Below are 66,555 nucleotides of genomic sequence, written 5' to 3'. Positions count from 1 at the left end.
TTACGCACCCAAGTTTGTTTGTTTCTCTGATGTCTCTGCAAATATTATGTATGTTTCTTTGTGTGTGTGTGTGTGTGTGTGTGTATTTAGGTGTGTGTGTGTGTGTGTGTGTATGTATTTGTGTAAGTGTGCACAGGCTCTCTTTCCTCTTTCCCGCTGCAGCCATTGTCACCAGATGTCAGTGCCTGGGAACAGAGGCGAACAATGGTCACCAAGAGCCAAAGGGCAAGTCGCCTCGGGAGGGGCAACACCAGTCTGCCGTCTGACGGGTTTATGTTTCACCCACCGTCGTTTCATCAGCATGTTCCTGAGTGACTTGGTGCTTTGGGTGTTTTGGGTGTCCACTCTCACCGTGGAACACTGAAGTGAAATTTTGTTTTAAATAGTGAAAATATGCTCCGGGGACAGGAAGTGAGAATTGAGATAGAGAGGTGCAGATGCAGTGGCATCAGCAGCGCTGATTTGAGGAACAGGGCGGGGTGCAGCTGTATAATGTGTTGTTTTGATACTGTATCACAAGGAAGGGCTGAGAATATCCTGGAATGGAGATAATACCCAGGAAGCCTTTCCCAAGCGGCCGCACGGTTCGAGCCAAACAAAAGAAGAGCCTGACTGCAATCTTGATGGAAGACAGATTAGTATCTTCGACAGAAAGCCCTGACAAAGCAGACGACCGCGCAGCTCGGGGCCCTTGGGAAAATAAGCGCACCGACGGTAGCGCAGCCCGCCGGTGTCAACATGAGGTCAGCTGAAGAGGCTCCCACGAAAAGAAAAAGAAAAAAAATGCTTTGTCACTCTCACCCGGTCATTTCTTTTATTTACCTTGAAAGACCGTTCCCTCTATCTGCCGGACGGTGTTTCAAACAAGCGGCAATTACGCTCAAGCACCTGTGCTAGCTTGCCGTCGGTTTGCACAGCGAGTTTTGTAAATAAGGTGCAACCGAAACACAGCGGCGGCTAATTGTTGTGTACCTTGGGACAATTCAATCTGGGATTTGCAGATGTGCGTTCGTTTGCGGTGTAAAGTGCCACAACGGTCGGTTCACATGTAAGCCAGCAATTACAGTAATTGATCTGTTGGGGGGGGGGGGGGAGACAGCAGGCAGGACACGTATTCAGTGTTTGTGTGTCAGGCTTGACCTCCCATGGAGAACAAATACTTATTGTGACTGATGAGGAGAGGACATAAAGGTTAAGGATGAGGGTCTCTTTCAGGGGCCTTGTTAACCACACCAGTGGACAGAGGCCAAAACAAAAGAGAGAGGCTGATTTAGGGCCCATGGTTCCACCCTGCAGCTGACACTCACATGCTCTATAGTCAATCTTTGGAAGTAACCGTTTATAATGTATTTTGATACGCATCTTTTAATTGGGCATGCTTACAGTGTTTTAGGCATGCTGCTGTGTTTAGTTTCATCCTTTAGTTTCAACGAAAGTTCATACTTTTACTCATACACCTTGTGGAAGCAGCACATATAGGCAGGGGTCAAAAGGCCGACTGGGTGAATGAGAAGCAGAAGAGTGCTTCTGGTGCTTTGGAAAGCTAAACAGACAGGGATACAAGGCTGTGAAAAGGTCAGCAGAATGAATGGCCACTCTTCAAATCTCTACTCCCTGCTGTCAGGACAAAGGTTTCACCCTGGAGTGCCGCGCATGTTTATCGTCAAGAGATTCGATGGTATTCTCTCAACTATCACTCAATTTCTTTAAAACATTTTGCCCCTCTTTCCTCCTAGAACTCAGTCGCCCTTTTTTTTCCCGTTTCCTCCCGCTCTACCTCCCGGGTTGCGCGTTGTAGACGTTACCTAATTACCCGTGAACGCCACCAGTTGAAGTGGTCCCCAGAGAATGACGTAGATCTGTGACATTACGAAAATGTCAGTGACTTTTCAGGGGAAGCAATGAGACCCATTATAGCCGAGCGTTTTTTATTGTTTCAATGTGTCTCCCAAACCCCCACGTTACAGCCTTCAGAAAGATTTGAGAGTTTAATTTTGCCGGTTTCTCTAATATGTCCTCAATCCACAGAGACCGAATAGATGATGTTGACTCAGGGATGATGCAAGATGGCTCCAACAATCCAAACTCTTCATTTCTCCCGGGCGAATTGTAATTAGATCAATGTTCACCGTGCCTCAAAATGCTTTCACATCCCCTGAAAACAAATGGTTGCTTATAATGAACTATGAGCTTGCATTGTCATCATCATCATCATCATCATCACATTATGATCTTCATCCTTGAGCTGCAACATCAGCTTTACCGTCCTCATATCACTAGTGCTCTCCATTTAAACACTCCAGATGTCACTCAGCAGAATAACTCTGCAGTGCTGAAATAAGAAATAAGTTGATAAACAAAAAAAAAATTATCTTTAGGTTTTTTAATAATAGTTAAATGTAAATAGTTCACTGATAAAAGCACTACTAACATGTCTGAGGATTATTGTTTTTAGATGCTTTAAAAACAGGAGGCCTTAAAAATAATCCTTGATATTATAACTTGACGTCTTTCTTGTGCAGGGCTTGTATAAAGGCAGTTACGTAGTCCATGGTTCGGATATGAGTCTACAGTTCCTTACAATTCCTCCTCAGCATTGTGAAGTTCAGTTAATGCCGTTTTGCCGGTTACACTCATTGACTTCTTGCTTCTTCACAGTACATTTTGTTTATATGCCCTCTGGCGTTTCAGGGAATGCAACGAACACCTTGACGCGCATTAACACCTTTCTTCTTGATCGTAGCTCCCACGGCATCTGTGGAGGAGACCGCCACAGTGCTACGCGAGAGTACAAACAAAGCTTAAGACTACAGACATGCTAGGAGCTCTGTGAGGCTGTGCTTAGGCACAGCGGAGCTTTGAGCTAAATGCTAATATCACTATGCTAACATGCTCACAATCACAATGCTAACTTGTTGATGTTTAGCAGGCTAACACTGTTACATTTGCTAATTAGCACTACGCCCAATGCTATACATTTTGCAAGAGTTGGTCATAAATGAGAGTTTTAGACAAATTAATATTTTTATCTGAAAATGGCACTAGATAAACAGTCTGGGGCTCACTAAAGTGTATGTACGTATGTGTATGTATCCTCCAGGAACCCTGAATATTTCAAGCTACTTTCATGGCAATCCATCAGACAGTTGACAAGATATTTTCCTCTGAGTCACAAATGTCACCCTTGTGGTGGCACTAGAGGAAAAGTGGGGGGATCGCCAAAGCCAGTAGGGTTCATCGTAGGGACCATGAACACAATTTCATGGAAACCCAATAGTTATAGATATTTCAGTCTTGACCTAAGTGTAGGAGGAACTGTCCAACATTGCCACCACTAGAGCGCCTTGCATGACTAAAAACGGACTCGCTACTTCTCTGTTTATATGATTTTGAATTGAATGCTTTTGGCTTTTAAACAGGTGGTTTGACACAGAAAGCTTTTGGTGACATCACATTTGGCTCGGTAAGTTTATGAAGATTTTAATTATACTAAACTACAATTAAAGTTATTGCAGTCCTCATTTTTTTCTGATGCTCTAAGGTAATTTCAGTTAGTGGGCCATCCTTGTTGTAGCACTTCATTTCATTTCCATTTAGGAGACATTTGTTTTGTCATTTGCTGCTTTCCCCTCTTTCACATACAGATGCACAGGAGCTTGTTGTGGTTTGCCCCTCAGGCTCAGAAAAGTGAACTTGTTGAAAACGTTTGACCTCGGCCCCTGTGTGTCCTGCGGCTGTAATCTAAGGTTGTTTTGACATGCGTGCTGCCTTTTCATTCCTTTAATTGGAAAGATAGTTGGAAGAGGAATGGTTTGACCTGGCTACAAACGAAGAGATTTACCTCGGAAGTCTTTACCTTCATACTGTGACCAGTGATGCCCATGGGGCTGCTTTTCAGCATTCCTCTATTCTCCGACCCCGCAGTACGTGAACTGACTGGTCCAACAGTGGCGTGTGTGGCCTGCCTTGTGTGATCCTTACCGAGAAGGAAATGTGGTCAAACCTTATCAACTTCTCATGTCTGTGAATTGATGGACAGTGGCCCCGAAGCTATATGCACAATAGGGGGCAAATGCAACCTAAAAAAAGCACAAGTCAACAAGGATGCACTCAGTAACCTGAAATGGGGAAGCTGGCCTAAAATCCCTAAGAGGGTGTGGCCGAGCGCTTTTCTCAATAACCTCTTGTCAATGTGCAGGCGGTGGCAGCCTCCAAACTCTACATGGCACTGCTCTGCATTGGGTTTCCTTCCTCTACAGCCACCCCTCACTGGGAGTGGAGAGGTGGGGCAGGGACCTTCAGAGATTCCCTTGTGCGTCCGACTTGAAAGTTTCCGTTTCTGTGAACTTTACATCAAACGCTCATGGGCTGCTGCTGGCTCTTTGAAGTGGCAGAAGGGGAGGGGGTATCTGAGCTGAGAACGGGCCTCTGCCTCGACATGTTCCGGTTCAAAACGAACTCTGCAGCAGTGTAGAAACAGCTCAGCTAAAGGTCTGGTGAGAATGGCACAGGATCAAGGCTAAGGACTTATCTCTCAGTTACCATTGCGTCTCATAATGAAACATCTACAGACTCACTAGTGTTATTTTATACACAGTTATGGAAGTTCCTCTTCAAGATCAGTGTTTCTACTGAAGGCCATCCTGGGTGTGATGTCTTTCAGGCGTAGAATATAAAGAAAGCAAACACTCAACTATCACAAAGTTACCACTGCTGCTACTTTATTGATTTTTTTACCAGCTACTCAACACACCTCATGAGCATTGAAAACAGGAAATCAGTGGAGCTATTTCCAGTAAATGGACAATCAGCTGTGACTTATGTCCAATCCTCCTCCAGATGTCATACAGGTCACGCCCTTTATTTTCAGTTTCATTTTCTATTACAGTGTTGCTAAATGCAGGATAACCCCTGCTCCACCTTTCTTGATCATAACTAACACACAAAGTTCAAACTGATTGAATAGATATCTGTGCATGGATATACAGTATACTATCTAAGTGTGCTGATATCTATTCTATCTAGTACTGTGTTACACCACTTTCTGAAGACATGTGGCTACGCCTTTAAACCATATACCTAATGTACCAAATTAATAGAACATTTCAACTCAATTACTTTTATTTTGTATAGCTCAAAATCACAAATTTGCCTCGGAGGGCTTTACAGTCTGGACACATGTGACATCCTCTGTCCCGGGACCCTCACATCGGCACAGGAAAAACTGCCCCCCAAAAAAATCTTTAACGGGGAGGAAAGAAAGGAAGAAACCATTACATTACAGTCATTTAGCAGACGCTTTCATCCAAAGCAACTTACAATTCAGTATCTATCTACACACCGTAGATGCAGCTACGGGAACAATTTTGGGGTTAAGTGTCTTGCTCAAGGACACATTGACATGAGACTAGCAGAGCAGGAGCCGGGAATTGAACCGTTGACCCCGTGATTGAAAAGCAGCCCTGCTCTCCACTTAGGCACGGTCACCCTCAGACCTTAGAGAGAGCGACAGAGGAGGGATCCTTCTGCCAGGATGGACAGAAGTGCAATAGATGTCATGTGTACAGAATGAACAACATGACAGAGTTACAACACATTCAATGAAACAGAAACGATTCATATAATGAGAGCAGCAGAAAAGCTGTAATGGTATCAGTAATAGTAATGTGACTAATAATAACAATGCGTCCAGCTAGATTTTTAACATCATTCATATTTTAATGCAACTTTTTTTTACATTTATAGCCAACTCTTGAACTCCAATGAGAATTACTCATGTATATTTCTTTATCAGTTGCTGACTTAGTAAAGTGGCATGCTGATATAAGTACAATATCAGTAGACTACAGTAAAAATATTAATATTACAAATACTTTTAGCGTTCCGTCTTCTCTTCTGATACTATGATTAGGCTACATTGTATTTACTAATAAAAAAATATATATCCTATTCAGATTGTGTATGAACTAGAATACTGAACTGTGTAATCGTAATGTCACATTGTCAACATGCCTGTTGACTTGTTTTGTTTTATTCCGTCGAGATAGAACAGAACGTGTTTTCATCCGACGGGCACAAGGACCAAGCGGACTCCTCAGACAGAGGGGGGCCGGGCTCTCGTTTTCCCATGCACCACCATCTACTGACATTGGCCACTGCTCCACATCGAACACCCCGCATTCAGAAAAAGAAAAGAGGAACCATCTGACAAGAGCAGCATCCACTGGTAGCTGCCTCACTGTCTATCGCTGCTCAGCACGCCGCCAGCTCCGAAGCCACACACATTAAAGACGGTGGGGGAAAAAAAAAAAATGGCCCAAAGCGAGATGCAAAGAGGAAGTTTGAAGAGTGAGGAGTTCTTTTTTGATTCCGAGGCGTCTCTCTTGGATCAGCAAGATTTCGACATGTCTAGTTGCCCTTTCAATGACGTCTTCAACTCCAAAGACTCCCACATGGAGCAGATCAACACTTTTCTGAAAAACGTACAAGTTTTGCTGGAAGCTGCTCGTTTTCTCGAGAGTGCCGAGAGGAAGGACGGAAGTGAGTTTTTAATGTGCTGCGTTTGATCCTTGTCGTTTGCCTCTGAATTTCAGGAAAACAAGACTTCATTGTCAATAGTCTCAGACAACAAAGGGCTGAGTTCATTCAACTAAGCACCACTGCCTGCTGTAAGCACAGCCTGCACCAGACTAATATGACTGATGTATCAATATGTCAATTGTAGAGTATAATAGGCTCTATGATTTCACTGCTATTCGGACTATTTGTGTCTGCACAAATAGAGTGCTGCACGATGAGTGCTGTGCATCGCTTTGCGCCTGCACAGCACTCATCCCAGGAATCTGTAATATTTTATAGATAAAAGTTACATGACATTACGATCGGGTGTGCGTGGGTGTGCATGTTGGCAACCACTCCGATGTGATAAATCTGACCACATTGCAGCGCCCTCCAACTCAGTTTAGGATGATGTCATTGTGCCCCCGCAGACTCGATCGAAAAAAAACATGTAACTTTATAGATAAAACGCAAATGAAACAACTGAATGGTGAATCGGATATATGTAAAACATGCAAACGTCTCGCCTTTTCTTTATTTTTTTATAACTTATAAACCCTTCATATAGGGTCAATTGCAAGTGGCAAATTGCAAATACATCATGCCCCGCGTGTCCTTTAATGGCAGCTCATTTGTAACAAATGCAATATTAAAAACGACTTTTTAAAAATGATTTATTAATGATGTCCTAGTTTCCTTTTAACAAGTCATGATTCAAAGACAGTGATAAATAAGCTGTTTTTCCATCGCTTTCCGTTCAGGGCTGCCGTGCAGAAGTGCTGCGCATATGGGCTCGCGTGCGCGTCGCAAAAGACCTTTGAGTAATATAACCTATTATAATGTAACGTGGCGATTTTTGCAGCAGCAGATCGCAGCAGCTCAGCTCTTCTCTCGATTGTTTGCTTCCTGCTATTTGTGGGCGTGTCAAACTGGTTTCCACATGGCGCAAAGCTCCTCTGCGGTTGGTCAGGTGCGAGCTCAACCCTCAACGTCTGTCAAAGCCATCCGCCAATCAGACGCCCGGTCGGTAGCGACGTCATGTGTTGCTGGGCCTGGCTTCAGCCGGCAAGTACACCCCTATGGTCGTGGTGGATCATGGGATTTGTAGGGCTTTTTTTCCCCTTTTTTTTGGCAGAGAGGGGAATGGAAAGAGTGAATGTAAGAGGAAAGAATGGAACACAATTTGTATATTTATTTAATCAGTAACACACTAAACAACCGCCTCAATCGATCCATTAATGACTGTTGGCCTAAATTAGTAAAATGACATTTTTTTTTTAATTTAGCAAATAAATGGCCTATGAAAAATTGTCATATCCTACCTATTTCAGGCCTGTGATTTTGAATAATGGTGCGCATTTGATCATAGTTGCATTATAATTTATTTCATCATTATTTTTCTTAATTGCCACAGCAGAAATAACCTCGAATAAACCTTGCAGGAATAATAATCACACTAACTTAATATATATATCTATATATATAGATATATATATATAGGTATATGTTGACCTGTGCACTGTGCCACAGATGTATTTAATCAATAAACTGACCTGCCATCCTTAAAGGTAAATCATTAAATAATTACGGACGGTGTCTTACTTGATAAATCGCAGTAACGGCGTGCTAAAAATGATGTATATTGGGCATGTTTTACAGTATTTTATAAAAACGCACCGAAAGACTCCGTTTCCCACAATGCACCGCGCAAGACCGGCCTCTCCTCCGCCAGGCCCCCGCCTCTCAGCTGTGCAGCTAGGTAAACAAACAGGAGAGGAGAGGAAACGGGCAGCAGCAGTCACTTTGCTGGCTCTGGGCTCCCTCGGGGGAATTTTATATTGTTTATATCCGTTTTTGTAAACATTTAATATCGTGTTTCCTCGAAACTTTTAATACTTTGATACACTGATTTTGACCTTTTCTTATAACGAAACCTGGCAAGGATTGGCTGTAGCTTGCCAGCTTGGAAACACTGGATTTTTTTTTTCCCCCTCTTCTTTCGACAAAAGGCTGCAGATGAGCCAGCGAAGACACTGACCAAAATAATAACACGACGTTTTTTAAGTAACACGCAGTGCAGTAATAACCGATGCACCCTCTTCCCTGTTATTAAAAAAAAAAACGACCTGTCGTTGCTGCTTTCTGCGAAGCTAACGTTAACCTGAAGAGAGCCTAGCTAACGTCAACGACAGACAGCCTCGGGAGAGAATGACGGCTGTTCAGCTCATAAATGTCCAACGGTTATTGGAAGCTGCGGAATATCTAGAAAGGAGAGATAGAGGTAATTATATATTACACCAAAAATAGGAAGTGTTGTCAGCTAATTTCCTCACAAACGCACTCAAGCTAGCTTAGTATGTTCACGTCGAAACTGAAGGATTGTTGGATATGGTCGAGAGATAAAAAAAAAAAAAGTGCCCAAACTAGCTTAACTGTTAACCACACATTTTCTTTCGACAGAGTGTGAACACGGATATGCTTCGACGTTTCCATCAAGTCCGAACACAAACTACCAGAGGCAAAGAAAATTCCGAAATAAGAAGTTTAGCAGTAACCACAATAGGTAAGAAACGTCTCTCTCTTTCATCCCTGCTAAATTGTGGGCACTGTTGACTCCGCATGTATTCGCTTTCGCTGATGCTAGGTGTTCGTAATTCAAACGTGTCTTTTGCGTGAGATGAAGTGGCGGAAGACAGCATGTGGTTTGGTAAAAGCAACGTTTTGGTAAACAAGCGAGCTGTCACCACAGGGGGGGGACGACAGTTGCTGGCAGCTTTTTCCACGGTCCAGAAAAAAAAAACACTCTTTAGTTGTTAAAAATAAAAATATATACATATATATATATATATATATATATAAAAAAAAAAGTTTGCATGGATGTTTGTCAAACTAGAGACGTGTTTACGGACATAGGTGCGCTGCACATACGGCCGTGCACACCGCTGTCTGCTGGCTTGGGGGAGGGGGTAGCACCGAGGGCTCTGCTAGCTTTTCATCAGCTGATTGTCAAACGGACTGCAGTGGCTGAGGTTAGGGACCGCGGTGAAAGTGACGGTTTTTAAAGCGAAGAAAAGTCATCTGTAACGCCGTGCGTTCCCCTCTCCCCCGGTCGAATTTAGCCCACAGGCTTTTGCTTCATTTTAAATTGAGTAATTATTTCAGTTTTCGGTGGAAGTCACGCTCATTTTCTCCCGTGTCAAATGTATTCTACACTGTGGGAGAGAGGGATGGCTTTGCCTTTTGCCCTAAAGGGGGAAAAACTGCTATTTATGGCCGGTGTTGTTTGCAGCTTTCCAATGGGGAATATGTGGAGTCTTTACCAGGATTAATGCTGTTCGAGGGTAATCAGTTATTTGTCGTTGCACTAGTTTTATATAATTTAAAAGAAACGCATGTTTGAGCCTCTTGTTGTATGCATCATCAAGCATGCACACACACATCAAGCTGTTGAGTGTGTGTGTGTGTGTGTGTGTGTGTGTGTGTGTGTGTGTGTGTGTGTGTGTGTGTGCGCTCTGGAGCTTATGGTTTATTCTTTTGTGCAGCTGGATGTAACACTGTCTGATAATCACATCATCAGCTGCTTGAGCCCTTGTCAAGCACAATGCTCTCACTGATGAAAGCAACTCGCCTTTAATAAGAATCTCCAAAGTTAAGACTCATTGGTATTGTGTTTTTTTTTTCTTTTTTTTTTCTTGGTGCTAGGCTGCTTACATTAATCTGTCCATTGACAGTCATGCATCAAACGCAGGCCCCTCTCTCTCTCTCTCTCTCTCTCTCTCTCTCTCTCTCTCTCTTTCTCTTTCTCTTTCTCTTTGAGCCTTTTAATATTAATGTAAGAGCGGGCCACAAACAGGAAGTGCGCATTACTCATAACGAGAGCGGAACGCTGCCTACTAGTTCTGCATGGCAACAGCCGTGATCACATATAGGTCTGAGGCTGTTGTCCTAAAGCCCCCAAACGAGTTTGCTCCTAATAGGGAAATTCTTCATGAGTACACAGAATTGATAGCGTTTCGAAACAATACCGTCGTCAATGTACAAGGAAAACCGCTGACAACTCAGCGCTTTTTTTTTTTGGCCTCTAAGGTGAACGACTCTTCAGGAGGACGGGCGCGCTCATAGAAAGAAGTTGGCACAGTTCTGCGTATGAGACCGTGCAGGAATGGTGTTTGATCTCGCTCTCCTCGGAGACGTGTTCACATCTCACTCGGTGAGATGACACCATTTAGCATTTCGCACCATTTCTCAGCCTGGTGTTGTGATGCCGCTTTATTTCGTTCCCTACTGGATTTGCACACCTCGCAAGCCAACAAATTGTTGGTATATTTGTACATCGCTGCTGCTGCGCGGGTCACCGATGGGTCACCTGTCTGCGTCTTTAGCGGCCTGCATTTACCCAACGCTCCTGTTCATGGCTTCCAGACGTAGAACGAGGAGAAACCGTGATAATAAGTTGACGTTGTGAACCATGTCAACCAATGTCATATTGCAATCTCCACAGAAGCCAGAGAGAAAACAACCAACAAGTGAAATCTACATCATCCAGTACAGTTCTGCTGGCCCGCTCCAGCTATGCAGCAGCTATACCTTCTCAGTAGCGTGTCGAGGCTTAAAGCGATGGGCTTATCTGACTCTGTCCTCGCTTGCCTACCGTTTATAGCAGGGTTGCTTTATCTCATTGACCCACTCTGTGTGTGCATATACATGCACATACACACACACACACACATGCGTGCATGGCTACAGAAGGGAGTATTCTGCAGTTGTGTTTGTGCGTGGCCTTGAGCCAGTTTATAATCTCTATCGCATTGTTGTGGAGCTCGAGACGCAGAGATATCTGATCCAGGCGACAGGGAAAGCGGTTTGTGATGATAAAAGCCAGTGGGAAAGCAAGCTGACTTAGACGGATCGCTCTGGATGAGAGGCCATACTAAGATGTAGTGTGTGTGTGTGTGTGTGTGTGTGTGTGTGTGTGTGTGTGTGTGTGTGTGTGTGTGTGTTGCTTGGACCAGGGCGGACCTAAGGCCTCTCCCATTTTCAGATTAACAGATGGTGTACGTGACATCAGCATTGTCCTAAAATAGACTTTCAGTTTCAAAGTTCTTTGGAAAAAAAAAGAAAAAGTGGGTTTACTGTCTGTATCAATGGCACCTTTCAAAACACGTTTGTAAGCCGCTTGTAACAGCCCCCCCCCCCCCCCCCCCCTAAAATATATCTTTTTAATCACTCCTAAACTGTGATAATCAGCCGGGGAAAAACAAAATGACATGATTACACGGGATCAGATATTGTGATGTAAATGCTTAAGAGTTCGGAAGAGATTACAAATCGTGATGAGGGTTTCCAAGCAACACGGAGCAAGTTATGCACTCCAAAGTATTCCTCTTACAGAAATTGGTGGACTCGCTGCCATTAGTAATCATAAAGTAATTCCATATTCACGTAAAGACCGTGACTATTCATTTACACACGACAAAGAAGTCATTTTGGAGTCAGATTTTCTTTTTTTTGCGGGTAGAAGTAGCCGGACCGAAGAGATCAAGCTGTTTTTTATTTTGATTCCTTGATGCGTGACAGGTCGTCTGATGCAGAACACGGTCATGTATGACCGCGACGGAGTTGTAGAATATGTGAGAAGAACACGCGTGTGAGCGCCCAGGCTCTCACAGGAAGTGGCCTTTCATGTGAGCCCTGTGTTCCTCACCTGGCCAACACACCTTTTCATGTTGAATCAAACACACACAGCTGACTGAACATCCAGTCTTGCGTAGCCAACGACAGGAAATGTAATTTATTCAAATGGAGACATATGGTGTTTTTATTGGTGTAAATAATTCAACTGGAAAAAAAATCCTTTCCTCTAAGGCATTTTTTTTTTCTTCTTTTTTTTACTGACTGAACCACAGCTTTGCACTGGTCCCTCTGTCTTACCCCCCCCCCCCCATATTTCCTGCTTTCGTGTTAAGAAGGCGGCAGTTTTTTTTGGCAGCCCAGTATTAAAAGAAAAAGTAGACGACAGAGGAAGGCGTATTGCAGTATTGATAACCCACAATACAGAGAGTGCTGTGTACATGACTCAGGAGAGGTTGAGTCCATCATCATCCCCCCCCCCGCCCCCCCCCCTGCCCCCCCGAGCTGTAGTGCAGTTTGTGTGGATGGGAGCTTGGCCATTTAGGCATCAGGAGGATGGCTCGTCTCCCTTCAGTATGTTGCCCCACAAAGAGACTCTTAGGAACCAGCTGATTCACTTTACATTATTAACAGGGCTCTGAACCCTGACTGCTGCTGTGCACGCTCACACTTGCCCGGCAGCACACACACGCACACACACACACACACACACACACACACACACACACACACACACACACACACACACACACACACACACACACACACACACACACACACACATACACACACACAGAGTTGTGCTGTGCATTATTGAGGAAGAGGCTGTATAGAGCCACAGTGAATGCCTGGCTGTCACATTGACGTTTCTTGCTGTACAGGCTCCAGTGCCCTGGGCCTCCAGTTTGGTCTCGTTTGGGATTAATTCATAAAATCCACAATTCAAATTGGACAAGGTGTCTATCTCGGGGGCCCCTTGCTTGTCTCGCTCATATAGTTATTATCTTCATGTTGTGACTTACTTCCCCAATCGGAGTGAGTGCATCGCTTGTTCGGGAGGAACAGATACTGTGGGACTCTACTCTGCTTGTCTAGCGTGCAAAACTATGCATGTGTTTAACGTCTGTTTTCCTGTCTTTGCAGGTCCACACACAATGAGCTGGAGAAGAATAGGTGAGTTGGCTTTACATCTTCGAAATCGTTGAACCTTTTTAAATCACGGCCCTGCCGGCACACGCACACCCTGCACTGACATGTAAACAAGCCCATCACGTCCTGCTTTCGTTTATCTTTGCTCTTTCTCTTCAACAGCTCCTCAGAGCTTAAAGTAAAGGGTCACCCAGTCGTGTTAAGTTAAAGACGTTCGTGCGCGCACACACACACACACACACACACACACACACACACACACACACACACACACACACACACACACACACCTTTTTATAGTTATGCAACAGTGCGGTTGCCGGGCTAAGGGCGTCGAGTTACAGTGGGCAGGCAAGGGTGCATGCAGGCGGAGCTTGAGCTGAAGTCAAAAGTTCAGTGCTTGTTTTGATGCAAAGATGTTTTTTTTTAATTTGTGTGTGGAGGTGGCAACAATGTCAGCCTTACGCCCGAACAAAATGTCCTTTTCAGCGGCTCTGCGTGATCATGACTTCATCCTGAGTCATATCTCTGCATCCGCGATAGTGATCTACAGCTGAAGAGATGCGGGGTGTTCGGGGAGACCACGCCATCTTCTGAGGGGCGCCGGCGCTGGTCTCTTCGAAGCCCTTATCAGATTGAGTTCACCACCCACACGAGGGGGGGGGGGGGGGTTCTGCTCGGTGACTTTGCAGGCTTCAAGAGTCGAGTCGTTGTGGGTTTTCTTTCGACACCACGAATAAGAGACGGCTGGACTTTGCTGGGAGTGATGGTAAATGGAGAAAAAGAGGCTTGCCTTTCTCCATTTCATTATCTGTGAGGGCGTGGGTACAATGAAAGGATGTGGGAGGCTGGATTCATTCAGCGTAATTACATATCACCTCGTCCATGTTTTTTCTCACCATTCTCCCCGGCAGCCTTTTTCTCTAAAAAGGATGGGAACATTGGAAAGAGAGGCGTCCAGCGAGTTAAATATAGACGAGAGTTGATGTGTCATCTCGGTGCTCGTACGCGATGCCACTCGAGGCCAGCCGGTCGGCCGACTGGCCTCGGCAGATTGCAGCACCCTTGCGGTTTTTTTTTTTGCATTTTCCTTGTATTCCAACCCACACAAAATCCATTTAAAAAAAAAAAAAAAAAAAAATGTTGCTTCCTGCAAACACAGTGTGAAGGCTGTTTTCGTCACTCCTTCCACATTCACGCGGCCAGGCGCTTTGTAGTACGGCCTGTTCCCATGGCCATTTATGGGCTTTAGTCATCTCTGCCAATCAGAGCACACTAAAGCCTGTAGACGGCAGGACAGAAGGGATCGCTGCTGGCTTGGTTCGCCACTGAATTACGGGTACTGCAGAGTTATGAACCATGGGATGGGTAATTTAATGAAACAAAAAATTAAACTGCTTGTAAAACGCAATGTAAAAAGAGGGTGATATAGCCACTCACTTATGCGTTTAACTGCGTACGTTTAGCATCAGTGTGTTTTTCGTTCCTGTCCAACATCCATTGAAACTTGCATCCTCTCCCTCCTCCTTGTCCTGGCTCCACCCTGCAGACTCTGAGAGAACAGAGTGGGCTGGGAACAGGCCGTCCTGTCAAATCCAAATCCAGACACTGGCACCCTGCTTTACCCCCCCCCCCCCCCCCTCTTGTCTCCGTCTTCAGTGTGGTGGTATTGCTTAATGGTTGAACGGTGCAAGATTAATTCAAATTTCCATTAGCAAAGAAAGAGGGTAAAAAAATTGAAATTGTAATCCATCTTTTTAGAAGCACACTTAAAGTCAGAATCGTTTATAATCCCCCCCCTTCCCTTTTTTTTTTTTTTGCCAGCAGTTAATCCAATTCCCTTTTTAAGCACATGCCTCAATGTAAGCTATATGTTTCAGGCATAGTTATTCACCCAAGTGTGTCAGGCTTATACCATGATTCTACAGCAGCAGCAGCAGCAGCTTTCGTTCCATCTCAGCAGACGTCCCAGTCCTGTAAATTGGAGGCAGCTCCTTTATGGTCCAGCCTGTCTGGGGCTCTTTTTTTTTTTTTTTTTCCAACACTTATCAACCTTGTATATCTGCCGCCAGCCAGACGATACGCCTTGCATGGCTACCACAGGGCCCCCGATAACCTCTGTGTGACGAGTGGAGTCGTCGGGACAGCGGAGACCAAAGGATGCAAATAAAAGGGACCGAAAGTATGTGTGGTGGTGGTGGTGGGGGGGGGGGGGGGGCAACCAACATTCCAGATGCTCACACTGTGCGGCGGGACCAGATAACACGGTGGCTCTGCGGCTTTGATCATGTACCTCACTAACAGCCCTATTTCACTTCCTTACGTCACGACCAAAATTACGCCGCATCAGCGGCAGTAAAAGGCTCATGTCTGCCCGTGCGTCGCTGTTCCACCGCTTTGATCTCACAGTCCTTTCCGCCTATTAGTCCTTTCTTCTTTTAAACATGTTGATAACAAATTCCCCAGCTCAGGTTAGTTGTTGGCTGATTTCTTTCAGAAGTGTTTTACAGTGAGATACTTTATTCCAGGGTTCCAAGGTTTTGGTCTATTATCATTCAACCAGTTGCTTTCTCTTCCCTTTTTTTTTTCGGAAGATGATGACCGGCTTTCACTTGCTGCAATAAATCCTGTCACTTATCATTTACCCTCCTCCTCCACAGCGACCTATTCCTTTTAATATTGTTTATCAAGGCCAGGCTTATAATAAACCCCTCAAATTATTTTTCCCCAGTGCTCAGGCAGTGGAAAGCAATATTAGCTTTTCCGCTGGATTTTTTTTTTATTTTATTTTTTTTACGAGGGGAGTTGGGCAAACAGTGTGGGTTAAACACTTATCAGTGTGTGCCTGTGGAATATTAAAAAGGCTCAGTACTGCCCATTAGAGCTGGGAGGCAGGCCGCTTGTCCTTGGGTGTCATGTAAGGAGCATCCATGAGGTCTTCTCTCTCGGGATTTGTTTTGGTTCAGTGGTATGTGAAATGGCAAATGAAGATAATTACGCCTCTTTTTTACGATGAAATTTGGATTGGTGCGGGTGACCTCGACTGTCAGTGTTGTTATTTTCCACGTGTGTGTGTGTGTGTGTGTGTGTGTGTGTGTGTGTGTGTGTGTGTGTGTGTGTGTGCGTGCGTGCGTGCGTGCGTGTGTGTGTGTGTGTGAGAGATAGGCTTCTTTCTTTGGCTGCAAAGCATACCAGATTGTCGGGATATACGGTCACATTTTAGAGCTTACTCCTCTTATTTAGCTTTAAAATATCCTTGAATGTTACTTTTACCACAGGCCTCTGTGAGTTTTACTAACATGTACTCCAGGCAGTAAAACTCACCACTGAATATCATCGAATAGGTGTCACATTTTCAAATGGTACAGAACTCTGTTGGGATTGAAGCACCTTCATGTATTTCCTTCTTCTTCTTCTTCTTCTTTTTTTTGAACCAGTGGGCTATGAACTCAGCGCAGTTTGTTCCAGCCTTGAGGTTGGATGAGCAGTCAAACATGAATAAGCCCGGGCTACATTTTCTCTGTCTGTGCTGATGCTCCATGAAGAAAGCCAAACTGCTTCAGCAGGCTTTCTGTTGTCCGCCCAGTGAGTGCATCCTATTCTCAGGCTCCGCCGCAGGGCCTGAAACTGGGACCATTTGTCCCGACCAACGTGACGACTTGTGAGCTTTTCTTGGCTCCGAAAAGCAGCTTAAGGGACTTGATCTTTGGTCTGGTGAGCCCAGCTAGAGCACGCACACGTGCAGGGGAACGCCCCCCCCCACCCCCACCCCCACCCCCACCCCCCTTCCTCCCGCAGGCCACCCGGTGCTAGTCCTTAAGAGCCTGGCTTTGCCTTAGCCTTAGCGAAACGACGGTGTCAGAGGACCAGGAAGTAATTGACAGGCTGATGGGATGAGCGGAAGGGATGGGTCAGACACACCTGACTAAGGGGAAGCCTCGAACGGCACGCAAGCCCGATCCACACCGCGTCAGTGTGAGCATTCCCCAACCGGTAATTAACACCGCGGTGACACATGAGCCGGTATCAGGGCGGGGACTAATCACCACATGCAGTCAGATGGCGACAGGTTGCGGCTGCAAGTCTGCCTCCTCTAAAACCGGTGTGGCAGGTGACCAGCTTTAACGATGAGATCATATATCGTGTTTTAAAACTTGAGATTAGGAGGGGGGGAAACTACCTCCTTCAAACTGTGTACTTTGCACACCAGTAAAAGCGCCTGTACTCCCTTTCGGCCCGAGACGAGATGCTTGCGGTTTCACTTGTGTGTGGGCGTGTGGCTCTGAGTTGAGGTTGAGGAGGAGTGCATTATGCTGCATTGATTCGCCTCTCTGTCGCACCCACATGCTTGGGGTTGCCAGGTTTCTGACAGTAGAGAGTTTTTTTTTTTTTTTTTTTACTGGATTAGCACCCTCAGTCACTTACCTTTTTTTTTTTTTCTTTTTTTTTTAGAGAGAGGAACTTGTCTTTTAAGATCAATAATCTGACCAGAGTGACTCGGAAGACGGTAGAAAGTAAGAATGAGCTGATTGTTAATATGAGCTCAACACATCCTGTAGCTGCTTCATAGTAAAGACAACACTATATATATATGATATGGCGTATTATGTATCTATCAAATGCCGTAATTTGAGGCGCTGCTTGAGAAGTGCCGAGTGAGAAGTTTGACGCAAAGGCCGCAGATCTCTACGCCGCTGCCGAACCTCGACATTCCCGGTGGCTTGCTGTCAGATGGCACCGGACAGCGCGAGGTTAGAGGTCGTCATTGTTCCGCCTCACATCCTCAGAAGCCGTCCCCCACACAGATGTTCTGTAAAACAGGTGTGAAGAAGCCCCCCCCCCCCTCCCCCTCCCCTCGCAAGGGGATTAGATGTCGCCACTCGAAGGCCGACCCTTTCATGTCATCTCGGGCGCCTTCTTGTTGTGCCCTCATCCTGGAAAAAAGTGCATCGTGGAAGGACGGTGTAACCGAACGGAACAAGGCCGGAAAGGGCACGCGGGCTTAGTCAGCAGGCTTAAAACCCGGGCTTGTTTTTACGTGTGAATGACTGAAGCGGGAACATTGTCGGTTGATTTGTTTAGTGGTCGTTGAAATGAATCAACCTTCAGAGCGGGGGCTGTTTCGTCCGGGGCTGTGCTGCAAAGTGTTCAGTTCGTCCCACACAGTGTGCCGCTCAACCTGCTCCATTATTGCGCAGGGCTCGTTGATAAGCCCACTTTGGGCCAAATGGATGAGTCTGTGGTCACATGCTGTTCCTGGAAAAAGAAAAAAAAAAAAAAAAAATGCCCCCCCCTTCCTCCGGAGGGACTTGTCACGTTAGCAGCCGAGCTAACTTAATCTGTACCTTGAGGAGAAAGAGGGAGAGGAAGAGAGACGTGGAGATAAAAAGGGGGGGGGGGGGCGGGGGGGGGGGTGTAGGATGCTCGATAAAGACACAAGACAGACTCAATCAGGCTAAATCTGACTATGGCTTCTATTTTTAGCCGTACAGCTGGGGAAAAGCGGGGGAACACCACTGCCTTCTGACCAATCACAGAGGTTGGCGTCTCACCAATGAGAGCTGTGAGATGAAGCAGCAGCAGCGAGACGAGTCTCCACCCCTCGCTGTCGTAGCAGCTACCTTGCATGCTCTCTGGACGCCGGTGCACTAAATGTCGTTATTTATCCGACCCCAGCGGAGCGCCCTCTGCTCCTGGGGTTAAGTGACTTAGCAAGATAAGTTAGTGAGTTTTACCGAAGTGAGTGTGTGCCACATGAATATATATGTTCTCCCTCTGCTGCAGGTATTAAAACACATCCACAGCTGTAAAGAGGATGTGGTCTGACAGGGCAACCCCCCCCCCCCCCCCCCCCCCCTTCCCACACACCACCCAGGCCCAAACATCTGGCTGGATCCCCGTGGCTTTACGCCAGGCCCGTTTTGGGAGCCAGGCCATATTGGATGTTTTAATCCAAAACCCTAACCCCTCAAGTCCCACAGGGCTAAAGGGCACAGCGAGGGGACGCGGGTGGGTCGGTGCCGCTGGCCGTCGTTGTGTCAGTGCGGGATTTAAGGAAGCAAGCGGCTAAGGGTCCAGTCACATGACCTGCAAGTGCGTGTGCTTTTAAAAGGATTTGGGGAATCCACCAAACACGCGTGTGTATTGATTAAATTGATCGTTTGTTTGTACAGTGCACCTAAAGACACGCCCCCCCCCCTCGTCCCCCCCCCCCCCTCTGTGGCCGTCTCTTTTGTTAACTAGTCTCCAGTCTTCTTTCTTTTCTCTCTCTCTCTCTCTCTCTCTCTCTCTCTCTCTCTCTCTCTCTCTCTCTTCCAACCTTTGTCAGCGGAGCAGATTAAAAGGCAGTGTGCACGTGTGAACTAATCCGTGCGTTGGTGATGGGCTTCGGCCCCCTGTTACGTTCCGCGCGGCACGTAACGGCCCCACCGCACAGCTAGCGCATCCCCCCCCCCCGCCCCCTCACCACTCCAATGAAATCTGCACGTGTGTACGTGGTTGTGCACGTGTTTGTGTGTGGCCGCTGCTTGAAGGGGAGCAAACTATTCTTTCGTCCCTATTCTTCTCGAGCTCAACAACCGTCTTTTGCTTGGTCTCTGTCCCCTCTAGTCCTCCTCTCTTCATCCCCAGTCTGTCCTCCGTCCCTCCTCTCTGCACTTCTGGCTGTGCATGGCGGATGCTGTCCGTGGCTCGGAGTGTGTGCATCGGCGGGTGTTGGCGTGACGACAAGCATCGTTCTGCCTAGTAATCGGCCGCGTTTCGCTTTATTTATCACTCGTGGCCTCGCGATTGGTTGAGCGGGGGCGGGGTGGGTTCATGCGAGTCCAAATTGATTTTTGCCCGCCCATTTGCATTTTATTGCCCCCAGTTTCCAGTGTGGCTTCAGCCCCGAATCCATATGCTGTTTTTTTTTACAGCAAGCTTTACTGCCAATCGGAAAGACTCTCGCTCTCTCTCTCTCTCTCTCTCTCTCTCTCTCTCTCTCTCTCTCTCTCTCTCTCTCTCTCTCTCTCTCTCTCTCTCTCTCTCCTCCACACACGCTGAATCTCTTTTTTTTTTGTGGAGGATTGAGGTCACAACTGCCAGAATGCTCAGAAATTTCAAAGTCCATTTCCCCACCCACCCGCATGCAGCAATGCATTTTCACACCCTCTGCGTTTCCTTCTCGTTCCCTGACATCGAAGCAGAATATGGGTCATCCTCCAGCGTAGTACCCATGGAGTCCCACGACTTGTTAATAATTGTTTTAATTCCTCAGACGAACAGAAAAGCGGCGGCTGTGTGTGTGGGAGAGGGATGAGCATTCCCCTCATTCCTCAGCCCTGTTTGTCAAACTTAACGAATGGCTGTCAGTGTGGACAGTCCAGGAAAACCCCTCAGTGGGTGATTGAACCGCAAGGAAGGCGACACCCGAGTGAGAGCATTTCTCATTGTTTTTCTGAAAGTGAGCATCCGGAAGAGATGTGAGCTGCTGGTGTTAAAAGTATCGGATCAAGTTTCTATCGAGGGACGCTCACTGTCAGGTGAAAGATGAAGAAGTGGAGATAAAGAGAACTTTTCTTACACTTGTAGTTGAAGTGGCCTCACAAGCGCTTACATGCCGTCACCGTCAAACACGTAGAACAAACCATTACTGGCTCAGTTCACTCGGTCCTTTGTAGCTCCATGAGCTCCATGAGTAGAGCTCTGAACCTGTCAGGGTTAGAGGTCCACTGATGTCCTCCATGCATGAAATATACACACGCGTGTCTATCGAGTGTTTTGTAGTAGTTTATAGACTTCATTTGGCTTAACGTGCGTCGTTGGTGTAAAAACTCGAGTCAGAACTTGAGAGGAGCGAGTGGATTTTTAGCCGCTTGCCATCGGTAAACCCGGTGGAGCTCGGGACAGGCTGGCTCTGGTTTGTGCCCGTGGCTAGTTTCCGGGCAGATTACACCAGACAGAACGCTTCCCCTTCCCCCCCCCCACACACTCTGTATCTCACCCTCTCTGTCTCGCTCCGACTCTCCGCATCCATCCCATCTGTCCGTGTTTCATAAAGGAGATGAGGGATGCATCGGTCTGTCAGGAAAAAAAAAAAAGAAGACGAAGAAGAGGAGAGCCTGCAGTTGCTGTAGGGCAAAGATCGCTCTAATCTCGTGTTTGCATGTGGAATCTCCACGGACTAACCGGCGCATCGGCCGTGGACGAAATCGGAACTTTCGCCACACCAGCTCAGATGTAGCTTTTTGTATATTTGCCTATCTTTGCCTCAGCAACAAGATAGTCGCAAAGGTAAAGGTAAAGGTCCGGCTAACAGTCAGTGCATTGTCCAGTGGGCCTTTTAAAGCACCACAACATTCCATGTGCCATTCACGGGCTAACGCTGGAACCATCTTCTGTCGAATCCTAAATCATCCAACAAAAAGTTTTCAACATGAAGGGAAACCCCCCCCCCCCCAGAATAATGATTTCACCGTCCCAATCCAGAGCCATTCAGCATAAAAGATAGACTTCATGTGCCATTTCCTGAACCATGCCATTTATAGCGCAGATAATAAGGCTGGTAGCTGGCTGGAGCACACGCGACAGGCGCCAGTTTATTCAGCCAGGCTGTTGCTTCTTTGATGACTGTTCCGGCAGGCGACCTAGTGAGTGGTAGTTTCCTCTATTAAAAAAGAAAAAGAAAAAAAAAAAAACCTATTCAGTCAGGTGCCACTGTCTGTACGGGTAAACATGTGACCCTGGCTGGAACCTGTCATGTGAGAGAGAGACACACACACACACACACACACACACACAATGAAAGAGAGACATAGAATGACATCGGAGGCATAAAAACCAGAGAATCCTAGAAGGGGCATCTTTAGCAGAGGAAAAAAAAAAAACACACAACCCTGGCCTTTGTGTTAACTCAGCGGTCCAGTAAACAAAGGTGGTGAGCAAACACAGGGAACTGTTGTGTTTCCTGTAGTTCGGTGTGTGTGTGTGTGTGTGTGTGCTCTGCGTCGCATTATAAACGCTCATGTGTATGGGCTACAGGGCCCAGGGCTCGGGTTGTTAATGCACACTACAGGTTTTGTCCTCCTGGTCAAATAACTGCACTCAATTTCACTAATGAATTAAGCCAAACGCAGGTACTTTATGTCATTGTATTCAAAGAAACGCAGGCATGGGCTACCGTGTGTGTGTGTGTGTGTGTGTGTGTGTGTGTGTGTGTGTGTGTGTGTTTTGAGCCCCGCTCCTCTCTCCGTGTATACCGTAATGTCAGCATCTGCAGAGTGTGGATCGCCGTGCCACATGTTCGCATGTTGTTGCCACACCGGCGCCATCGTCTCACGCTGGCTATTTTTAAATAGCGTGATAATGGATTTGGGATGTTTCGGGAAGAAAAAAAACACACATCTGTGCCCGCAGTTTCTGTTTTTGATTTAATTGCCCTCCGCCACACAGAGAGATCATTTGCCGTTGATTTGACGCAGTGCTCGGTGGACGTGGCTTAGCACTACTTCTGAAATGAGGCTTTGCGTTGACAAAATACTTCTGATCGCTCCTGATAATCTTTGATGTCGCCGTGAATCGTGACTTTGTAGCTGCTTGAAATGAGAGGAGAGGAGAAAGGAGAGGAACAGTGGAACTCCCTTTCAAAGTCAAGTTGTACGTTTGTTTTCTCTCTAGGAGGGCGTGACGATGGCTTAATTTCCTTTTTTGCGTGTCAATTTAGGAGGATTTACCGCTGAGACGGTCATTGGTGAAGTGTAATTAGTGTAATAACTGGGCGAAGGGTCAAATATCCTCCCCCTCTGATCGTATAGAAGTAGGTCAAAGCGCGTGTGTGTGTGTGTGTGTGTGTGTGTGTGTGTGTGTGTGTGTGTGTGTGTGTGTGTGTGTGTGTGATTTGGATTTGCTAAAGAGACGTGTATTGACTGATATCTGGGCTGGAAATCTGACTCTCCCCTTTTAAGAACACATCCAGTAATTATGTCAGACATCTTGGATGGCCTGAGAAGTTATCCATTATTTATGTATTCACAAGTTTGGAATCTAGGGCAGCCATATTTCCTTTTTTTTTTTTTTTCCTCCATCGCTCGCGCTTCCACTAACGGCGTTGGTTCCAGAGGACATCAAATGGGGGAGAAAAAAAAGATGCAGAGACTCTTGTTTTCAGCTGCTTTTGCTTCATGAAAAGAAGAACAAAAAAAAGAATAATAAATACAATTCCGTCTGTGCCGCTCTTCAGGCCCAGGTGTTCTTTTATTTCCATTTATTTTAAATACACACAAAGAACACTCGCATGAATATGCATTTCCTCTTTACTCGCTGCCCGCCAGGCACCACATTTGCACACATTTCTGGCTGTGCGGCGCACAGCGCAACATAATCAAGAGAGGCTGCGACTTTGTGTTGGTAAAATATTACACGGAGCGTAATTGTCTGGATTGCTCCCTAGTTGCCTACGCGGCCGACGAGTAATGTAATTAAAGTAACAGGATGCTCCTGAGCAAGTCAAATGATGTCTCAAGTAATTAAGTCTAAAGTATTACCTTTTCAAAAATAGCACGGCTTTAAAACAAAAACAACATTTAGATGACGTGTGCCGTATGAAAAAGGGAAGACGCCGGAAGATTAGACGCCGTTAGCATCAGAGCTAACTTGAGGACTTTGAGGCCGATAAATATATATTTGCCAAATTTGCCTGAAAAAAAAAATGGACTGAAACCACGCGGCTCGGTTTGAGAGATACGTTTGCACATTTTCGGTGGAGTTTTTTTTTCTTTTTTTTCTTCACACTGTCTCTGAACTGTTGACAATGCTCTCACGCTCCTCTCTTGCGTCATCCCTCCGGAGAGTCGCTGGGATACTTTCAGCACCACACGGCGCCGACTGCATCTTGTCATCTTTGACGGAATCACAGAGCTTGTCGCTGCCGTTCCACGTGTTTCACGTCACGCTGACAAAAATCTAAAGGGGCTATTTGTCCGACACTGGTTTTTCATTACAGAGATATCGGATATCAGAGAGTGTGTGTGTGTGTGTGTGTGTGTGTGTGTGTACACAGAGTTGTGTGTGTGTGCCCTTCAGTGCCCATCCAAAGGCACATGCACTCTGTGTATTTCTGTGCGATAGGATTCAAGGACGAGGGAGGTTGAGCGCCGACGAGAGACGTACATATGATGTGCGTGGGTGTTCTGTAAGAGCTGTGGTGGGCAGCTCTCCCATATATACCAACAGCTTCAAAGTGCTCCTTTTTTTTTTTTTTTTAAAGAGGCCTCTGCTTCTGAAACGGCTACAGGGAGAGGAGAAAGCCGCGCAGAAACGACGACGGATTTTACCGATAATGTTATGAGGCAGCGCTCTGCGTTTTTGATTTCGACTGAATTGAAGCGAAGGGAAGAAAGGTGGATTTGGGAGAAAAAGGGGCAAGGCCCGCACGTGATTCACGGGGAGGAGGGAGGAGGGAGGAGAGAGGAGAGAGGAAGAGAGGAGAGAGGACGAGGAGGAGAGGTGTGGTGCAGTGACCCGGGGCCCGCTGGCTGCTCGCTCACATGTCAAAGCCAAAAGGCAGAGCTGCCTGCCTGCGTACCCATCTGGGGCCCACACACAGGAAGACACACACACACACACACACACACACACTTAAGCTTGAAAGAAACACACTGGTAGGAGTGGAAGCGCCCCATTGTCTCAGAAGGCCGGCTGTGTCTGCGGTGAGCCTGCAGGTGGTGCCTCTAGGATTTTGCATACTTTAATTCTGATGGGTGTGTAGCAGGATAATAAATCTGCAGAGGGCTTTTTTTTGCCTTGATCTGTTCTTGCTGGAAATGTATTATTTAAAAAAATAACGAAGCCAAGCCTCCATTAATTGGGACTTGTTTGTTTAGCGGAGCTATTGAAGTAAATCGACTAAATCTTCATTTTACAAGTGAGAACGAAAAACTCTTATTATACAGCTGCACACATTTACGTTTCCAGGTAACTCTCGTGAACTGGAGGGAGATCAGCAGCAGCTTCAGATGTGGTTTCCTTTTGAATAGCCAGTTACATTATCAGGCGATCTGTGTTGAGACTGTAGTCCACCGAAGCTCACTGCCTCACTCCCAGAGGGAGAGCGTGGGTTTTCAAAAGAGGCCGTTTGCTGAGGTAAAAAAAAAACATGAAACATGCTATTATATTCGCTTGCAATCCCAGGAATCTCCCACAGCTGAATACCAGGAAGAAAAAAAAAAAAAAAAAAAAGCCGAGGCTTTTTCTGTTGTCTTGTTGTCAGCGAGGGATTTGATATCCCTGCTGTGCGTGACAGTTTGGAGCACAGGTCCCGGTAGCGACCGGCCACGTGTTGTGTAATCCGCCGCAGATGAAGAGCTCCCCGTTCAGGCGACCTACGGCTCGCTGTGCCATTCACTCCACACTGGCAATACAAAGGGGCCTTCACCGCTGTTAGTCTGCATTAGAGGGACATTTTAATATATGTTCCGTTGACGTACGCCTTTGTCACTTTGTTGATCTTTCCACCCGGCCGGGTTGTAGGGTTCATTCATTGCGGTTCTGGCTTTTGATATAGATTTATAATCATTGCAGCGATGATTTTAAAAAAAAAAAAAAATCTTTTACAATGAAGCTGAACATAGCTCACCAGTAGTACAGCATCAGGCCTGCTCTTAGCTCTTAAAGATGCTCCAGCTAGTGAGCGCTTGTCTCCGGAGAGCAGCTTACCACGATGAAAAGCGATGCCTCATTAACAGCAGCAGCAGCCCCCCCCCCCCCCCCCCCCCCCCTTTTCCGTTAGCTTTATCGGCTGCTTGTTTATGTAACGAGCTCCGGTCTTTTCTAAGCCCCGGGACTCGTTGCGGTGTTTACTTGGCTACGGGGAAGGGGCAGAGGCACGCAGGTATTAATGGTCACAAGCCGCCGCTCGTATCGTAAGCCGCGAGTGGCTTAAAGCTCTTCGGCTGCGGGGTCCGCGCGATAAACACGCCTTTTTAAAAGGGGATTGGGAACCCTGTCTCGGGGGCATCGCCGGTAGCTAGTAGCTCATGACCTTTGACCCTTAACTGAGACAGCTCGAGATAGTGCTGGTGGTGCAGATAAACCAGTCGCATCCATTATCTTTAGTTGCTCTGAGGACATAATGCTTTTTTTTTTTTTTTTTTTTGTACCAGAATGAGTTCAGAAATACTAGTAAATAATTGTTGTTTAACTAAGTACCAGGCAGCCTAAAGTGTGGTACTCCCTGTCTCTCTCACAGTCACGCACTGTTCCTCCGTCACCACCTCCTCCTCTTGTCTTCTTTCTTTTTCCCGGAGCTCCTTGTAGTTATCGGAGCGCTCCGCAGCAGAGCACACCGTGCTCCCGGAGATTAGGACAGAATGTCACGTAGACGCACTCTCCTGTCCGTCTACCAACGAGAGGCACAGGGGAGGGCGTTTGAGTGCGGCATGCTGTTTTGCTGTAAGAGGAGATCACGCCGTACAGAAAGTTAGCTGAACTTTCAAGAAGACTCCTCCTCGTCATCACGCGGGTGTTGTCTTTAGCGCTGGGAACCGTAATGGGGGTGTTTTTTGGGGGGCCTAGATGTGTGCTGACACTGCGGTCAGCGTGCCCCCATCATCCTGTCAGTTTTGGGTCGGGGGGGGGGGGGGGGGGGGGGGGGAGGAGGGTTGGAAGGAGGACAGGAGCGGTTGGAAGTTGGAAGGGTTATCTGAGGTGAGATGGTTGTTTTAATAACGTCGATGGGAGTGGAGGAGGAGATGGTGGCCTCCTCGCGTCTGGCGTCTGTTAGCGCGGCGCCTGTAGACACACACACGTCCGTACAAGACCGGTGTGTTCCGCTCTGCCCTCCGCAGCCCTCGTTCTTTATCAGACACCCCCTCCCTCCCCCCCCTCCCTCCCCCTGCCCACCCGTCCCATGTGTGTGGAAACATTTTTTGAATTTGTGACTAAGGGGAAAAAAAGTAAGAACGAACAGTATGTCCTTACAGTGTTCACACGGTACGCTCGTTCAGGGATTATCAAACGGGTACGTTCTTGTAGCAAGTGTGTCTGTGTGTGTGTGTGTGTGTGTGTGTGTGTGTGTGTGTGTGTGTGTGTGTGTGTGCGTTTGTTCTTGCACGTAACGTGAAATTACATTTGTGTCAGCTCTTCGGCTACAGCGGCACAATAAATCATTTATTGGCCTATCAGCAGCGCTGAAACACGTTTCCCCCGTACATGGCCTACTTAAGCCGTAAATGGTTCTCACGGCGAGCGTGGCAAATTGCAGATGGAACGCCTCGTTTTTTTTTTCCGACGATATTCAAGTAATATGCATCGCTACAGTGTTGTGTGTTCGGGGTTCGTACGAGACAAACGCAGATAGATATTTCACAGATAAAGAGCGAAAAAGGTGGACTCTGCTCTCTCTCTCTCTCTCTCTCTCTCTCTCTCTCTCTCTCTCTCTCTCTCTCTCTCTCCCGTGAACAGAACTGATTACACAGACAGATGATCTGAGCCGGACCCATCATCATTACAAACCTCCCCGGCTGTGTGTGTGTGTGTGTGTGTGTGTGTGTGTGTGTGTGTGTGTGTGTGTGTGTGTGTGTGTGTGTGTGTGTGTGTGTGTGTTCTGGGACTCCTCTTTCGCTACCCAGACACTTGTCTTATTCATGTAGTTTAAGCACACACTCTACCGGTGTAAAGGTTGCTCTCCTCTCGTGTTCTTATCACCGCCGTCCATGCTTAGCTGAACCTCTCCTTCTCTCACACACACACACACACACACACACACACACACACATGCACACACAGGCAGATATACTCCATCCAGTGCTCACATGTCTCCCCCAGTGTTAAAGCGGTAGAGCATAGCAGAGAGCATGTCTAGCCCGGCATAATCAGTGCAGTGAATTCCTGCTCTGGTCCCCTGGGCTTGTCTCCTTTGCCCCCCCCCCCCCCCCTCCCCTCCCACAGAGGTCCCGGACGGCTCCACTGAGTCCACCGACTCGTTAATGTCTCTCCTCTTTTCCTCCTTCTGGTTAGCTAAAAGGGCAGCCCCCTGCTAATGGAGCGCTGATTGTGTTATAACCACAATTATCACCCTTTACCTCTCAACTCGGGAGCCATTAGCGGGATAGATAGTACCCCGGGCCTGTCTGCAGTCACGGGCTAAGGGACTGTCAGGATGATGGAGCGTACAAGCTGACGCGGGGTCCGGGAAATGCCATTATACACCTTTCCTCGCTGCCCTCCCACACACACACACGCACGCGCACACACACTCTCAGCTAAAACTTGTTTTGTAATGTAGACGAGAAGGGTAACTAAAGCTGGGCGCAAGAAATACCAGCGGCGGATAATGTATCGTCCCGAGGCTTACACGACACGTGAATCATAGCAACCTGCAGTGCTGCGTGAACTATAAGCCGGGGATTTACAAAACATGAGCCGGGTCTGCAGCTGGTGGATTGTCACAAAGTAAGAATACAATGTGTCTTAATGAGCCTGCATCCCAGGATGACAGGATGTCGCTTGTATTTAGGTGCTGATCTTTTTAAAACCCTCAGATGCTGTAAGCCGGGGTTTAAACAGTGTTTAGGTTGAACTTTCCCTTTTTAAGAACCTCCGGACCTTTTTGATTTGTCAACCATTTCTAATCATTTCGTTTCTGCTTCTCTCTTTGCAGACGAGCTCACCTGCGGCTGTGTCTGGAGAGGTTGAAGGCCCTCATACCCCTGGGACCCGACTGCAACCGCCACACCACCCTGGGCCTGCTCAACAAAGCCAAAGCACACATAAAGGTAAAGGCGCCGAAGACTCGTGAACATGACGAAGAAAACGAAGCGAGCAAAACGGCAATGAAATGCGTTTGACCCTTGAGACATCAGAATGTGACGCATGAAGTATCCAGATAGTAACCAGATCACAATTTACTGCTCAAATGACAAGTCAACATCATGATATGTTGATAGAAATGCTCTAACATGCGTTTACCATGAATATAAAAATGACTCCCTGCTCGGATTTGTTCTGACCTTTGCTGTGAGCCAGATTCGACGACCTACTGCCGCGTTCGGCCTTCACTGACTAGCTGTTGTGTAATAGATTACAATACAAACACCCAATGAGGGGAAGAACTAGAGCACGTCCGTGAATAATTCCGCCCTAATGTTTAGACAACAGCGTGCCGTTGATGTGCGGATATCCTACATTTCCCTCAGCGTCAAAACTGGGCTTCTGCAAACAAACCCGGAGTTGAAGTGTGACCTAGTAATCAGCTGGTCACTGCTGCCCGAGCCGAGCATGTAACGCGCTACGACATCACGCTTCATGCTCTCCCATCCGCTTAAACGCCAGGCATGTGACGGAGCATTCTGCACGGGGAAAACGCCCGCCGTGTGTAACGGAGAGGGGAGGCATAAAGCCGGGTATTGTTGTTGTTGTTGTGAGCCCCCCCCCCCCCCCTCCCCCCCTCACTACTGCCGTCACCACTGAGCACTTCTGCTGCTGTCAGCTTGAGTCTCTCCATCTCTTCTTGACGGCCTCTATTGTTTTTGATGCGTCGCCGCGGGAGTCACGCTGGTCACGCTCGGGCGAAACGGTGACGTAAGCCTACGAGGTTAGAAGCCCGACGCGCGGTGCTGTAATCTGTCCCCTCGCTCGCATCGCGAGGCGTAAAAACAAGAGGCGCCGCGAGGTGGAAACCGAGGCAGGTGAGGGGGGGGGGGAATCGTTTAGGGGTATCGGAGCTGGCGGAGGGGGAAAAGTCCAAGGGAACCAAATGGTTCAGCGGCTGGATTCTAAAACAGACGGCGTTTGTTTATTTTCGTGCTGCCTTTGTATTCTGACAGACAAACAACATCTATCTCTTATAGTTGTTCTTCCAGCTTTCCTTCTTCGCCTTTTTTTATATCCGGCTATCCCCTCCTCTTGCACGCTTAATCTGTACGTTCTCGACTCACCCAGGCGGTCCAATGTTTCATATAGTTCACCATTTTTTGTCTTTCTCCTGACCAGAAACTTGAAGAGGCGGACAGGAAGAGCCAGTACCAGCTGGAGTCTCTGGAGCGGGAGCAGAGGCACCTCCACCGCCAGCTGGAGCTGCTGAGGGGAGGCAGCGGTGCTGCAGCCCAGAGCGGCCCTGGGGAGGGAGAGAGGATACGCATGGACAGCGTGGGCTCCACCCTCTGCTCCGAGCGCTCCGACTCTGACCAAGGTGAGTTGGGCCGCAGTCTCTGCAACTGGTTGTTAATTTAGCCATCAGAACCCTCCACCTGCTCTGGGGGCTCATTTTGACCCTCCGAGTCTCCTCTGGGGGCCGGATGTGAAGTGAGGTGGAGCTGAAAACAATCAAGACACTATTCCTGGAAAGAGGGTTGAAATGCAAATGCTTCCTGAGAGTAAACTTGGGTTAGTCTAAGTAACAAACATGCAAATGAAAGCCTTCATTAGTTTTTTGTCCCTCTGACCTGGTCCAGTCAAGTGAAGCTGAATGTTTATTAGATACATATTTATCTACAGGGACTACCATCAACCGCATTCTCCTGGCATCGATGTGTTTCCCACTAACGAGTTCTCTCTCTCTCTCTCTCTCTCTCTCTCTCTCTCTCTCTCTCTCTCTCTCTCTCTCTCTCTCTCTCTCTCTCTCTCCGTCCTCGGCTGCAGAGGAGATCGAGGTGGATGTGGAAAGCACGGAGTTCTCCCATGGAGAGCTGGACAGTGTGAGCACAGCCAGCACCAGCGACCTGGACGACCACAGCAGCCTGCAGAGCATGGGCAGCGACGAGGGCTACTCCTCCTGCAGTGTCAAACTTGCCTTCTCCTCCTAAAGCCCCCGCACCACCACCACCACCACCAACACCTCCTCCACCACCAACACCAACACCTCCTCCCTGCTAAACCTTGCCCGCCCCTCCCATCCAGTTCGTCCATCCAGCCAATGCTACACACACCCTCCTCCTCCTCCTCCTCCAGCTCCTAGCCTTTAGTTCCCCTCCTCTCCTCCTGCGCTGCTGAACCCACCGATGGAGGAGCTCCACTGAGAGCTTCTCCTCACTTCTGAACGTTGAGCCCCCCCCCCCCCCGACCAACACCGACAGCAGGGACCCAAACAAACACCGCGGTGGGAAACTGCCAATTGATTCTCATCTTCTTTTAAAAAGGGGAGATCGGAGACTTGGTTGACATGGAAAAAAAAAAACAACAAAAAAATCTTGATTTTTAAAACCCACGCAATTGAAATGAATAGTTTTACTTCTTATATTTCCTCAAACCGTCGTATGTCTGACATTTTTGTGACCATACGTAACCCCTAATTTGATCCAAAATGCACTTAAATTCATATGATATTGAAATAATTCTGTTCGGTTCTCTCCCCTGTGGTGTGTGTGTGTGAGTGTGTGAGTGTGTGAGTGTGTGAGTGTGTGAGTGTGTGAGGAGCTCGTCCTGTGTAAACCTTATTAACTCTCCGGTGTTGGGTCTGGATAAACAGGAGCACATCTAATCTGGACTACAATCAACACCGTGGGTGAACTTTGCTACATCAACACAGCTCGGCCCTGACAGACGTCCCTCGAGTCCTGAATTCAGTCCTCGTCTTATTGTTTTTTCATTACCTCTGCTTCGACAACGCAGACGCTCGGACACTCATAATGGTGCTATTGTGGAACGGGCCCCCCGACGGTGGGGGGGGGGGGGGATCAGATCCACCACCACTGAGCTTTTAAAGCCAAACGCCGATTGTTTCCAACCGAGCGTGGAGGAAAACAACCGAGGGGAAAAACAAGCAAACAAACAACATTCCTGTCGAATGCGGGCGCTCGGTGCATTATTCAGAGAGTAGAAATTGTAACTTGTGTGTTTTTGTTTTTGGTTTCCCTCCCCCTCGACAAGCAGCTACGACAAGCTATCCTGCACTTGCCTACTTTAGAGCTGTCCATAGAAACGGCACAACAACAAAAAAAAAAAAAGTCCAAACAACAACAACAAACTTTGGAATAGATGTCCATCCTCTTTCCAGCAGTAACAAGCAATAACTCTTGAAGTCCTTTCTGTCTCGTCAGTTTGAACACCCGCCCCCTTTTTTTTCTTCTTTTTTTTCTCTTCTCCCCTAAAAGACTGTGTGACCGTCCAAAAAGCAAATTTATTTTTTCTTTTTTTTTTTGTTTTGTACATAGCTTAATGAATTAAACCTTTAAAAAGGATTTTTTTTTTTTTTTAAATAACTTTATGGATAGAACTATTGCCTCTGTTGCTGTTTGACCTGTGTTTATTGTGCGTTTTAAATTCCAGTTTTGGAAATATTTGATCCTCTTCAGAGTGGCGGTGGATGGGGAATAGACGCTCTTAGTCTGTTCAGTTTGCAGGTGGAAACTTGTGTAAGTTACTCATCCTGTTGGAAAAGAAAAGTTACTCTATGAAGTGATTTAAAAAAAAAACTGACAGAGCAACTTCCCATCCAGTTGCTAAAGAAATCGACCCAGTATGACTTGTGATGGAGATTGTGTGGCACTCTTTTTATTTATTTGACTCTTTTCTCTCTTGTTTATTATATTCATAAACTGGGTATGGCATTCCACTGGTGGTGAGGTGATGTGTGGAGGAAAGTGTGGGGAGAAGAAAACGGGTTGCATGATGTCAATGTTCGCCATCCCAACTCCACTGGCATTAAGACTTGCACTTCAGCCACAGTTCTCTGTATTTTATTTTATTCTCACTGTCTTTCTCTCTCATGGATCTCACATGTATGTGAAAGAAAAAGAAAAAAAAAAAAATACAACACCTCCCTTTTAAATATTTATTTCTCAATCCCTCAAAGAACACAAGCAATGGGGAAAAAGAAGTTAACTTATTTTGTTTCTGTCTTATTTTACTCTTATATATTCCTCATTCCTTATTTTAAGAATTGTATATTTTATGGCTTTTTTTTTTTTTTTGTCAATTGTTTTTTTTTGGGGTGGGGAGAGAATAACAAATGTAGCCATTTTGTTTTCTTTGTTTTTCTGATGTTTTATTCAATGGACACTTGAAATGTAATTGGGCCCCTAAGCTGCTCTTAGTGCTGAGCCTCGCCTGTTCAGAGTCGCCAGCCTTGTCCGGAGTCGACTCCCCCCCCCCCCCACCCCCCCCACCCCCACCCCCAGCAACAACACGCTATGCCTGTTATCGTAAACGCCGACCGAAAAACAACCGGATAAACAAAATGGCTTCCGTACCCAGCCTTCCCGAAGCGAGGGGAAACATTCGCCATCTTGTTTGTGTGTTGGCCGGGTTGTGTTTGGGTCCGTTCTTGAACGGGGGTCATCTCTGCACAAGACTTATCGCTACTCGAAGAACTTTACTGGCACCTATTGAGCCAGCTGCTACACAATAACAGGGGTCTAAAACTCCACTTTCCTCTGTTAGGAGGATTGTAGTCTCTATTAGACTTGTGTTCTAGTTGACAAAATGTGTCTTACATTTACAATTCAATGCCTCCGACTGAGGATTTAAAGAAATAAGAAACACACAAAAAAAAAAAGAACAAAATCCTTTGGTTCCTCTAAAGGACGTCAATAAGGTGTAGAGTTTGACATGGAAGCTCTTAGCGGAGCTATGTTGAGGTTGTTGGACTTGGCACTGAATCAGACAGTCACCGCTTCTGGTGCTTTGATTATATGAGGAAAAAAAGGAAAAAAAATGCCAAAACCACCTCAGAACACCTCAGTGTCCTCTCTCTTTATGTCTCTCTCTCTCTCTCTCTCTCTCCCTCTCTCTCTCTCTCTGTGAGGGACAGTTTACATGTATGCTTCCCCTGTTTAAGTTATTAACCTTCAACTCTTTTTGTTTTCGTCTTCATATGTTGGTTTTATGAACCTGCACTGCTGGCAGGAAGAGAAAAAAAAAAAGAAAAAAAAAAAAAAAGGTCCCGTGTGTTTTGATGACAAATGAATTCCACTCCGTGTGCCGACCGGAATCGCATCCCAGTGGTGTTTTAACCTGCTCAGAGTACAATATATTTTTACTGCATTGGGACAATTCTGATAGTGTTGTTTATCACTGAAGTGTGTGAGAACTGTCTGGCACTCATTGTATCGTCTCATGTGGCAAGCTAATCTGATCTTGTATTCCCAGATGGGATAAATCCAACTCCAAGAAGTGATTTGACTGAAGCCAGGTCCGTCCTCTCTCTTATGTGAGCGTACAGTGTGTGTGTGTGTGTGTGTGTGTGTGTGTGTGTGTGTGTGTGTGTGTGTGTGTGTGAGTGCTGAGGCTGAGCTTCAGAGAGGCACCTGGTCCACGACTAGTCCGCACTGATCTCGGTTGGGCCGATTCCCACCTGCTGCTTCGGTAAACATCAGACTTTCTGCACAGTGTTTGGAATGAAAAGACAAAATGTATCCAGGCAATGCTGTAGATTCCAAACAATAGCATATCTTCATAAGCTGGTTGATCACAAAGCTACGTCTGTACTACCCCGCCCCCCCCCCCCCCACCCCCCCACCCCCCATCCCCGTGTTTAAGGTTAGGTGTAGACATGCGTGTCTCGACTCTTGGTTCAGGTTATCTCTCCAGGAGCGTTGAGTTCCGGTTTCGCAGCTTGGCTCAGAAGCTGCAGTGTCTTTTTTTTGTAAACCACACTCCATTCTGGCGTCTTGGCGTTGAGCGAAACGGTGACCACGAGGTGAACCAAACGAGCAGCCCCCCCCCCCCCCCCCCCCCGTAGGGAAGAGTCGTCCTGTTGTTCTGAACCTGTGGCCATCCTTTGTAAAACATGCAGTCTGATGATGATGATGATGATGATGATGATGATGATGATGATGATGATGATTCTAGCTGTGTACGTTGAGGATGCAATACTTCAAATAAAAAAACACCAAGATTTTCAAACCTGAATGACTCAACCGGCCTCTTCAATGTGTTTCCATTGCTGACTGTACCGTAAAGCGACGATTCACGCTGCAAAACATGCCGTATTAAAAAAATGACTTGCAGTTTCAGATTTTTTTTTATGCCTGGAGGAATTCAATGGACAAAGGTCTCTGTGGCCATAACTCAAATCATTCATATGCTAATTATGACAATTTCACCCACATGTCTTAACAGGGGAAAAATATGAAGTGGTGACATTTTGGACAGACATGGAGATAAACTGCAACCTTAAAAGGTTAGCGGAGGCAAACGACAACGAGGTGGTGATTCTATTAGCCGCCTTCTATCATCCAAACGTATCTCACTCACCAGAGATACGTAACATGTGTTTTTATTTTATTCCCCTTATTATGCAATGTCAAAAACTTAATACAAATGGTGTTTCCCAGCATTGAGGTCAGGGCCGCTTCCAGTGGATTGCGAGATGATTATGAGGAAGGAAAAATAAACCTTCATCCCATATTTAGGCTTTCTCTGATACTTTTGTTTTTCTTCTGAAATACCAGATATCATTCTTCCTATAATTTACAACATGAGAGGAAATACTGACTCCGGTTGAACATGCTCACAGCTTATGGACAAATGCAACCTGTGAGGAGGGGGTCACATAGTGAACCACAATCAGAACATGTATTTGAAATGCGAACTCTTTAACTGGAAAACGTGTTTCTCGTTATTATCTATATTCTGTGCTGTCAAAGTTCACAGCTGTTATCACTTCTTATTAGAGAAACCCCTCTTATTGTGACGGGTCAACAGCGACTGCTCTCTGTTGTCAGTGTCACGTGAGTCAGGATACTGCCTGTTAGTCTACCTCCAGCAATCTGCACGAGCCACGAATCTGTAGATCACAAGATGTCTGTGTGATCAAAGCAGTCTTGTGGGGAGACTTAACAGGTTTTTTTTCCTCTCTTCTCTTTAACGAACCACATGAGCATCCACCACATGTAATATTCCTCTCAAGTGATCACAGCTTGTGAAAAAAAAAAAAAGGGTTAAGAGGCTCTGACCTCCCAAGTTGTACAGAAAACCACCGTTGATTCACGGCGGCGAGTAACGCAGTGATAATGAAGATGTTGATCCCACAGCGTCATAGAGCACTCACTGTAACTCACTGTGGCTCACTGTAACCGCACATAATCCTAAATTTGGATTACATCTCCACATCAGCTGTCCCTGACAGACAGAGGCTCATCTCGAAACAGAAACAAGGACGCGTCATAGTGGACACTTGTGAAAAGATAAGTGCATGTCGCAATAGAGAAAGCAATAAAATAAGCTCTCTTTGACCACAAGTTCCCTCTATACTTGTAATGGTTCTATAAACGTGTGTGTATGTGTGTGTATGTGTGTTGGGTTTGGGGATACAAACATATTTCTTTATACGATTTCGAACATAAAGGGAAATATTACACATTCAATATTACTCATGTTCATATGGTGTTTTTTTTTTTTTTTTTTGTCCTTAACAAAGCTGTTGAACTCATGCTTGCAGAAGGAACACGATGGTAAAGCCATTTTGTTGTTGCAGTGACAACAGGCTACATCTTGGCTGGTCATGTTGAGAGAGATGCTGCCACCTAGAGGGCGAACACAGTCATGACGTGTACTCTGCTCTATCTATAGCGTGATATACTATCGGCACACACGGTTAGTGATATGAATAACACCACATCTGTAATGACATAATGCAATGAGTAAATCCAGACTAATGGACTAGTCAACTGCGCGGTAATTCATACTATTTTCAAATACTTTATTGAAAAATGAATCTCTCTCTCTCCAGGGTCACTGTTGTAAACCATATTGCTGTAACACAGCGCAGCGCGAACCACTAGGAGGCACAAGAGGCCTGCAGATGAACACACCGAATGACATCACCGCTGACTGACTGACTGCGTTTGTTTTATATCAGAACCGTTTATTGCCAAGAACGCTACGCATACAAGGAATTTGACTTGGTGAGTGGTGCATAACAATAAACAATGAACACAGTGCAATAACCGAGACATCATTTAAAAATAGAGAAATATTAAAATATTAACAAATATAAACAAACAGATAACCGTACTTTAAAGGACTGGTTATACTGGGACACAGAGGTAGAGAGGACTGGTTATACTGGGACACAGAGGTAGAGAGGACTGGTTATACTGGGACACAGAGGTAGGGAGGACTGGTTATACTGGGACACAGAGGCAGAGAGGACTGGTTATACTGGGACACAGAGGCAGAGAGGACTGGTTATACTGGGACACAGAGGTAGGGAGGACTGGTTATACTGGGACACAGAGGCAGAGAGGACTGGTTATACTGGGACACAGAGGTAGAGAGGACTGGTTATACTGGGACACAGAGGCAGAGAGGACTGGTTATACTGGGACACAGAGGCCGAGTACATTTATACATTTATGATGAATAATAATCAGTTGTATTCACAGTGCCCTTCTGTTGGTGTGGACATAAGGGGTTTTGTTGCTGATGTTGTTCTACATCTGTATAAGTTGACATTGAATACAACCTATTTAGTAGCCTACTCTACAGTAGTATCTTATATTGTTGTACTCTTTCCACCTCTCTTTAACACACGGAATGCTATATTTGAATCTATGGCGTGTTACTTCTGTGGCGTTAAATCACAAGTTTTTAAAACGTGTTGCTGTACCTGCATGTTTAACCTTAAAACTGCTCTGTGTAAACTAGAAACTAGAAAACATTTTTCCATATTTCCAAAAATTTTAGCTTTTTCAACATTCCTACCAAAACAGAGTTTAACATTGTTAGATACATAAATTAAGATGCATGCAGACCCTACAAGACTGACTCCTCTGACCACTAGGAGGAGTTGGCTACATCTTATTGCACCACTAGGCTGCACAAAGGCACTGCAAGACTACATTGTTACTCCCACGTCCAAGAGCCTGTGTGAGAGAGATTACAGTGTGAAAAAAACAGCAGCACTACAACTGTGTTCATGATAAACACTGTATGTTTGTGCTTTCCAGTCAGACCTGCAAAGAAAATCAGACCTCAAGAGGGTTATTGAAGGAATCGTCTTTGTCCCCGTCAACAGAAAAACATCAATTAAATGGAAAGTGAGACTTGAATCCATAAGTCTTTCAATCTCTTTGTGGGAGCTGGATGTGTTGGAAACATCGTCATAGTCACAGAAAATGTACACGGCTCTAAAATAGCGTTGGTATCTTCACTTTTTAAAAGGAAACCCAGTGTTTTGGGCTATGCAGCGGCTCTAAACATCAGAGGAATCCCAGTGAGCTCTGTCTGAATTTCATCAATCATTAAAAGAAGAAAACCCCAAAAACACAAGCCTTTGAAACACTGATCACTACTGTCACACTTGTGTTTTTCCTCGAAAGTCAAGTGACATCTTTTTTATGTTGAAAGAGCCCACTGTTAATTATAAACTGTGCAAAAAAATATATAAAGCAGCTACATAATAACTCAACTTTTTCATGTTCAGGCGTTAAATTGGAGTAACGTCCTTCTAGTCTAATAATCAACACACCATACTGTAGCAAAGAATCTGCTTAAAACTGCAAAAATATTTCTAACTAAGTATTCAGTTGCTCATCTTGACATCAGCTCCTATAAATGTCATTTATTATTGCTGTTTGCCTGTTCTCTTTTCACTGAACTCAGCGCTGCAGTGTTAACCATAGTTATATGTTTTGATTGTGTTCATGTACAGTTTGGTTGTTGTATGAAATCAGGCAGCAAACCTCCGGGTCTGAAAAGTGAGGCCGATGCTGAAGTGCCTTGATCTTGCATTCTTTCTAATGGCCACCGGGGGGGCGACTCCTCTGGTTGCAAAAACAAGTCTGATTGTATAGAAGTCTATGAGAAGATAACTCTACCTCTCACTTGATTTATTACCTCAGTACACATTGTCAACATGAGTTTATGGTCTATATCGCTAGTTTGAAGTCTTCTTCTTTCATTTAGTAAATTATGCTAATATTAATAGGGCAGCGTGTGCTTCAGGGCGTGGCTACCTTGTGATTGACAGGTCATTGATGGCGTTGTTCGGTCTGGGAGTCGTCCGCGATTTTGTCTTAGAACTTTTGACCTTTACACAGTGTGTTGTCAGTTTTTCATACAGGACTCTCAGCGTGACCATCACAAGTCTGCAGCACTCAAGACTAGATGTTTTCGTCACATTTCCCCCGACTCCTTCAAGGTGTTTCAGTGGCACTGTGAGATGGGACCCAGCTCTCCAATCAGAGACTCAGTACACCTGAGACGGCAGGTGAAAGTAATGAGCTGCTGTTGATGGAAGCTTTAGAGCGTACCGGGTATGAGAGGCAGACGGTCTGCGAACATGAAGGCAAATATTCAAGACAGAGATTTTTGCACCGTGCAAGTAAAAATAGAAGTGTGATGTTTTGGAAAGCACGCTTATATTTCCCAGCAGGTTGCACTTCAGTCAAGCTCACCTCTTTCTCCTTCGACGCACAAAGTCCTTGAGTCCTTTTGATTTTTTTTTTTTTTGCCACTTTGGATGGACTTCTAAAAATACTGAGGCAGCTTTTTTGCACAAAGCGCTTTGGAATTAGATCACCCGGATCCACTGACAGACGATGGTCGTCGATGTCACGTGGGTCAGGTGTGTGCGGCAATCGCTGCTCGTCTTTTAACAACTGAATTACCGCCTCTGTGTGTGTGTGTGTGTGTGTGTGTGTGTGTGTGTGTGTGTGTGTGTGTGTGCAAAAACAGAATGCAAGCCTCGCCGCCTATTTAGAAATGTTTCTGGCGTGCTTTGGGTGTCCTGGAATGAGAGAGACTGACTGTTGACTGGCTCTGCCGCTTGTGAGGAATGTCACAGGCGTTCACTCCCTTCGTGACTCATACTCTGGACTTCATCACTATATCGTAGTTGTTGTTGTTTTTCGACCCCCTTACACTTCCCTTGCAGGGAATTGTTCCATGCAGCCAATTATTGTGCTACAGTGGGAGTCCATGAGGGGAATATTAAAGAGGGGGGGGGGGTGAAGCAGGCCAGCGGGGCTGAGTGTGTGTGTGTGGGGTGGGGGGGGGGCTTCCTTTAGCGATGCGCATGAGTCATCGTCCCCACGGTTACTGGGCTTCTGACATCACAGAGCCCTTATCAGAGGAGGAGACCAACTCCCCACAAATGTCCTTGACGGCTGATGGATGAAGGATGAGGGAGGCACAACAAATTATGCATCTCTCTCGCTCTCTCTCTCTCTCTCTCTCTCTCTCTCTCTCTCTGTGGGGTTAGTCAGTCATGTTGTTGTCAGGATGAGGAGACCCAGCAGGCATGCATAGGTCCCACCACTCGCCTCACCTCACGTATCCGGTCCTTGAACACAAACCCAAAAGCCTGCCTGGATGGAAATTGTGCGCGTCACCCGGACAAAGATAAACCGTCGAGAAACCCAGACGAGGTTTCTCGTTAGCGGCTTGTTTTTGCCAGTTGTATTCAAGTTGTGCGTCCGTCAGGTTGAGGAGGAGCTTTAACACCAGGAGAGGGTTTTTGAATAGATTTCTCCTCAGTGGCTCAGGAGATAAAAAAAAAGGCCAATTATGCCTTGGGACAAATATGTATACCTTTGTAGTGGCTTTGGGGTCATTAGGCAACCCAGAAACTGCAACTCCCGGTTGAAATTCATTTATATATATATATATATATATATATATATATATATATATATAAACAGAGGATAGAACAGTTGAATTCAGTGGACAATAAAAACATATATTTATAGAATATATATATATATATATATATATATATATATATATATTCTATAAATATATGTTTTTATTGTCCACTGAATTCAACTGAATAAAAACATATATTTATAGAATATATATATATATATATATATATATATATATATATATATATATATATATATATATATATATATATATATATATATATATATATATATATATATATTCTATAAATATATGTTTTTATTCAGTTGAATTCAGTGGACAATAAAAACATATATTTATAGAATATTCTATAAATATATGTTTTTATTGTCCACTGAATTCAACTGTTCTATCCTCTGTTTTTCTGTTTTGCGTTGCAACAAGCATCCTGTACAGAACATGTATATCCTTACTAAATGTGATTTCTGTAATTTGAGCATCTATTGAAGTGTGTGTGAGGAAGTGTGGAGCTGCATAATTACACAACAACTGGTCCCTGTCTCCCATTTGCACTCCCATAAATACATTTCCTGTTTAGCAGGTGGGGAAGCCTGAGGAGACAGGTGGACCGTTTGTCAGTTGGTGTTTCATTTTTGAAGGAAGGCTGCTGGAGCATGTAAATCAAACACATGCTAATTGTGTTTCCTGTCTCCCTCAGGAAGATTTCCTATAGCATCAAGTGTGATACTATGGTAGTGCTTTAATGCTTTCATGCCCATGGAAAACCAGAAGTGACGGCTGCTTCCATGTTATCAATGGCAACCCGTCTGAACCTCAGTTAACCGGGGATTGTGGCTGGTGAAGACGATTAGATCGGTCACCGATTTCATATCCCAGGAGAATTGATCATATGCGTCACTTAACTGACATGGAGTCTTTCTATATCAACTCTAAGACTTGTGAGTTATTCAGAAGCTTTAATAGAGAATTGCCTGCATTGAATTTCTTCTCAGAAAAATGAAGAAAGAAAAACGTGCATGCTCTCAGCATTTGGACAGGAAACAAAGGTCTTTAAAACACGATGCGGCGTAATACGTTACTGTGCTGTGCATCCGAGGGACGTTATTTTTGATATAAAGTGAAAAAAGAAAATCAGATAAATATCTTTGTGCAATGTGTGGCCTTGCATGTTAAGAGAGAGTCTGTTTGATCCCTTTCAGTGATGTTGAATTTGAACTCCAGCGTCTTGACATAGAATCACAATAATAAATCAGTTGCACTTTGTGTCTGTAACTGTGCCTGTAGCTACCTGACATTGTGGTTTCGGAGATGTTTCTACAATTTCTGCAAATTGAACTGAAATTGCAGCTGCCCTTAGGTGACATCTGCATTATTACACACACTTGAAAGTTGTGTGAAAGTCTGATTGACGGTTTTGGAAAGTTACAGAAATGGTCGCAGACTGAAAGAAAGTCTTTGACCAGCTGCTTCTTCTTGTGGGAATTGCCACCTGTGTGTGTGTGTGTGTGTGTGTGTGTGTGTGTGTGTGTGTGAGACTTCTAAAGCAAAGAAATGCAAATGAGCAACAGCAGCGTGCCAAGGTCATTCGGGTTACAGTCGGACACAATCAATTCATACATGACTAACTGCCGGCGCTCGCTACCTTCCTGTCTGTGGTCGCAGCGTGACGGATGGGCGGCCGTGACGAATCTCGTCCCCGTGTGGTGAAGTAGGAAAGTCCTTGTCTGCCGGCCCTTCTGTTTTGCTGAGCACCGTCTCTTTAGATGTGATTGTTGCAAAAAAAAAATGGGAAGTAGCACTTTGCTGATGGGGCGATGTGTTGTTTCCACTGTCCTGCTCTACACACACACACACACACACACACACACACACACATCTACATAGATAACAGCATGTAGGTGACACACACACACTTCCATCGCGCTGACTCGGTCACGATGTCACTTTGCCACACAGACAGGCTGCCCTTGCTGAACACTCAAGTTCAACTGCGAGTATTTTAGTCAAGCTGTCGCTACGATCACGGAAGGACTGTCGACATATCTGTTTCTCTCACACCCTCCTCCTCCTCCTCCTCCTCCTCCTCTCGCTCTCTTTGCCCTCCGCCTCCGTTCGGCATGATTTCCAACCTCTCCTCCGTTTCGCCTCACTCCATGCCTCTTTTACATTGTCTCTCCGTCCCCCATCTCTGCGTCACGCGGCGTGACGTGTCGCCGTCGGTCGCCTTCGGAGAGGTCACGGCTGCACAGCCTTTCAGAAGGCGGCCGCAGGGATCTGTCCTCCTTGCTTCACTTGTCCTCCAATTGTGTCTCCTCTCCTCTCAGGGCTCCATCCCTCTTCATCCACAATGAATGAATGTGTGACACTTAAGGGAGCGATAGCGGGCACATTTTGAATCAACAAATCAAAGGGGTTGATGGGGGAGTTCGTCTGACATCTCGTGTTTCATCACGCAGGCCATTAGTCTCAGATTATTATGGTGTAATTAAGATATGGCAGAAACAACAGGCCTTTTATCAGTGGACATAATGACCCGTCAAACACCAGTGTAACTAATAACATTCATTGCGGATTAAGGATGCATTCCACTCGGGTATTTCAGACCCTGGGTGAAAGATATCGTTATTTTCAGATCACGATGTGAAGCATGGCATTTTTTAATTTTCAGCAAAATGAAATGGAAATGCTGAAGATGGCGGTGCAACGGATCATCGAACTCGTTCGGATCGTATCGCGGATCAGAGTCACGGATCGGATCACAGTTTTGGATCAGCACAAAAGAAGGGAAAAATATAACTCGTAGAGATCCCTGATCACGTTTGTTTGCTGCTGTATCTAATTGCCGATCATTGATGATCCATATTGGCAGAGAGAGATCCCTTTGTTTGATTATAGCAGCTGGTAAATATTGTATTTTTATTGATTAAAACAAATCGTGTCATTAGTAGTTTTGATGATGTTTTATAAGCTGCTTAGAGTTAGTGTAAACAGGTCATAGTTCATCTCTAATATCTATTTTATATTCATGTGAAAACATCTTCAAATACTGGATTTATTCAAATATCTCATCAAAACTACATTTTACGAGATTACATCATATCATAGCATTACGTCACATCATGATAACGTAATCATTTACCTTCACTCAATACTCATATTCACAGTCTGAACACATCGTAATGTAAGTGAATTTATTATTTTACACATTATCAGAGATCGGGGTCTAGAAAAGCGTACATGCCGATGTCCTGATCGCATATTTTACTGAATATTGGCAGATAGCGATCGTCAGTAAAACTTAATTTCACACTGTGATGGTTAACGTTAAACTGTGTTATTAATCTGTGGTTCACACGCGTGCAGAACCGTGACGAGGGGGGGGGGGGGGGGGGGGATCCGTACGGATCAACAGCTCCCTCAAGAGCTCGAAAACTCAACAAATACTGGTTTAAAGCAACACTGCTGGTTTAGTTCCGATAGCAGTAGCTAACTTAAGGCTGAACCGCTGCTATGAACCAGTATTACGTTGCCTTGGCACCCATCATCATTTGGTAATGTGTATATTCATTTGTGTGCTCCACCATTAACTGTAGCATTCTCGCTGCTGAGGGCTACGCATGAACTCGTAGAACTGGTGTTTCATCAACTTCTATTTATACGATTAATACACTTTCTTTTTTTTTTTTTACGTGTATGTCTATTTTTGTTTCACTTTATTTTAGAAACATTTTCTCATTAAATCAAGAGACCTGGCCAAAATGTCTGCCTCTGTCGACATCTCCTTTGTGTGCGACTTTCAATGTCGGGATATCCTCTAATACACGTTTCACGATATCTGACTTCCCATCTGTGTGTCTTTCTCTGTATGTGTTCGCGTAGGTTTAGCTGGTAGAAGTGGGACTGCTGAGGCGGAGGAAAGCGTCGCGTTTAAAAGGGCACGGCAGGCAGAAGGGGACCGAGCCAATTGCAGCAGCTGCCCTGGAGATGTCTCAGAGGATAATCATCCACACTCATGTTGTTGACTCAGACTTTTGGGGCTTGTCAGGTGATGAGTGCAACCGCAACTCGGCTTAGAGAGTGAACAACGCTCCGTCAAACACATTGTGTCACATAGGTTGTATTCCCTCGTGAAAAAGGAGGATGTATAGAATTAGAAAGGACTAGGTGGAGCTCATTTCTGCTAATGCTAATTACCCAATTGTTCCTGTTTATTCTCAACAGAGGAGAGTATTTCGAATGATCCAATAATCCCCAAAATGTTGACTACTGAACACGTGATTGCCTCACACCTGGCTACGCTGAGGCTGATTCACCCGTACTGCACCTGGTTTGTCTTTTATCAAGGCAGATTTGTGAATGTATTGCAAGACAGTCTGATTACAACAGCAAATATGTCGGTGCTGAGACACGAACGCATCATGGACAGCGTCAGCGTCACATTGTCTGTAGGCATCTGACGGTGTGTGTGTGTGTGTGTGTGTGTGTGTGTGTGCGCGTGTGTGTGTGTGTGTGTGTGTGAGAGAGAGGGGATACAAGAGATCAAAGGGCAAAAAAGAAAGAGCCACATGACGGAGAAAAAAGCGAGAAAAAAAAAAAGCATGCAGCTGAGAAAATGTGATAACGTCTGATGAAATACAAAGAGAAAAAGGGAGCTGATGAGTCACCAGTGTTGTTGGTATGTATGACAAGACGCAGCGTCAGTCCAGCCAAGTCTCCATGGCTCCAAGGCGTTGATCTGGGCTACCAGGACCACCACAGGACAGGGCCCCGAGCCTTCTGACGGCGTGATGGTGGGAACAGTCTACACATGTTGTCCACAATGTATTATACATTATGAATACATTCATTCTTATTAATAATGTGTCTATCTACTTACTGTATTGTTCAGCAGTTATTCACACTGGCTTCAGCTTTAAAAGGTGGTCTTTCACTTGAGAGTATTCAAATGAACATGTCCGCCCAATTAATGTGAAACACACCATTTCAGGCTAGTGCCTCATTAAGCGTTGCCGCCGCGCTACTTGAAACGCGCGCGTGTGTGTGGGTGGGTGGGAATCTTTTTCCCTTTCAAAGTCGAGATGGAATGAAAAATGCATTTTTAACCCTTTTGAGATCACGTCCCTGCTCATAGTGTGCAGCTATTTAACATTTGCAATAAAAAAAAATGACCAAAAATGTACTTCTTTGTATATTTATATCAAATTCCAATCTTCTTTTCTACAACTAAGCTAGTGACGACCAATTCCAACCAATAACATCATCCATCAGGCAATCTGTAACTTTTAGCAGCAAGGGAGATGTGTGTGTGTGTGTGTGTGTGTGTGTGTGTGTGTGTGTGTGTGTGTGTGTGTGTGTGTGTGTGTGTGTGTGTGGAGCCAGCAGTCCTCTGTAGCTCTGTAGAGACGGTTGGTATCGTGCCACTTTGTAGCTGCCCAATCAAAAAGCGAAGGATTTGATTTAAATCCCTCTTGCAACTTTACACCGCTGAAATATTCCGTCTCACTGGAGAATACTCGCAGCACAGAAGACGAAGACGCTCTCACTTTTGTTTCTCTTTAAGGTGCATAGGTTGTGTTCAATGTGCAAGAAAACAAAAAAAACGGTGTGAAAATATGCTTTTGTCATGAAGGGATAAACAGGCCGTTGATTTTGGCCCACATGCCTTCTCACACATCAGTCGGTCGAGCAGATGCTCGCTGGTGTCGCAGGTGTTCTGAGCTGCTTCGCGCAGACGAGACGCTTTCACGGTGTACATTCGCCGTCCTCTCCCACAGTCCCCGTTCGTGAAAGTGTCTTGCCTTTTATCAGCTCTGCCGCAGCTCCAACCCCTCAATTAGCGTATATCTGACTGGTATGATGTTAAGAGATGACGCTCATGCAAGGAAAATGACTAACTCTTCTTCTTCTGCGCCCTTAATCCCTTAGGATTGGCTATAATACTGGAGCACGAGAATGGTAATTGCTACGTCAACAGCAGCAGCAGCAGCAGCAGCACTGCTTCCCCCCTTTCTTACAGTGGAGGAGGAGAAACCGTGTGAGTGGAATTCAAATTGAGTGTGTCGTCTCTGTGCAGGTACAGAGCTCACAGGGTGTGTGGGTACGTGCATGAGTGCGGTGCGTTTGCACGTACAATACCAGTGTGTTGTTTGTGTGTACTTGAAGTGTGTACATGTGTGTTGTGTGTGTGTGTGTGTGTGTTTGTGTGTTTTATTTTTATGAAAGAGTATCGCAGACATTCGTTTCATGCTTCTTTCTAGCAGAGCGTCCTCCGGCCAACAACAACAACAACAACAACAACAACAACAACAACAACAACAACAACAACAACACGAGTACTAGCTGCCACCAGTCCAATTAGACGTGAGACTGTGAAAGTGTAAGATCTGGTGCGCCTGACACCCGCCGCCATTCACACCTTATCATATCGCCGCTAATGAGAACTCGCCGCTGTGACGGCGTTCATGATGATGATGAGGGAGTCACGTTTTTTTTTCTTCCCCCGCCCCGCTCTATCTGCCTCTGATCTGCGGCCATGTGGTGCTCTGTGGCTCCCTGACTGGTGGTCAACAGGAAATGAGGAGGGGTGAATCACACTGGGAACACTGCAGCGTCCTCACCACATGTCTTAATAAAGCCTTTGTGACCGCTCTGCGTCTGTGTCATTTTTCCGGGACACGCACTAATGTGTCCCTCAAGTTGAAGCATTTTTCAACTCGCACAGACGCGACACGTCTTTGCATCAATTTGCACCACCCCAGGCGAATTTGCGTCTCCTCGCATCTTCCTATTCACTTTGTTTATTTTTAAATTCACTTCATGTTGCGCCTGAACACCCAGTAAGGATCTTAAATGGAGAAGTAGATCAATGAAGAAATGAAGCTCTAGCGCAAGTTCAGACAGGAAGACTATACTCTCGCATGCCTAAGCCCGTTTATTTCTCATACATCTGCCTATCACTCCTCACGCATGCACACTCATTATATCCTCGCTGCCATAGTTTGGGGCTGTCAATCATGATATCAGCTGTCTAGATCAGCTGGTCTCTCTAGCCAATAGCACAACGACACAAGGACATCGTTAGCCTATCATCTTGCTGCTGTCTCTCTTAAATACGATTGTCTCTCTGCGTACGTTCATGCTGCTGTTACGCAACCCTCCACCTCCCCATCTCCGCAAATTTATCAGCTTCATCAACTCGTCATTCTATCAGCCTCATCAGCCACCATCACCACCAGTGTCTGGTCTCCACGGGGGGGATTTATATTGTTGCCGCTCAGGGCAATCGCAACTCGATCACAAAATCTCCTCGTCGAGTTCAAGCGCCAAAGAATTTAAGTTTAATAATTAAGTTAAAGTACAGACAGAAGTCAGTCCGAGCAAGGAAGCTAATCATGTGATGTGTTTCGTCCCACAATGCTCGGGGGCAGGTTGCGATTTTGGAGCCGGGTCAGCTGACAGGGTCACGTCTTGTTATACAGGGTGGTAGGTTACTCTGTCATCCTGCCTCCTTCATCCCATGTTTGAAAAGAAGTGGGGACAAAGCAGCCAGAGCTTTGTGTTTGGGTGTGCGTTTGTGTGTGTGTGTGTGTGTGTGTGTGTGTGTGTGTGTGTGTGTGTGTGTGTGTGTGTGTGAGTGTGTGAGTGAGAGGGTTTTGACAAAAGAGCATGAGTCACCACTGTATTACATATTAAAGCTTCTCGCTGTGTGCTGATTCTCTCTTTTCTTCTTATTCCCTTTCACTGTTTGTGCATGAAGATTCTCTTTCAACTCTCTGTATCTAATTGGCTGACTAATAATAATACCAAGCATTGTTATTATTGTTATTACACTACATCTTAATTGATGTTAGCTTATTTCTGTCCCCAACTAATTGATTTCTCGAGCGTGCTATGCTGCCCACTATACTGTTCTCCGACACACACACACACACACACACACACACACACACACACACACACACACACACACACACACACACACACACAGGCATAATTGTCATGCTGCCTGTGGCTGATATTCAGACGTGTTTTGAAGCGACCAGTCGGCGATGAAAAGCCTCTGGATTGACATTATGAGGCAGGTTTGTGAGGCCTTGTCTTTACACTCGTTAGTATTGAACCGTGACGCCAGCGGCCGGGTTTCCTGCAATGATGCCACTGAAGGAGACAAAAGAGGAGGTTGTGCTGGATGCTGGATGGTTGTGAGCCACAGTTTGACATCTTTGAAGTGTTCACCGTGTGTACTTTACACTCTAGTGTACTGACTAAATATTTCTTGCTCAGAAATTTGTATTTTATGAGGATACTTTCTGCTCTGAAATGTAAACAAAAGTCGTGACCTATGACCTTTGAAAATGAAATACAGTGTGCCTCTCTAGTGAGGATCATAATATGGCCGGCAGCCCAAATTTCAACAGATTGTAACAGTTTGGAAATCCCTGATTGATGAAGTAAGAGTGAGAATTTGAAATGCCTAATTAGGGGCAGATCTCAGGCTTGTTTATCAAACAGGTCTGGTGGTTTCTGACGATCTGATCCGATCTGTGTGGGATCAAGAACGGGGACGTTCCTACTTAACTAGCTAGCTTCCCAGCCGCATGTATAAATAATAGCAAGAGAGAAATGCCTCAACAATAACAACAATAACTGTAGCTCCTAGCAACTGCTAACACAGTTTATGTGCCGGCAATAAATGACGTCAGTGGGACATGTTCTGCCTTTGTTCCCTGGGTTTGATGTAATTGGAGTCCTCCACACTCCAAGTTCCAAGCCTTCCCTGAGGGTTTGACTGAGTGTTGTTTTTATTTACAGCACATTCCTTCACCAGCCATTTACTATGGTATGAAATTGCACAACCAGTGTGTTGTTTGTTTGTGTGTGTGTGTGTGTGTGTGTGTGTGTGTGTGTGTGTGTGTGTGTGTGTCTGTGTGTGTGAGTGCGTGAGTCACACATATTGTGCAATGAGTAAATTCCATGGACGGGATAGAATTAATTAATCAACAAAAAGCAATATTTTGGCTGCAGTCACTGAAACTGAATGAAAAGACTTCAGCCATAGCCATTTCCTTAAGTTCAACTCATCTGTGTGTTTTTGTTTTAGCATTTGATTGAACTGGATATTTAAGTTGCAATCCTAAAGATTTCGGTCGTGGTTGATTTTGGCGACGCACCCTGGTTACCGTGGTTACCATGGTAACACCATCAGTCATTCCTTAAGCAGCTAGTGTGTCAGAAATACAACAGAAGAGCAGTTGCTGCACATTGATTCAGTAAAGAAGAAGAAAATGATCCCCTAATGGTTTGGCAGAAAATCTGGAATGGCGGACTCTGACATAACAAAACTGCTATATAGATCATGTTGCGTTGCTATCGCTGAAAAGAAAAAGAGAGAAAAAAGGCCCAAGAAAATCTTGCATTGTAGCTTCAAACAAAGAAACACAGGAACTGTTGACACTCTTAAAACGTGCTTAACGTACTTACACTCAAAAGCAATTTTGAATAAAAGGTTATTGCGTCCACTCACATTTCTTCAACACTCCAAAGAATACAGTATATTGGTTTCACAGTAAAAGATCATATCTGGGAAGGCTACAGAGGAGAAGCGGCGCTTGTTGTGATGTGCGTCATCCAAGAACCTTTTGACGAGTTCATGTATTGACAGAGAGGCAGGAGTCACACCCACCATGGGCGCGCACACAAAAACACACACCCTCCCGCTCTCACTCCTCACTATCACACATATTCCAATGCGTATGAACACACCAGCACATGCAGACACTCCCTCTCTTACGCTCTCATGCACACACTCACTCATCCACACACTCGCACATCAACGCAGAGCCGTCCTAAGCAGATGCAGAGGCATGTTCAGCGTTGTGGGATTCAGCCATCGGCGCTGAAGAGATCTTCGTATGCGAGTACAAAGATCTCTGCTTTACATGATGATACACCTCTATACGCAAGCAAGCAAGCTCTTCACCCCCCCCGCCATGGGACCTAATTTTCCCTCAAGGTCGCCCCTCCACAAGGGCTCATGGGAAGTTGCAAAGCAGTGGCGGTAATGAGTGTGGCCTTAAGCAGCCTGCTCCGAGGTTTGAGTCACCGAACGGGCCCGAGGGAGCCTTTGGGCATCAGGGCAGGTCGTCAGTGTCGCGTGATGCTGAACAGGAATGTCATCAGAATCTGAGGAAGTGTGTCTGACACACAATGACTCGGTGCTCAGGTCGTATGTTGCTGTTTGAAAAAAAGACTCAATTATGACTTATTATAGACATCACAACATCAAGGGGAGAGGTGTTTGTTTTACTGCCATGGAGAATGTCAAATATCACAGAACGCCACATGAAACAAATTGTTGAAATTATTTCTGGGTATTTTTGCTTAAACTTGATGACAGGAAATGTGGGGGGGGGGGGGGGCGGGCAACGTGACTGATACACCATCACAGAATCTTTTAATGTACATTTTTAACATTAATGAATATTATAAAACTAGGAATATCAGTATGTATATAGAGCGTCACTGTGCACAGCATCGCTGTGACAAATTGAAACCATAACAATGCTAAAATAAATAAAGTATGACAAATAGGTTGTTGGCATAGTTCTGGGGAAGGCAAGTAAAGTGGAGGATTCCTGCTAAGTCGGCTGAGTCACAGATCTCAGCCTCGCCTCTCTGCAGCACTCCCTGTGTTGTTAATGAAGGTGTCATCGCTACAGCCTGCAGGCTATGAAAGTAAATGCCTCGTGTGAAACTAAACTAAACACATACTTCGATCTTTATTTAACTGGGGCTGTTTGCAGAACACACCCTCTCTTTTTTCTAGAACTATCTCACCCAACAAAGTTTTACAAAGCTTTGTAAAATGAGCCATAAGAAATGGGGAATACCTTCATCATGAAAGCATTGTGTGAGAATCGTCAGAATCAGGTTTTCACGTATACAAGGAAATGGCCTTGTGTTTGGTGCATAACAATAAACATAGTAAAAGAAAAGAAAAGCAAGTACTAACAAAGGCATAAATGGCAAATAAATAGAATATTACAATAAATATGAAATATACACACAAAGATAACTTTAAAGAATAATTTGACATTCTGGGAAATACACTCGGAGAGCTAGATGAGAGGATTGATACCACTCTTATGTCAGTACGATAAATACGAAGCTGAAGCCAGCAGCCAGTTAGCTTAGCTTAGCATAAAGACTGGCCTGACTCTGTCCTAATCCACCTACCAGCCCCTCCAAAACTCACAAATTAACATGTTATATCTCGCTAATCCAAAAAGTGTAAAAACTACAGTTGGCTGTTTTACTTTTTTTTTTTTACTTTTACTTGGGCAGCAATGCTAAGCTAAGCTAACTGGCTGCTGGCTGCAGCCCGTAACCTAACAAACAGACGCGAGAGTGTTATTGATCTTCTCATCTCGCAGTAGGGAATCAAAAACACGGGACGCTATATCAAAGAATAAAGTTTCTTTGCCTGGCGGACTTGAAGGTTTTGGTCTGAAAAGTTTCCCTGCAACAGCACACCACACCCGGAATGAAATGGAAGGAAATAGATGGAGGAATAGGTGCTTTCCACTGGGTGTTTCACTTTCAAACTTGTGCTTCCTAGAACTTAATCTCTTCATACATTTCTCTCATGTTCCTGAGCAGAGAATATGTGTTCTATATTTTAAAATGCCAAGCTTATTTCAAGAGAAAAATAGACTCCGATCACACCTGTTAGCTGCCAAAGTATAACCACATCCCCTGTTAATGTTGGCCAACCGGCTGTTCAGTGCACACCAATGTTCCGACTGCAATCACAAACCCAGACTACACAGTTCACGTGTCAGGTTGAATTGCATAAAAACCTGTTCCCTGTAAAACAGGAGCGACAGCCAGCCGGCAGCTCTAACTCCGATCAGCACTTCTCCCCAGATGGGATCCCATTTGCTACTGTATTATCAGCCTCGTCATCAATATCCTCACTCACACTTGTCCCCGTTATCGTTATCATCATCATCATCCTCCCAGATCACACCTTGTCTATGAGCCAGGTCGGCTGCGTGACGAGAGTTGAGCTCTTGGCTTTGCGCTGCGGCCTGCTGGGAGGAAGCAGAAGTCAGAGGAGCAGAGGAACAGATTGGACAAGATTACTCACTGTTGTCTCTGAGGCAGTCCCTGTTTGTGCAGGATGTTGGTGGGTAAACAGGGAGAATAAGGGGCCCAGATACCCCCCTCCACGTCTGTTTCTACCCCCCAGGATACAGAACGTTGGGAGTGATCACCGCGTGATCCAGAGACCAACAAAGAAATACAATTCAAGCAACTTCTTTTTTTGCCTTATAGCTCACTGTCATGAGCACTTTACTGTAATGTCACTCAGCTCATGGGTAGAACCAGTCAACATTTCTAATTTAATTATAATTGAATCATATTATTAGTTAAAGGAGGCCCAAAGCGTCTCTCTATCAAAGTGGTCTGATTTGAAAATCTATGGATCTTTGTTCATGACAGGTAACAACTAAAAGACTTTAAGACAATATATTTATTTCAGAGAAAACTTCCTTAATTTTGTCCTAATTATCTGTATTGTCTTAAACTTTGTTTTTATCTGTAGACAGCTATTTAGGCACTTAAAGACTGACATCAAAATTCAAAACGAACTCCTAAAAAATTTATGGTCACCTAATTTGAAGACAAAAAAACACATTTTGAGATTAAAAAACATCCGTCAACATGATGATTTATTAAAATGAACAAACGTTCATATTGAACGTTTCAGCACAATGTTCACTTTCAATGTAATTTGTCTGTTTTCTTTACAATATCCACATAGCGAATACTAAAGCATGATTAACATGTTGATGATTAGGCACTTGGTTATGGTTAGAGATAGTCTTTTACAAAAAGACCGTGAGTGAAGACAGGACGTGTTTAACTCTCGCTATATTTAACCGTGACTTTTCCCAAACTTCCCAAAGGAACAGTTTGACATTCTGGGGAAATATGCTAACTGTCTGCAAGATAGCCAATGAGCGTATTTCCCATGGAGGCCCGTAAACCACAGTCTCTGGTGTCTTATGCTTTATACGCCCACCATCCACCCCAACAGCTTCCTTACAACTTCTGTGACTAACAAGAGTGTAACTGTTTGAGTGTAGTTTGGAATCAGAGTTAACACGTATGCCAACACTGTAACTGAACTACACGTGCATTATGAAAGAGTATTTGCCTAAAATTGAGACAGACAACTTTGTGATACCTGCTTACAGTTGTTGGCGGCTTGAACATGGAAATATTATGAAAAACAACAACCGTTACCCAGCGTGGATCATACGATGTGTTATCAATGGCGTAAATGTCAACGGTGCAACCGATGCAACTGTCAGGGTCCCTGACATGATGTGATTTTATAAAGGTGAGCCTCCTCCTTTTTCTCTCAAATGCACACCTCCTGTAATCGGTCTGTGATACCTGAGGTCAGGGCATGGCTTTTTAAATTAACGTCGAAACATTTGGCGCCGATCAAAGTCTGGTTTGCGGGATGGAAGTTGCATGGTGAGCCTCTCTACCGTGACATAGCAATTGTGTGCTTTGCAATGGAGTGGTTGTGTGTGTGTGTGTGTGTGTGTGTGTGTGTGTGTGTGTGTGTGTGTGTGTGTGTGTGTGTCTGTGCATGTGTTTGTGTTTGAGGACCCAACAAAAAAAAAAAAAAAAAAAACTTGCACCAGGGCCAATCACAATAAGTGTAGTGTTTGTTCATTCATTCAGAAACTCTCACACGGACTCATGGGACTTCTCCTGTGACTTTCTGCTCCACAATCTGCATATTAAAATGATTTCAACACTACTTTGACGAAGCAATTATACAATAGGAAGTTACGCTTCTTCCAAAGAAACAGGATCTGCCTCAGGAAACTACGGTCCTTCCTCATCATAGATCAACAATGATATGTTTGTCTTTCGCTGAGAGAGAACTAAATGTGGGTGAAATTCCTACAAACACGAGCCGACACGCAGACTGGTCTCATGAGGCAACAAGCTGATAAAACATACAGTGATGTGCAAAGGCTTTTCTGTCACTCGATTCCTAATCACGCTGAGCACGCTCTCCCTAACCTCACACACACACACACACACACTCAGACGTATGCAAACTCATTGACAGGACACAGTTTTGTTGCCATGCAAGCATTCCCCTTTTAAAAAAACCCCACCATTTATTATGCTGACAGGCCCTGAGAGCGTGACATGATGCCTCAAATACAGCCTGCGGGGTGAGATACATACATTGCAGTTCAGTCACCACTGACCACATCCACCCAAACACAAGCGCTGCATCTTCTGTATCTCTCGCACTTTATTTCCTGCAGGAAAATACTTAATTTGTGTTTGACTTGATCTCCTGTGACTTAAGGGATTTCCCCTTTAAACAGTAAGCCTAGAAAAATTGGAATAGTTTGGATTGTAGCCTTGATGAGCAGTGGAGCTGAAACTTCGGAGAGGCCCGGGAAAGTGAGAAACTGGATGGTCATGGTTGGACTCCCAAGAAAGGCTTGGAAAGAGTAAATGGAAGGAATGACTATGTAGCATTTCAACATTTACCTCTGAGCCATTTAGCCTCCAGCTACCACAGTGAAGCTGATCAGCTGAAGGTTTGTGATATGTTTACTGTCCACGCATGTATGCTCTGCAAAGTAAGAATCTTTGGCAAAATTAAGTTTAAAATAAAGATTACTATAATACTTCAATCATCCATGCATCTAGTTGTGTATCTGAAGGGTTCACTACCCAGCCTCAGGCCTCCTGATAAAAGCAGGACCATTTCCTGTTGTAGAGGAAGTACATGGCTGGTCCTGTGTCACTTGGACAGAGTCGGGACAGGAAGTGCGCTGGCCAACAGGAAACTGTTCCCCTCTGCATGCCAAACATTGTCCGCAGCAATGTTTGGATGACCTTTCTAATCAGAGCCGTTAGTGCTGAATCCACAGTTTTGTTTCACACGTGGTAAGTCCTGAACTTGTCTGTCCCGTTGCTCATGCGGGACAGTCGATCCTATTTACTGTCTAAATGGTTCATCTTGTTTTCATTGATATCAGAAGGAAGAATCATGACTCGTAAAATGTGTAAAAATATACAAGTTTCCAAAAAGAATGTTTTGTTCTTCACGCTAAAATAGAATAAACTTCCTGGAACATTTTGTCCCGAGTGTTTACTGTGAAGAATGTTAATCCTGTTATTGATAGGTTGTGATATGTTCAGAACGATGGCATAGATGTTGCATCTGTTTTCTCTTCAGGGGAATTTACCTTTGATACAGAAACTAACATCTTGATTTACTTGGGAAGTACAGTAAACCACAGGTCAAGAACAGAAACAGAAACTTTTATTTGTGTCAGTCATGGTGCATTACATTGCCATGATTAATTTAAAAGAATGCACATTAGCAAATTAAATGTTTTAGTTTTTTTATTTGTGAAATGTTTAAATGTTATTGATTCATTTATTCATGTTTTTCATTTTACAGACACGTAGTTTGGGGTTTTAGTCAATTTAAAATTTTACAATTTTGAAAGAGAGAAAATTTTAATATCCAGAAACAAAAAAAGTCAACAGTATGTTCTTCAACCAGTGGCTGACCCAGGCCGTCTGTCGGGCAGATGCGAAAAACAGAAGTAAAAAAAGAAAGTTCTAGCGTGTAGGACAGCAAATATGGGACTGCATCATGTCATCACATCGGCACTTCATCAGGTTTTCTCCACAATAAATCATAAAATTACATAAAATAAAGAGAGAAATCACACAACATAGAAACATAGAAGCCTCTTCTGTCATGACAATTCAAGAAGGGAACATGAATCGGGTCACTACAAGAAAACCCAAGTACTCAAACCTTTCACACATTGCAAACCAAAACTAGGAAAACATATTTACATTAGCTGTTCGTCTGAGGAAGTCCATGTGGGGAAGACATTTTGAGTCACATCAAAGTTCTCATCTTAGGTTTTATTCTAGGTCATGATCACGACCGCGGTATTGGTCGCAGAGCGTCACATCAAAGAGGAACCGCTTTATCTCGTCCATTTGCACGCTGACGGTGTGTCACCGCGTTCCTCCTCGACGAAACAGAAAACACAGCAATCGGCTCAGCGGAAGGCTCGACGTGACCTCCGACAGTCATCGCCACTGAGGTCAGCAGCTTTGTTTCCACCCTGACCGTGGCAGCTGCTAATAGGAGTGTGTGAAAGCATGTGGCCAGCAGGCTCGGCGGTGACTCATCGGGTGATGCCCGACCCCCCACTTGCCAAGCAAAATGGCCACTGGCTTAATGGAAAGCCATGCATATGCGCGTAGAGAGGGGGGGAAATGGTCGCTTTGGTGGAATCACAGCGGGACGGAAAAGGCAATTTAACGCGAGCGTTTTTGACGTCAGGTGGAATTGGCAAGCTGAAACGAGCGCACAGCAGGTGAAGTTGACTTTGGCAGATGAGAGGGGGAGCGAGAAGAGTGAAGACTATTTGAGTTGGCATTCATCAGGTTTGCAGAGGGAGCGGTGGGTGACACAAAGTGCAAGTTGGGTGGATGAGTCAAGAGGCAAGATAATTGCCACCAAATGGGATAAAATAAGCTTTTAAGGCATCAGCTGTCACGGAGCGAGTGTCGGTGTGGTGGGGGTGGTCACTGCTCTGACTCATTCGTTTTGTTCATTCAGGTCTTTCATCCATACTGTAGCTTGTATTATGTGGAGGCTCTTTCTTCTGATCACCTTCACGCATTCGTCAACCTGAGAGTCACATCGGTGTCTTTAGGTGTGTGGGTGTTTCTGAACGCTTAAAAGCCTCGTCTCCTTCGAAATTCTTTTCGATGCAAATATTCTGCATTAGCGGTTAATATTCAGTGGCGACATTCAGCGCCAAGACAGGAAGTAGTGTGGCGCTCGTATAATTGTATAATTTAAAGATGTGGAAATCCGAGACTGTACTCTAAAGGAGAACGACAACATCGCTCGTTATCGACAAAGTATCAGTCTTTAAACCTGGGAGACGGTCAACGTTGTTTTTTTATAAAGCATGGCTACAATTATTCATTCATTTTTTTGTTGTTGTCTAACCCTAACCATTATATTACATACCATAATTTGCAATACAATACAAATCCAGGGTTTTTTGCACATCATTCAAAATACTGCAGTGTTTTGAATGACCGTGAAGTGAAGGACATTACGAGATCGCCACAGAGATTTACATACATACATATATATACATATATATATATATATATATATATATATATATATATATAGCATATAGCAGCTAGCAAATAAAATGTCAACGCAGCTGTCAATTTTGCTTTTCTCGCTTATTCTACAAGCTGAATATCAGTGAATAACTAAAGATGTAGCTGGTTATTCGTGGGTTAGCGCAGACAATACTTGTGGGAAAGACGGCTGTTCAAACTGTGACAGGTGTTCATTGACTTGGTACAAAATAAAGTTTCTATTTGTGTTCCGAACTGAAATGCTGCAGAGCTGTCCTCCTCTTCGCTTTCTCCTCTATACCTAAGGCACATGAATGATCCCGTAGCAACTAGGACGCGTCAGTGAACATAACACATAATTGTGGGACCAGCTCTTTGCTTCCTGCTCCCAGATCCTCTCTAGGAATTCCACTCAGAGGGGAAATGCCTCGCTAGAATCCAGCCCCGCCCGGCTCCTCTCTGCTGGGAGACGTCTGCCTGCCTCGTCCCCTTTCATCAGTGCCAGAGGTACTTCATGATAACAGGCTTTAGCTCCGTCGCTGATTGAATTCAGGTAGAAGGGCTCATTCCCAGCATTGATCGTTTCCTTAATGAACAGACGCCATGGAGCCTTTCCTATCAAGACTCCTAGATTTACATTTAAAACTCAGACGAACAAAGAACAGAGATAACCTGGTTTGGTTTATGTCTGCCTCCACTTGCATGGAGGAAGGAATTGTAGTGAAACGCTCCTGCAGGAGCAGCAGCAGTAGATTAAATGACCATTAGCGTGCATCAGTGGCTTGACTTCCAGGAGACAGGAAATTACCTTTTGGTCTTGTCCTTTACCTTTTCACCAGGCAAATTGATTTTTACGACATGAAAGCAAACACAAGATGATAATTTGGCCTGAGTTGCTGGTGGAGCGGAAAAACAAATTATGCCAAGCAACAATTTACCAGCAATTCATGGGTCACAGTTGACCAGTCGCTACTCTGTTGATGCTGCAGTCGCCATTCAGATGGCTCTTTTCTGATCCAGCTGACAATATGACTCACAATGTCATAATGTGAGTCAAAAGGAGATGAAGATGAGGAAAGGATGAGGAAAAAGGAGGTGAACTAACACAGTTAGATGTTATACTTGGAAAAGGAATCAAAGTTCCCAGTAATAATGAAAGGGAAAACATGTGTTTGTCTCTCACATCATTAGTCATCAAGATGTTTTACATGTTTAAGGAGTTATTTAGTCACTAGAGTCTACTCTGCATCAACTTCAGCCGCTGAGAGAACGTGCCTGGACTTGTTCAGGCTGTGTGGTTGGAAAGACAAGTGGTGATATTATCTAAAAAAGACAATATTTCTTTAGAAAATGCAACATCTGTTGTTCATCCTGGCCAATTGAGGCTTCAAAATGGTAGAAAATGTAACACGTCTGCCTTTTTTTTTCACCTTTATTTTCTATTTGAAGTCGGATATTGCTGCAAAATGAGGACTAAGTCAGTCCAAGTCAAGGCCCAACGCTTTTTAGTTCCGCATGGCCGACACAAAACCTTCACCATAAACCAAGAATATGGGCAAAGAAATGAGAGACGCATTACCAAGAGCAGCTTTCATCATAGTGTCATTGTGCATCAAGATTGACTTTTGCTTTCACGACTGAACCCTTTGCGCTGCCGGTCTCTTCAGTCTGCTTCGATACCTGAGGGAGCTGAATGCCTGCTGTCCTTGTGTAGAAACGTAAAAAAAAAAGACTTCAGAGAAGGTATTCATTTCAGAGATTTCATTCTGTTTCTCTCCTGCTTTGTATACATTTATGTGAGTCTGTTTCTATCCTTTTGTTGCTCCTCATTTCTGTCTCAGTGACTCACGAAGGAGATTTATTTTGCACCAGGCTGACTCACCCAGAGTGTTTTGATCACCAGCTCAATAACTGTCGAACTATTGGTCTCAAGAAAAGCTTGTGCTTCCTGACATTCACACGTTTTATGTTTCTGCTCTTTCTCTTGTTGTTTCATCTCTCATTGGGTATTTTAACCGCCTCATATTACAAATTGGGCAATAATCTTCTCATTAACAGTGTGAGTTTGGAAGCAAAATTATTGCACGACAAGGATTTGAATGTCACTATTAATCGTGGGATTTTGTTTTATCTTAGATGTTCATTTTATTTTATTGATATAGCTCTAAATCCTAAATTTGCCTAAAGAGCTCAACAGTCTGAGAAGCATGATTTTGTAACATGCAGCCACATATTCCAATTCGTAGGGATTTGTCCATTGACGTCCATTTGTCAGTGTCTCTGTTAATCCATGGAGGTAACCTTACAATCGACAAAGAAGATGAACAATCTATTGATTAGTGCAAACAGATCGATTGTGGTAGATCGATGGACCAATCAATTATTTCTTTGAGAGCACCTGTGTCCTATGTACCAATTCTAACTTTTTGCATGGACTAATATCAATCATTTTTGAATGTGTAGTCAGTGGACATTATTTCCCACAATGCAACACACAACAGAAGTCATTCAGAGCAGATCCAATGTGAAAATATTTGTACAAGTTGCAATGGCTCCGACAAAAACTTGTTTTTGCAATTGTTAAATTTTTTTTATTTTGAAATGTTTGTTTTAAAGTCTGTTTGTTTGATATCTTCTCTCATTCCTGTCGGAACAAAACAGAAAAGTTCAGTCAGATACAGTCAACGAATTCATCTTTTATAGAAAAAATGGATATGAAGAATCTTTGCACCAACGAGGGTTCTCCTTGGAGAACTAATCCCCCCATAATAAACACATACACACACATTAAATGTTAACTCAGCAATAATAAAAGGTGGCGGACGGTGCTGTGGCAGCAAACAGCGTCTCCAGGTGCGCATCCGCAGACCGATAGCTGCTTTGTACACCTGCAGGCATCTGATTGGATGTGAGTCAGCTGGTGAGTGAACGAGCCTGTGGTTGAGAAGCATGAATGTTGATGCCAGTAAGCTAATGTGAGCGTGACAATGCTTGTATGCTAACTGCCAATAAAGCAATGTGTCATTATTTGTACACTGTACACTTTCAAAAGTAGTGCCCATGTTGTGTAGAACCTCTAGTAAAGAGGCTGCTGAGGTCATATGAACAACGTGTTCAATCAATACAGATACAAGTCCCACAAGTCTGCTCTCTTCCTGCACGATTCTGAAAGGGTTCATGTGTTTCTCTCACTGATGATGGCACAGCAGATTAATTAATGTCAATCTGCCTTTGCACTCACACACAAAACAGGCTCACCTCCCACACACACACACACACACACACACACAGTCATGTTTTCATGGCTTTTGGGGACACTGCATTGACTTACATTAATTCCCTGGAGACTCACTCTAATGGCTACCTAAGGTTGAACCTTGCCCCAACCATCAACCAAGTCTTAACCCTAAAATGTAATGCTTTACATGATGGGGGCAATTGTCCCGCCAAAAAGACAGGTAAAACACACACAACCACACACACACACATACACACACACACTGTCCCTGTCTCACCTAGTTTAACTAATCAATGAGTCATAATTGGGGACTGTAGTACAGATGGGATTGGTACCAGTCAGTCCTTTTGAGGTTTATTTGTATTATGAAGCTTTAAAAAAAAAAAAAAAAGAGATTACAGGCTCGTCGGTTAATACTTGTGACTCAACATTTTCTTTTGCCGTGAGCCAAGATCTCCTGGTTTCAAAACTCTCTTCAGAACATCATGGAACAAAGAAAATGTACCTCCTACTGACATTTCAAGACACTCCCTTCCACTGACAGCAGTGTGTCATTGAGATAAGCAAGTGCAAACCTCCCACCGCAGTTTCATTTCATTAGGCCAACACTTGCTGTATCTGTTGGGGCACACACTACTGGCTCGGTATCAAGTTTGCGAGACATCGCAACCGCCAGATGTGGTTTGGTTTTGTCCACTGCCCACATAGCCCGCTCCGTCACCTGTGACTCACTACTGAAGTGTGTTATCCATGTTGGGTCTGGTCTCGGGCTTGTATGCAGCAATGTGTCCCTTCGTGAAATGACGGACAACGCTGAAGAAAAGACTCCTTTTAGTAACACACTCATATGCTGCACAGCTTCTGCTCACCACGATCTCAGCTGTGTGTCCCCATGAAACGACATGAATATGATGAATGAACAGCATTAGAGTCATATTCAGTCATTACAGAAACAGAAGTTAACTTCTGTGTAACGGTGAATGTGCAAATCCAGCATTGAGCTCTATTTATCACCACATAAATTAAAGAATTTGAACACATTTAGGGAGTGGGGAATATAATTTAAGCATGATTCAGACTTGTGATGCATCCGTTGTAGATGAAAATCGACGCTGAATTATGAATCACAACCAAACTCTGGTATAAATCTTATGAGAATGTCGACCCCCTTTTGCTTTTGCTTTGTTAACGAAAATCCAATCAACACGTCGCTTTTCTCACTTTGTCATCCGTGATCAGAACTGACGATCTGGATGCGGCCACAGCTGGGTTTCTAGTGTCGTTAATTGTCTTCGTTACGCGTCCTTCCCCGCTCTGCCCCTCCCTACCCCGTTTCGACCACCACCCACAGACCGGCCTTATCGTGGGGCAGCGGTTCCTCGTAATCAAGGCGCTGTGTTATCCAGATAAAATGTGCCCCTCATTCTGTTTGATAGCTCTGCCGGAAGGAGGGAAGGAAGGAAGGAAGGTGGCGAGAAGAGAGTGGGGGAGGCACTGCGCCAGCAATAAGGGATGCGTAACCTTTGCGTCGTCTCACCGAACCGAACTCTTCTCTCAGTCGGGTGGTTGAGGTAGCACCTTGGGGAGTAACAGTCAATGAGAGGAAGAGAGAAAAAAAAAAAGAAAAAAAGAAATTGAGAGTCAAACCTCCCACATCCTTCCCTCCCTCTGTCACTGATTGGGGGAAGCGAAGACAGACGATGTATGAGTCACCAGCACAGCCCCTACCTCGGCTCCTCTGAGGGATTGTTAAAGAACGGTGTAGAGAGAGGAAATGTCAAAGCCCAGCTGACTGTCACTGTGCCTGCCTGAAACCCACCACCAGCTCCAGTGTACCACCTCACATCAGCTTAATCAGAACCATCATTATGACAAACGGCGTGTGTGTGTGTGTGTGTGTGTGTGTGTGTGTGTGTGTGTGTGTGTGTGTGTGTGTGTGTTTGAACGGGGCATCGCTGTGGAATTGACATTGCACAATGCTTTCCCACCCACTTACCACCTGTCATAGAGTATTATGACATATTAAGTAAGCAGAATGTGGTTTTTTCCCTCTGAATTCACTAAATCACTGCGTGAATGGTTTATTGAATTATATTTTAGGCCCCAAATTGCAGTAGGTGGCATTAGTTGTTTTTAAAAGCAGTCGCCAATATTTTATGTCAGCTTCTAATCACCGACATAGTGTTTTGTGCCATTACTCATTTTACTATTACCCTTGACGGAAGGTCCAGTAGGTAGTGTTACTTTTTCATAGCTACTTCAGGTAATGTACCTTACATCTTTCTTTCCACTTTGTTGTTGTGTGATGTTGCGTTTGGCACCTGCTCCCAGTGAACGTGTGTATTTATACAATGCTGTGTGTGACAGTAATGTCTATATAGGCCACCTACTTCATATGACGTGGGCACTCCCCAGTCGCCACCCGCTCCCAGCCCTCCTATCTATTGCATCTTTCCATCTCTGCCTCTGTCTTTCCATCTGCTGAGTGGGAGAGCGTCTGTGCCAGTGTGTGTGTGTGTGTGTGTGTGTGTGTGTGTGTGTGTGTGTGTGTGTGTGTGTGTGATTAAAGCGGAGCGGTGCAATCTGTAAGGTCCCAGTGAGTTTAATTCCAGCTGAGTGGATTTGGCTTTGTGCCTCCCACACAGGTGATGAGAGGGGAGGACGGGGAAAGGGGCTGGACAACAGGGGGATGAGAGAAGAGGGTGGAAGTGAAACAAAGACAGAGGGGGAGAGGGGGGGGGGGACAGACAGACAGACAGAGGGGGGAGGGGTTGGAGTAGGCATGACTCTTAAGTTCCGGTCTTAAATAAAAAATCCCTTATCTCAGTGCATCTGCGCGGGGGAGGATTTCTGTCGTGGCTTCTCATGAAGGTCACAAACTGTTTGTTTCCACGATGAGCCATAATCCTATTTATTATGCATAGATTCTGAGGTAAAACCCCACTGTGCACAGCTGGTTTGCAGCCACAAACTTGTACTTTCCCAGAGGACTAAAGTCCACATTTAGCTACTATTCTTGATTTCAACAGGTTGCATATTTAACTATTTGTTGTCATAGTGTTGTATTTGTTGTATAATGTACTTCTTGCCGTCTTTATATCGTATTCTGCACTGTGCAATGAAGCACTATATATTATCTCCATTGGTGTTTAAGATGCATCCTGCATTGGACTGTTGAGGCGGTGAACCCACATTCATGTCTGTAATACAAACAGTCTTGTTTACTGTAAACTCTGGGCTTTCATCGCGCTGCACTTGCGCTGAGTCAAGTGTTTAATTGTGAAAGCAACAGACTGTAATTTCACACGATCGCGTACCAAATGACTTTGAATTTAGATTGCTTCAACTGAATGTATGATGTTGTTTCAATAGTTTGCAAGATATTTCTTCATGTGGATGCTACAATCACCTCACTGGTGCAAACTTTCACCTTAAAACACACACACACACACACACACACACACACACACACACACACACAGCTGTAGATACAAACACTCGATTGTCTACAGGAATGTTTTTGAGCTTGCGAGAGAGCTTACTTCCTTGAACAACAAAGGCCGGTTTACCAGGCATCGGGAAATGTTCAGCAGAAGCCGAAGGCTGTTTTGACTGTAAATCAGTTTTTTGCTTTGTGACAATGCCGGCAAAGGTATGGAAGAAGGAAATAACGTGACACTAGCGCTCTAACCCTGCGGCTTAGTGAAAGTCCTGGGACTTTTGCAAACGTAACTACTTAAACTTGTTTTGCATTGTTTCCTGTATCCTGCATTAGTATATTCAACAACTACGGATTCCATAATTTAATGCCGTAACAAAGGTGACCTGGGACAAGTTGTGTTCCACGATATTAAAAGCTTCGGTCTGCATTTATACATCCCGGATTATTTTTTCCTTTATGCAGAAAAGCTTGACGTACACAATCATACTAAGAGCATGTCGGGATTTACTCTGCAGGACTCTGAGGTTGATGATCCAGTGGCTGACTCACCGCCAAAGGCTTAAAGTGATATTCATTGCCTCCTCAAAGTAACATTAACACCCTCAGAGAGGCAAACGCTGTCAGTGCTGCCCCTGCATGTATTTATCCTCTGGCTTCCTTCCTCCACTGTGATCCACTGAAGTGAAGACGGAAAACAATATAGTGACATATATGTGTATTTATAGACACAAAAATTAGTTAGAGAGCAAAGCGGGAAAGCACATTGTTGTATATAATGCTGTGGTAGAATAATGCAGCGCAGACGGGTGACAGTACACGTAAACGATAAAGGAGCTTATTCAGACGTTTAGCTTGATTAATTACAGAGGCTGTTTTCAGGTTGAATTTATTCATCCTGCTGAAAAACTATGTAGCACAGAAAAAAGAGAACATGTGAACTATATGTAGCACAAAAAAAGAGAACATCTGTAGCTCCAGAATGTCGGCGTTAGTTTCCTTTTGTTCTAAATAAAAGAAATAAGCAGATGGAAGACAAAGACATTTCTATTATGGTAATCTCACACATCAATGCGCAACGAGAGAGATTTTCTACTTTCCCATAACACAAAATAACCTCTAAAGCAGCCCAGTACCTGAAGGGGTTTGATAGCATTGTTGATTAATATAATAATAATGATAGCTCTTGTCTAAAAGATATAAAGATAAGGCTGGTGTCATATTTTTCTACATATTCCACACCTGTCTATGACACTCAGCCATAAGCCCATTTGCTCCCACAGAAATTTGTTTAAAAAAAAAAGCAAGAAACAAATCCATAGTTTTGGTTCATAAAAATTCTGTAGTTTTCAGCAAACGTTACCCAAATAGGAGTAAACGGTGCCTTTTGTTGGGGAGTATTTTCAGCTGCGGATTAACACACACACACACTGCTCCAGCGAGTATTTCTGGCATCGGGGAATGGCACTTAAAATAAACTGCAGTGTCCATGTTCATGGTAATGAAGGAATGTGTCACCCAGTGTCACGACGTGCCTCATTGATGTGCTTTTAATACTTTTTGGACAACGGCGAAGTCCATGTGACATATATGACTACGATAAGGATAAACAGAGTATTTCTTACAAGGATCAATTCTTTGTTGATCTTTTCAATCAATTTATTGGCAGTGAATAAATACAGAATATCATCTGCCTCGTCCTTTAACCTCGTCCCCCCCCCCCCACCACCACCACCACCACCACCCCCGACTGCTTGTTTTGTCTTGG

At 44.8% G+C, this 66,555-nt stretch overlaps 1 protein-coding gene across 2 annotated transcripts; it reads left to right on the top strand.

Moving 5' to 3' along the window:
- Positions 1–6,027: 6,027 nt before the first annotated feature.
- Positions 6,028–35,163, top strand: mxi1 (max interactor 1, dimerization protein). 2 transcript variants are annotated; one of them, XM_068726523.1, is made up of 6 exons: positions 6,028–6,540; positions 9,019–9,121; positions 13,333–13,362; positions 28,976–29,090; positions 30,307–30,505; positions 30,955–35,163. In XM_068726523.1, the coding sequence occupies exons 1-6, from the start codon at positions 6,312–6,314 to the stop codon at positions 31,116–31,118; spliced, it is 840 nt and encodes a 279-aa protein (XP_068582624.1). In that variant the 5' UTR covers positions 6,028–6,311; the 3' UTR covers positions 31,119–35,163. The 2 variants fall into 2 exon arrangements, with proteins under 2 accessions (XP_068582624.1, XP_068582625.1); XM_068726524.1 differs by lacking the exon at positions 6,028–6,540 and adding an exon at positions 7,899–8,839.
- The last annotated feature ends 31,392 nt before the right edge of the window (positions 35,164–66,555 follow it).

The sequence above is a fragment of the Cebidichthys violaceus genome, unplaced genomic scaffold, assembly GCF_023349555.1.
Source record: "Cebidichthys violaceus isolate CVI_PGR_0920_01 unplaced genomic scaffold, fCebVio1.0.p SCAF_4, whole genome shotgun sequence".
Classification (NCBI taxonomy): domain Eukaryota; kingdom Metazoa; phylum Chordata; class Actinopteri; order Perciformes; family Stichaeidae; genus Cebidichthys; species Cebidichthys violaceus.
Note: the sequence above shows the minus strand (reverse complement) of the source record. Positions and strands in the feature narration are given on the sequence as shown.

Coding starts and splice junctions, on each gene's coding strand:
- mxi1 (XM_068726523.1), top strand. CDS start 6,312: ATGGCCCAAAGCGAGATGCAAAGAGGAAGTTTGAAGAGTGAGGAGTTC. Junction 9,122..13,332: donor TTTAGCAGTAACCACAATAG/GTAAGAAACGTC, acceptor CTGTCTTTGCAG/GTCCACACACAATGAGCTGG. Junction 13,363..28,975: donor AATGAGCTGGAGAAGAATAG/GTGAGTTGGCTT, acceptor CTCTCTTTGCAG/ACGAGCTCACCTGCGGCTGT.